Below are 72,089 nucleotides of genomic sequence, written 5' to 3' on the forward strand. Positions count from 1 at the left end.
CTCAATCAATTGGATTAAAAACACCTGAGATATATCGGGGCAAAGTTGCAGTTCCACACTTTTTGCAGGGGTTGGTACTTGCAGTGTTAATTTGAGGAATGATATCCTCCTTTCAATTCCATTTGCCATCTCATGGTCTTATTCTTACACGCAAAAAAAAATTTGCGGTCAAAACTACTATTCCGAGGGTTAATTTAAGAATACGCACCGACGATTTTCAGCAGACAACAAACCCGTTTGATTTTACCATGCGCGCAGTAAAAATCAACTGTGGTCGTGGTGGAATGTTGTTACATGAACTGAATCAGTGGTGAATTTGTCCGAATGCATGGTTAATTTAACTGAAAATTTGTGGTTGTTTTAAAAACATGGCGTAGTCTACAAAATAGTAATTGTTACCATGGAATTTTTTTCTGTGTATGGTTGGTTTTATTATGTACATTACAAGTTTTCTACACATGCTTCCAGGGTTTCTGTTCATTCTTCAGCATAAGTTTAACTGGAATCAAAATAATGCGATTGAATAGCTTTTCAAACGAAATCAATGAAATGCTACAGAAGATGCGAAACCACGAATTCATGCAACGAATAAACTTCTTGAAACGAGGTAAGCATATTGGATATTGATCTATTCAGCATTTCTGCAACATTATAATATGCAATTTTACTATGCTTTAGGAAATAATAAGCAAATATTTGAAAAAATCGACAACATTATGAATTACAAATGGAAAGAGGTCAAAGTGAACTTGCAACTTTATAGTTTTTCCGTTGGCATTGTAGCAAGCAGCTATTCCATCATTCCAGCAATCATAAATCTGATTAATCTTTTTCAAGGGAACGATATTCCACGTCGATTTGGTAACCTTCTGTTTAACGATTATAAAAAACTTTTTTTAAATGTGCTCCAATTCTAGTGTATAAAACTTATTATCGTAGCATGGAACAAGCAAAGTTTTTCAGCCCACTTCATGAAGTTCTGTTCTGTTCGGAATCAATGTCTGGATTTACAACTTTTGCTGGAGTAATTGCATTTGACGGCCTGTACGTTCTGCTAACGATGCATGTCATCACCATGTTTAAGACTCTAAATCTAATTATCAAGGAATCAACATTAGCCAGCTTCACCGATGAGGAGAAGCAGTTTTATCTTCATGAGTGCATTTATCACTACACCAGAGCCTTGAGGTAACGAGGTCATATGGTCGGGGTTCGTCCAATTCGCACCAAGCGGCTTTTTGACTGACTTTTGATATTTTGTTCGTATGTACATTTTGTCCGATACGATTTGCGATAAAATGAATATGCTAAAAGAAAGCTTGGACAGGTGTTGGCGCTTGGAGCGATTTGGCGGAACTCCGACCATATGTGATATGCATGTAGCTGTTACCCCGTTTTCTATTATTCAAGATTTCTGGATGACATCAACAAAATTTTCTCCCCAATTCTGATTGTGCAAGTATTCGTCAGCACGTCCATTATCTGCGTAATAGCATTTCATGCGAGTGCCAATGCGGTAAGTACCACTTCCTTATGAATGAATAGCTACGCCACCACAATTGTAAACACATTCATATCTCGCAAACGGAAACAGAGCGAAGGCGATTCGCAAATCTTGGTTATGGTACTATACTTGATCGCTGCATTGTATCAACTGTTCCAATTCTGCTGGTACGGACAAAGAGTCCAGAATGAGGTATGTGAATAATAAATACGATGTACCCCGTCATTCTTCCTCACAAAATTCCCTTTTCGATTGCCGTTTTCAACGATGCCAATTCAATGCCATCAACGGACTAACTAGAGCATACAATTACCGAACTCGGTGTACGATTGCGATTGGTATCAGTGTTCAAAGAAGTTCAAAAAGAAACTTCATTTATTCTTGCTGAAAGTACAGCAGAAGGTGGAGATCAGCAGCTACAATTTGATTGTTATGTCGTTGGAGACATATCTATCGGTAAGTATTATTCACGTGAATGGTTTTAGGAACCAACCTTCAAAATTTAGTGTTAGGGTAATCATACGCTTATTTAGTGTCATCAATAGTAGAGGTAGTGGTGTTTCAATTCGATTTTTTTGTAATTACACTTTAGGATGGTTTCAGTTGATACCTCGTGCTATACTTACTTACTTGATACTAGACTATTTGGCCTGAAAACATGCAATATGGGTATCTGTTGATCGGGCTTAATGGATAGAATTCGAAAATAGATGTCTGAGTAGAACTCAAAATCGATGTTTGACGCTATTTTGAAATCCATGATGGCGGATCGTAAATCAAAATGGCGGCCATGTGCACCCATTATATGAACCGGTGTCAGCGAAAGTTGTACATAAACCATTTTTGTCAGTTTTGTGTTTTTTACACCGACGGCTTCTTTTTGCAATAATTGGGTATAACGAAAAAGTGGGTTTTGACAACTAAGTTTATAGATATGCACATTTTAATTTCTGGTATATATCACAATGGCAGTTTTATTGCCAGGAAAAGTGGTACATGTACAGTTCTACCCACCAAAATCAGCTTATTTAGAAAATTTTACAACATGGATTTTTCCGCAACAGATTTTTACCATATTTTGAATTTCCTGATGCTCCACTGCCGTTTAAAATAATTTTATAGATGTACATGTACCACTTTAGCTGGGAACGATTTTGGGTTTCTGTTACATTTTGTTCCCATTAATAGTGGTACATTTTGTTTCTACAAAATTAAATTTTGTCAAGAAACTTCGCATATTTCTCTTTACTATCTTTAGGCACATCAGTCATAACACGTTAGTACAGTTGAGTTGCTGTAAATTGCAAATTTAAATTTTATTTTCGAAGTTTTTGGGAAAATGCGTCTCCTGTAAAATTTACTCAATGTGACATGTACCACTTTCGCTGCCACCAGTTAATATGACCTGAAACCATGCAATATGGATGGCTATCAAACGGGTTTGATGATTAGAACTCGGCAATAGATGTTCGTCGCCATTTTTAAATCCAAGATGGCGGAAAATTCCAGATGTCGGCCATATGGACAATAGAGGTAATAAACTATAGAGACGATTGTCGCTGCGGTTCCCTTTGTTATCGTCCCCAAACATGTTACCTATCTGTCAAAACGCACTGATTTTTCCTTCGTTGACATTTAGTGCCCTATCCTCGCCTGCAAAACATGTTTCGCCAGTAACGCAACGACAATCTTCCTCTATAGTTTATTACCTTTATTATATGGACCAATTATTTGACCTGAAACCATGTGATATGAGTGCGATCGTGCTTGAAGAGTAGAACTCGAAAATCGATGGTCAACACCATTTTGAAATCCAAGATAGCGGATTGAAATTCAAGATGGCGGCCATACTGCCCATGATTTCGTAGTTGACGTAACAACCAGCACCATCGATGTTGGGAAAACGCATTTTTATTAATTTTACACAAATCACCATATCAATCAACAAAATAGATGAACTAATCTGTCTGTCTATGGACAATATTAGTAGTTATTTGAAGGCCGCGGGGAATTAATTATTATTCCTTTGATTGAAATGGTCAAAATATGCATACGACAGTTTATGCGATCAAACAATCTTTTTGTGAAATGTTTGTTCCCATGACATGGCGTAAAAACCAGGTTACTACGTGTGGTTATATAGCGCTAAAGAATAATTATAGTTAGTTCCAACGATTTATTGATCACTTGTCATAAGACGAGTTTGTACAATTCCATTAAATTCTACCACTTAATTGTACCTTGACCGATACGTATTTCGACCTCAAAGTAAGGTCGTCTTCAGTGTCTCGTACTTGACTCGAGTCGACTTAAGTAGAGTCAATTACGAGACACTGAAGACGACCTTACTGTTGAGGTCGAAATACGTATCCGTCAAGGTACAATTAAGTGGTGCAATTAAATGGGATAGTACAAACTTGTCTTATGACAAATGAAGACATTCCACTAAAAAGCTCAAAATAATTTTCTTAAGATTTATTGATTGAAGAAGGGAAATCTTTTGAAAAGTTCGAGTTTCCGGGAAAGGTTTTTCGGATAGCTCTTTCCGTGAAATTTAAAATTATGTGGTAAAGATAAAATTATGAGTGGAAGAGTTCGTGTTGCAAAGAATTTGATCAGTACCGTACGGGGATTTTTGCACTATTACATCATTAGATTGGTTCTGTAACAGGTGTGCAAGCAGTTACCGTTTTTTTGTATTGGCCAAAGTTCTCGTTCCAACCAAATTTAAAGCAAAAATGGTTCCAATCCCTATTCTAAAATACCCGAGTAGACGAGGATTAGAAGTAAATCAATCGTGATTAGATTGCAAAATGAGATATGGGTCTGATTTATCTGTAGGATATAAAAGCACAAAATATCAGACGACAATATATAAATTTGCTCTGAAATATCATGAGATCAGTTAATGGGATTTGGAAGAAGTGATTAATATCTCGAACTATCTTGATATTTAAATAACACTTCGATGCGTTTTTTTTTGTTGATATTTTTGCCTGCTCTTTTGAATCTTACATCAAAGTCCATATCATGTTTTATAATTCAGTTCTGTCCGGGTAAGGTAATGAAAAACATGAATAAGAACTGCATTGCAATTGTTAAAACTAAAATAACAGCCGTGGAATGTATTAGGATCCTTCCCGGTAAATGTGCTCCAAATATACATACCAATATTATCAAGCTGAGGTACACATAAAAAGCCATTTAACACGCACTAATTCTTATGTGTTAAGTCCTCAGTGGCAGATCTCTCCTGCCACGCAAAAAATGAAGCTAGATTTTGGTTCTGATATGCACTTTTAGAAAATACCCATAAATTACTACACTTTAGAGGAGGAATAGGGATTCAGATAAGTGTGATCCCATACACAATGTGCAATTTTGATGAGCTTCTAAAAAAAGTGTGACACAAATAGCTAATCACTGCGTTACATAATTATTGGATTTTTATTTATATTATACTTCCTTTTGAATGATCGCGATTGTCTTATTTTTTTTAATTTTGGCCACAATATTTAACAAACAAACATTATTTTATTAATTCAAAATAATGTAAACGTTTATCTCCAGAGCTACACCTCGATGGATGAAAGCTTATTTTGTCGGATTATACCGTGGATTTCACAAGAAATGCTTGCTTTAGCAGGAACTTGCTTATTATTTTTTTATTACAAAATCAGTTACGCCCAAATCATAAAGTTGTCCTGAAATACGACAAAGTAAAACTAAAACCTATGTTGTGCCTAATTGGTGAATTGTGAATGTCGAAAAAATATGAGACAGGTTTTTACTCCGTATTGCAGCAGGTAATGGAGGTACGTCAACTTATGCGATCAAATGACCATATTTTCAAAAACAATTATCGCCATAACTCGAATGTTTCCGAACAAAACATGAATATTTTTTCATGGAGCATATGTATAATCGTACGAAGAATCCATATCCGCAAAACAGTGTGTTTTGGTCATTTTGGCTTATACGTCAACTATGTGATCATGGGCAGCATATGAAGCAATTATTTGACCTGAAATTTCTACCAAACATCATTTTTGAGAAAATTAGTAAAATTTTTTAGTGAATGTCTTCACCTGTAATATGACGAGTATTCATTTCATTTATTTAGTTAACATCTAAACAGATAACACTGAATCAACAATTTGACGCCACAATGCACGGTTCGAGGCCGCATCTCTCCATCCTCGGATACGCCCCACGCTCGCCAAGTCGTTTTGCACCTGGTCTGCCCATCTCGCTCGCTGCGCTCCACGCCGTCTCGTACCTGCCGGATCGGAAGCGAACACCATCTTTGCAGGGTTGCTGTCCGGCATTCTTGCAACATGTCCTGCCCATCGTACCCTTCCGGCTTTAGCTACCTTCTGGATACTGGGTTCGCCGTAGAGTTGGGCGAGCTCAGTTTCTTCGCCGCCACACACCGTCTTCTTGCACACCGCCAAAGATGGTCCTAAGCACCAGTCTCTCGAATACTCCGAGTGCTTGCAAGTCCTCCTCGAGCATTGTCCATGTTTCATGTCCGTAGAGGACAACCGGTCTTATAAGCGTCTTGTACATGACACCTTTGGTGCGGTGGCGAATCTTTTTCGACCTCAGTTTCTTCTGGAGCCCGTAGTAGGCCCGATTTCCACAGATGATGCGCCTTCGTATTTCACGACTAACGTTGTTGTCAGCCGTTAGCAAGGATCCGAGGTAGACGAATTCCTCGACCACCTCGAAGGTATCCCCGTCTATCGTAACACTGCTTCCCATACGGGCCCTGTCGCGCTCGGTTCCGCCCACAAGCATGTACTTTGTCTTTGACGCATTTACCACCAGTCCAACCTTTGTTGCTTCACGTTTCAGGCGGGTGTACAGTTCTGCCACCTTTGCAAATGTTCGGCCGACAATGTCCATGTCATCCGCGAAGCAAATAAATTGACTGGATCTGTTGAAAATCGTACCCCGGCTGTTACACCCGGCTCTCCGCATGACACCTTCTAGCGCAATGTTGAACAACAGGCTCGAAAGTCCATCACCTTGTCTTAGTCCCCGGCGCGATTCGAACGAACTGGAGTGTTCGTCCGAAATCTTCACACAGTTTTGCACACCATCCACCGTTGCTTTGATCAGTCTGGTAAGGTTCCCAGGGAAGCTGTTCTCGTCCATAATTTTCCATAGCTCTACGCGGTCTATACTGTCGTATGCCGCCTTGAAATCAACGAACAGATGGTGCGTTAGATAGCCGATTTTATATTCTTTCTGAATACTAAGTTCGTTAATATTTTTCTCACTTTATTTAAAAATATCTGATGAGCAATAAATCACGCATTTTTAAATACATTATTGTTTTAATCATTATTGTTTCGATTTGGTTTGGATTTGGTTTCATGTGTTAATATTCATGTGTTTTTATAAAACTACTATAAAACTACGATTTAGAAGACCAAAAAAGTTGCCCCCCCTTCTCGAAATCCTGGCTACGCCCATGAATGAATGCATACAAGGCAAAAATAAAAATATTTTTGATGTAATTGTTCTTCAGGAATTTGAAGAATTATTCCTAGTCCTAGAAGAACGTCCAAAAACGTCTTTTGAAATTTCTATTGAAATTCATATGGTATTTTAGTCTGAAATTAGTCCAGAATTGCATTTAAAATGTGTATGGAAATTAACATCTATTTCATCTTATGGACTTTCGTGCCTGTTGTTCAACATTGCGCTAGAAGGTGTTATGCGGAGAGCCGGGTGTAACAGCCGGGGTACGATTTTCAACAGATCCAGTCAATTTATTTGCTTCGCGGATGACATGGACATTGTCGGCCGAACATTTGCAAAGGTGGCAGAACTGTACACCCGCCTGAAACGTGAAGCAACAAAAGTTGGACTGGTGGTGAATGCGTCAAAGACAAAGTACATGCTTGTGGGCGGAACCGAGCGCGACAGGGCCCGCCTGGGAAGCAGTGTTACGATAGACGGGGATACCTTCGAGGTGGTCGAGGAATTCGTCTACCTCGGATCCTTGCTAACGGCTGACAACAACGTTAGTCGTGAAATACGAAGGCGCATCATCTGTGGAAGTCGGGCCTACTACGGGCTCCAGAAGAAACTGCGGTCGAAAAAGATTCGCCACCGCACCAAATGTGTCATGTACAAGACGTTAATAAGACCGGTAGTCCTCTACGGACATGAAACATGGACAATGCTCGAGGAGGACTTGCAAGCACTCGGAGTATTCGAGAGACGGGTGCTTAGGGCCATCTTTGGCGGTGTGCAAGAAGACGGTGTGTGGCGGCGAAGAATGAACCATGAGCTCGCCCAACTCTACGGCGAACCCAGTATCCAGAAGGTAGCTAAAGCCGGAAGGGTACGATGGGCAGGACATGTTGCAAGAATACCGGACAGCAACCCTGCAAAGATGGTGTTCGCTTCCGATCCGGCAGGTACGAGACGGCGTGGAGCGCAGCGAGCGAGATGGGCAGACCAGGTGCAGAACGACTTGGCGAGCGTGGGGCGTATCCGAGGATGGAGAGATGCGGCCTCGAACCGTGCATTGTGGCGTCAAATTGTTGATTCAGTGTTATCTGTTTAGATGTTAACTAAATAAATGAAAAAAATTAAATGAATAAAATCGGCTATAACAATTATTATAAAAATCCTGCATTCTTCCATAAGTCTTGTCTTATGTATCTTCCATAAGTTTAAGAAAACTAGAACCATACATCTGAATTTCTAAACAAATGCTCTCTGAAATAATATTTATTATAAAATAGGCAGAAAAATCAATATGCAAGCTTTCTCCAGGAATTCCTTCGACAATTGCTCCTGGCATTCTATCCGAAATTCTATCAGGGATTCTTTAGGAATGCCTCCAGCAACTTATTCGGCAGTGTCTTCAGGAATTCCACCATAAATTTTTCCGGGAATTGATCCGAAAATTCCACCATTATTTACTCCAAGAAAATCTTCACGAACTTCTTTATAAGTTCTGCAGAATTCCCTGCAATAATTCAAATAATTTCGTGCTGTTTCCCAAAATTTTTAAGAATAAGAATATTACGTGGAAATTCCGCAGAATTGCCAATAAACATTCCTGAGAATTTCACGAAAAATCTTCGAATTTCTTGTGTAAATTTCATAAAATTTTCCGTGAATTGTTTCGAATAATTTCTTGTGAAAATTTCAAAGAATTTCTCCAGGAATTCCACCGGAAATCTATACAGAAATTATACCGAAAATGAATTCACAATGAAATCCTGAAAGAATTCCGGTGGAAACTTCAAGATTTCCCCTGGGAGATCCTCCAGGAGTTTCACCGAAAATTTCTCCTGGAATTCTTCCAGGAGTTCCACCGGCATTTCCAATTTCTCTAGGATTTCCTTCGAGAATTATTCCGGTAGTTCTACCGGCAGTTCCTCAGAAAATTCTTCCGGGAATTTCGGCAGAATTGGAATTTATTTAGGCTTCTTCAGGAATTTATATAGATTTTCCACCAGAAGCTCCTCTGAGAATTTCTCTGCGAGCTCCTCAGGAAATTCTCCGGGAGGTCCAGCTACAAACCCCAACAAAGGTTTCAGCTAGACCAGATTTGTCTATAAGATGAATTCTCTTGTTTCCGAGAATGCTTCTGGTAGTTCCCCGGGGTTCCTTTGAAAATTCTCCCGGGAGTTTCTTCAGAAATTCTTCCAGAAAATTCCTTCGAGAGTTCCTCCGGGAATTCCACCAGCAATTCATCCGGGAGTTTCTCCGGAAATTCCTCCGGGAGTTCCACCAGAAGCTATTCCAGGAAATTATTCAGGCTTTTTTTCAGGAAATCATTTAGGCTTTCTTCAGAAATTAAGCTGGAAATTCCTCCAGAAGTTCTTCCGATAGTTTCTCTGGGAGCTCATCCGGGAGGTCCTCTAGGAATTCTTCTAGTAGTTCCTCCTGAAATTCCTCCGGGAGTTCTTACGGGAGCTCCTCCGGCAGTTCCTTCGGGTCCACCAGCAGTTTCTACGAGAATCCCTCCGGGAGTTTCACCGGCAGTTTCTCCGGGTGTTTCTCTGAGAAGGAACTCCCGGAGGAACTCCCGGGAGATTTTCTATAGGGATTTCCGGAGAAATTATCAGAGGAATTCTCGGAGGAACTGCCGGTGGAACTTCTGGAGGAATGTATTGAAGACATACAGGAAGAATTTCCGGAGGAAATCCTGGAGGAACTCTCGTAAGAATTCTAGGATGAACTCCCAAAGGAACTTCCGTAAGAATTCCAGGAGGAACTCCTGGAAGAATTCTTAAAAGAACCTCCCAGAGGAATTCCCGTAAGAACTCCCAGAGAAATTCTTCGAGGAACTTTTGGAGGAATCTGTAGATAAATGCCAAAAGAAATGATAAAAGAATTCCTGGAAGAAAGCCTGATTGAATTCCCGAAGGAACTACTGGTGGAGCTTCAGAGGAACATCCGGTGGAATACCCTATAGAAAGAGAAAAAATATTTCTGAAGGAACTTCCGAAATCCCATTTCCCGTGAAATTCCTGCCAAATATCGTTCAGGAATTCCCTGTATTACCGGAGAATTTCTTGGAAAAACTCCTGGAAGAACTCCCGGAGGAACTCCCACAAGCACTTCCGGAGGAATTCTCACATGGAAGTCCTGAAATAATTCTTAGAGAAGTTCCTAAAAGAATTTCCGACAAAATATCTGAAGGAATTCCCAGAAAAATACCAGGAGGAATTAATGCAGAAATTCCCAGATGAAATCCTGAAAGTATTCCCAAATGAATTGCTGAAGAAAATCCCTGCGGATTGTTCCGAAGAAATTTCTGGAAGAACTCTTGGCAGATATCCGAGTAAATTCCGAGTGAAGTTCGGAAAGAATTCTAGTAAACTTCCGCGGAAAATCTCCCGGGAAAATTCCTGAAGGAATTCCTGGAGAAGTACCTGAAGAAACTCCCGAAAAAATACCTGTAAGAATTTCTGGGGAAATACTTGGACGAGTTCCAGGAGAAATTCATGAAGATATTTCTAGAGGATTTCTTGAAGGATATTCTGAAGTAATTGCGAAAAGAATTCCAGATTGGAATGCTAGATGATTTCGCTATTGAATGTTTGGAGATATTTCCGGAAAATTTCCTGGAAGTAATCCCGGAGGAATTAAAGGAAGAGTTCCGAGAGGAATGCCCGGAGAAGTTCCTAGAAGAATTTCCGAAGGAATTTCTTATAGATTTACAAGTGAAATTATGGAGCTAAATCGGAGGATTTTCGTCATATATTTTCCATATAAATTCCTTATGCATTCTTGACGGAACTCTCGAATGCATGCCTGAAGGAAATGCCGGATTCTTCCTGAAGAGAGAATAGCCGAAGAAATATCTAGAAGTAAATCTTGGAGAGAAGAAAAGAAATCTTCAAGGAATTTCCTCGTGAATTTCCTAAAAAAAAATTTGAGTGGGGGTTTCTAGATAAGGAGGAATTACAATTACATGAGAAGGATTTTCGAATGATTTTCAAAGGAATTTGTGGATAACTTTCCGGAGGAATTCAGAAGTTCCCAGGGGAGCTTCTAGAAGGATTTCAAGGAGAATTTTTCAGTCCGAAATGTTTCGAATTGTTTTGAACTTTCATATATTATGGATCCTGGATGCCCTAATAAGTTTTGGGAATCTTTGGAATTTCAACCACCTATTTCTGTATATGATTGGATCGTAAAGTGCACATGTTTGAGGGAATTCATTTCAGTACCCGTTCAATCTTTCCACAACTTAGGGGGGGGGGGGGCTGCCCCCCCTTGGCTACGCCCTTGCATTCATTCGACATTTTTCGTACTTTTTAAGCTAGAAATGCGGTAAGACGCGCCGCTACAAAGCAAAACCATTCTGAGGGTGGCTGGGTTCGATTCCCGGTGCCGGTCTAGGCAGTTTTCGGGTTGGAAACTGTGGGCATAAAAGTATCATCGTGTTTGCCTCATGATCAGGGAATCAATTTTTCTTCGATGCGCATGCGAAACAAGCGACAAAAGAGAACCAACGACAAAGCTTTGTTTTTGTCGGAGATAATAATGACAAAGATCCGAATTTTTTTGTCAGCAACAAAAGAGAAGGCAATTTTGTTGCTAACTTTTCATCCCGTTATTTTGTATTGTCTCTACAGCAAATCTCACTTTTAAGCTATCATAGTTTCTGCTTTTATGGAAATATTCGAGAATCTAACATTGATTACAAATTTATCATCGTATTCTCGGAAATATCAGAGCATGCAAGCCAAATGATTCTTGTCATATTGTGTTTGGGTTCTGACAAAGGCTTGTTGCCAGGTGCGTTTGTCAGTAACAAACTCTGTTGACGACAAAGGGTATATTATTAGGCGTTGCTCGAATATTGATTCCCTGCTCATGATATACGAATGTAAAAATGGTAACTTGGCGTAGAAACCTCGCAGATAATAACTGTGGAAGTGCTTAATGAACACTAAGCTGCGAGGCGGCTCTGTCCCAGTGTGGGGATGTAATGCCAATAAGAAGAAGAAGAAGAAAAAGAAGAAGCTAGAAATCAGGTCCGTGCTATTTGTATTGTAGTTGTAATTAGGTCGCCATCGAATTGATCCATTAGTTATATAAAAAAAACAGATTAATCCACCTACAGTGAGATTTTGACCCTTCCTTTGATATTGTGATATTGTTGGTCGAATATATTGATTGTTCGTGCCGCTGTTGGTAAAACTTGATGGATGTTTGAACAAACGAGAGGTGGAGTCAATGTTAGTCAAACTGCTTGACCGTGTGTACGTTCCATTACGTGCTATGCATTGATACAATTTTGCTTTCTTCTTTCGTCTGTTGAATTCGGTTGTTGCTGGTTGATCTGAAGTTGCTGGTTGATTGAATTTTCCGCGCATAATCCGAAATGGAAAAAGAAAATCTAAAATTTAGAAAAATTTAATATTTCGAACGTGAGCGATGCGTCCACTGTTGGTGGAGATTGCGATAGTGGTGCAAGTACAAGTGGAAGTGCAAATAAGAACAGTGAAGTGAAAAATGGGAAAAGTGCAAATAAAAGGTCTTTTCGCAGTATTGTGGAAAACTGTATGACCTTGGACGGTGACTTCCTCGTCTGTCGGATAGATCCCGGTGTGCGGTGTGACTACAAGCAAAAGCCACAGAGTCTAGATTGTGGCAATTTTATTCGTCACCTCAGGTCCGAACACGCAGAGCTCGCTCGTTTGCGTGGCCTTTTTAAGGAGAATGCAGCAGAACCAAATGTCAAAAAGCGGCGCATTACGAAAATTAGTGTTAGTGTGGCTCTAGATGCGCAGAAGGTTGTGGAATCCGTGGTCACTATGGTGGGAGTAGAGGACGTGCCGATCAGCCGAGTGGAATCAAAAGGATTCAAAATGCTGCTGGATCCCATATGCGAGGCGCTCGGGATCAAAATTAATTGTGAAAATGCTGTGATGCATTTGGATGTTTGTGGTAATCACATAAAAGAAAAACCCAGATTAATCCACCTACAGTGAGATTTTGACCCTTCCTTAGTTTTAAGGAATTTTTTTCCAGTCTCCAGTATTTAAAACGAGATAAAACTACTCAGCTTCCCACGGCAATTTACCGTGAAAGTGACAAAATAATTGCCTACCCAAAGGCGGATGTCATGGATTGAGTGACAACTCAACGAATGTTAACGTACTGTACTTCATGATGCCTATCTATAAGGAGCTCGTCGGATTGAATAACTATTGTGACATGGTTAGTAACAATCGTAACGCTGGTTGCATATATTGCACTCGTAATTCACAGAGACCTCGAAATTAATTAATCCAGAACTAACTAAATCAGTCATTGATCTGAGCGAAACTCAATAGCGTTCAATAATAACATATATTTCGCCTTATGGATGCTTAATTTGGTAAAACTAAACTTGTTCAATACCTTAAAAATGAGATAGATTTTTATGGTAGTAAGTTTCATAATTTGCACACATACGCACACATACATGCATACAAGTGGTCTATTAGTGTCTCAAAACATGCTCACATTTGCTATCTAGCGTCCACTGAAGAAATTTTTGAAATCCCTTTCAATTTTTACGTTTTTGCTTTTCTGAGAAGATTTTTTTGTACATGCTTCTATATGTTCCTCAATTGAAATCATTTGCTTCTTTGAAACAAATAAGAAAAATAGGCATATTTCCATATCATATCATTTGTTATAATTATATTTTCAATATCAAAATGAATTTGTTTCAAATATCATACATTTTATTTAATAATTCACGAGATTTCTTGATAGATTAATACGTAACACATCTGCGTAACGCATACAAAGTGAAATTATAGACACTTCCGAAGGAAGGGTCAAAAATCGAAGTGAACTAATCGGAAAACTGGTGTCATTAAAAATAGCCTCCGCTTCGCGTCATGGACGCCATATACTCGGCATAAATTGTCAATATTGGAATGGCCAAAGTTTGACCAACATGCCACTTACACCTCTCTGCTTCTAACTTTCTCAATTCTAATGTCCTTGATCTGTACAATTGCCGAGAAAATTCGTTTATTTATTCAATAATAATAGAATATTTCAGTTTAATCTTTGTATATTGAATGTTCAAATATGAGTCTGTTCGTGATTTGAGTCCAAACGGTATATTGCATGGTTTCTTTGTCGAATAGTTGATCTATGTATTAGGCCGCCATTTTGGGTTTTGGCTCGCTATCTTGGATATCAAATTTATTGGCTTTATTATTATTATTTATTTATTATTTATTCAGACTAAGGCCGAAGTGGCCTGTGCGGTATATAAGAGTCTTCTCCATTCGGCTCGGTCCATGGCTACACGTCGCCAGCCACGCAGTCTACGGAGGGTCCGCAAGTCATCTTCCACCTGATCGATCCACCTTGCCCGCTGCGCACCTCGCCTTCTTGTGCCCGTCGGATCGTTGTCGAGAACCATTTTCACCGGGTTATTGTCCGACATTCTGGCTACGTGCCCGGCCCACCGCAGTCGTCCGATTTTCGCGGTGTGAACGATGGATGGTTCTCCCAACAGCTGATGCAACTCGTGGTTCATTCGCCTCCTCTACGTACCGTCCGCCATCTGCACCCCACCATAGATGGTACGCAGCACTTTCCTTTCGAAAACTCCGAGTGCGCGTTGGTCCTCCACGAGCATCGGTCAGGTCTCGTGTCCGTAGAAGACTACCGGTCTAATGAGCGTTTTGTAGATTGTCAGTTTGGTACGGCGGCGAACTCTATTCGATCGGAGCGTCTTGCGGAGTCCAAAGTATGTACGATTTCCAGCCACTATACGTTCTCTGCTGGTATCATTTTCGGCAGTCACCAGTGAGCCCAAGTACACAAATTCTTCTACCACCTCGATTTCGTCACCACCGATGCCAAGTCGCGGTGGGTGGCTCACATTTTCTTCTCTTGAACCTTTTCCTATCATGTACTTCGTCTTCGACGTGGCCGTCTAGGCCGATTCGCTTGGCTTCCCTCTTCAGTCTGATGTAGGCTTCCTCCATCTTCTCAAAGTTACGTGCCATAATATCTATGTCCTCGGCGAAGCCAAATAGCTGGACGGACTTGAAATTGTACCACTCGTGTTAATCCCTGCTCTTCGTATTACCCCTTCCAAAGCGATGTTGAATAGCAGACACGAAAGACCATCACCTTGCCGTAACCCTCTGCGGGTTTCGAAGGGACTCGAGAATGTCCCTGAAACTCGAACTACGCACATCACCCGATCCATCGTCGCTTTGATCAACCGTGTCAGTTTATCCGGAAATCCGTTTTCGTGCATTAGCTGCCATAGCTGGTCCCGATCGATTGTATCATATGCGGCTTTGAAGTCGATTTTGAATTGGCTTTAGGCATCGAATTTTGAGTTCTACTCATCAAACCCGATCGATAGACAATCATACTGCATGATTTCAGGTTAAATAATTGTTACAGGGGGCCCTCCTTAGCCGTGCGGTAAGATGCGCGGCTACAAAGCAAAACCATGCTGAGGGTGGTTGGGTTCGATTCCCGGTGCCGGTCTAGGCAATTTTTGGATTGGAAATTGTCTCGACTTTCCTGGGCATAAAAGTATGATTGTGTTAGCTTCAAGATATACGAATGCAGAAATGGTAACCTGGCTTAGAAACCTTGCAGTTAATAACTGTGAAAGTGCTTGATAAACACTAAGCTGCGTGGCGGCAATATCCCAGTGCGGGATGTATTGCCAATGAAGAAGAAGAATTGTTACAAATATAACATGGACAATCGTCCCATGCGCTTTACTGTTGTATATCCACAGTCAAGCGAGCTCACATTGTTTATTATCGAGAACTTCACACTCTATGCCACAACTACGAGCTGGGAGGATTTGTATGTAGTGTGAATCAATCACACTCTGCAGTGCCAAAGGCTTGCTTGGGCAAATCAAGCATCCTAAAGACATTCAATTTGCAAAAAAAAAGAGCTAATCGCGGTGAAGGTTGATTCTGATGGCTTTTCCGCAAACGTGACCTTTAAGTGGTCTTGTTGTGTAGGGGTATCACACCTATCTAGAGAGTAGGAGCACAGACAAACAGACGTAACACTAAATAAATTACCATCGACCATGACTTCAAAGATCAATTTGAATTTGATTGGTTGTGCGTTTAACAACTAGTGGCGCTAGCGTCGTAATCCTTCGAGTTTGACATTTCGCTCCAGCGCCTTCTGGTGGCAATGCCATACAAAACATTATTTCGTGCAGGAGTTCGGCGATAGATTTTTCAGAAAAATGTTCAAGCTGTTACGTCTGTTTGTCTGTGGTAGGAGGTTGAGGGTTCGAGTCCCTCCAAGACAAGTGGATTCGTTTTTGCAAATTTCATATCAATTTGTTCATTTGGAAACATGTACTGTCCATATGCCAAGATATTTGAAGCACAGTGAAACAGACGTCTCACTCAACACATGTTCTATCACAGAGAACAGACATGAATGCTCGAACAAACCCTCGTTAAAAACGTGTGTAAAGATTTAAATCGCACCTCAGCGCCGCCAACGCAGGCTGCCCGACATAAAAACTCAATCTCACTAAGTAATGGCGTTGGCATACACCAAATACACGTAAGAAAATTTAATGTTGTTTATTATTAATATTTCTAATACTTTTTTGCCAAAGCAGGTGCTTAATGACATGTATAAGAAACAACTTATACATCGCATTAGTCACATACGTTCGGAAACTTATACTTTTCATTAACTTATGAATGTTATTAGCTTTTTGATACGGGCTCATTCATTAGGTGGCATAATGAAGAGTATAAGTATTTTCGAATGGTTTTTTTGCCATACGTGTAAACAATGTAGTGCTGCCACCTAGGAGCGATTCGGAATGAACACTAGCGCTAAAAATTAAAATACGGCAAATTTTAACCATATTTATTAGCACACTAGCACCGCGCAACGGTACTTCAAACGACATACTTCAAAATTACCAGTACAAACTTTTACACAAGCACACAAATGAAGATGAACGTCGGTTCTCTGTGGTTCTTTCTTTCACCGCTTCAACGGTTTATTTAATTTTTGGTATGTGCTGCTTGGATCGATTTTGCTTGTGTTTGACGTTTGCGCACTACCGCCATCTGGTTACGCTTGACCACTCACAGTGATTTTAGCATTGGGCAACTATGTTTCCGTGACTATGATTTTCATTGCATTTTGTTCTAAGTGAGACGTCTGTTTCTCTGTGTTTAAAGTTTTAAAGGTAAATTCGCATTAGACCAAAAAATGTACATGCAAATGAATTGCATGGAGATTTCAGGTAGAAAAATAATGGTAATTTGGGACGAAGATTGCTGTTTGATAAATCTCGCCTAACTTTTCAAAAGGACCTAAGTAACATTTTTTTCATGAATTAATTTGAATAGCGCAATCAACAGAACAACATTAAAGCTTTTGATTGCAGTACTCAAATTAATTCATGAAAAATATGTTACTTAGGTCCTTTTGAAAAGTTAAGCGAGAAATAGATCCTTAGCTGACCTTTAATAGTATGAGGAGTGTACGTCAAACATGACCGAAAATGTTGTGAAAGCAATTTTTCTTTGTTCTTTGAGTTGTAAAAATAATTGACGCGTTCACTTTTTATACGAATGAGTGTCATAATGCTATGGAAATTGCATACATTTAGGGTGAACTTTTTGGAAAACATTTATGTACGCCCAGAATAGTGTAATTTTCCACGTATTAATTTTATAAACGCCGATTAGTTTTCATATTTTTTTTCTATGCATACTACTAATGTATACTAATATATTTTCCTTGTTTACAGATGGTCAGGACAGCAGCCTCTTATTTCACTGCTCTACAAACACTCACGGAAGAATGAATATCGCACAAAGGCTACACTATATGCCAGAACATTCTGTAAATACCAGGAGGGTGAAACGCTTGTCATCCGCGGTACAATGGCACTCTACCCAACATTGTTTTTGGTACTGCTGGTACCCAGTTTCTGGGTGGTATTTTATAGAAAGCTCAAATGACAGGAGACCAAATACTAATATTTACATTTTACAAGGAACATTTGAGAAAATGAAATGAAATGATGATGATGATGACGAAATGATGATGGTTTACATGCAAATGTATTATCAATTCAGTGCAAATCCGAATTATAGCCGCTAACAAAGTTGGATTTTTCTCACAATTCGTACGTTAAACCTAACTTCGGAAGTGGTGCGCTGTTTTCATTTGGTGATGTGCTATACAGCGCACTACTTCCGAAATTAGGTTTAACGTATGGATTGTGAGAAAAATACAATTTCAATAGCGGCTATAATTCGATTTTCTACTGAATTTATAATACCAAAGACCGAGACGTCCAATCAAAATTTAGATCAGCTGATCGAATCTGTCTCATAAAATGGCTTATACCCGAATAATTCAGCTCATTCTGGGTGATTGGTTCGTATGCAGCTAGTGCTAATTATCGGCAAATAACTTTTCCTGGCGAAACTTGCAATTAGTTGAGGTTTATCGAACCTTTTGTGTTTGTATGGCTTTATTATGTCGAAAAATAGCCCGTCGATACTTCTGTAGCTTTGTTATCATGAATTAAACGAGATTAAAACAAAAACATTGAACGCCATATTGAACGAATGGTGGGTATAGGCGTATTAGCAAATATACTATATCACCAATATGTTCCACTCTGCACGCTTAGTTAGGATAATCTAAAAGTCGGTAAAAAATACCGATAATCGAACTAAAGTGCACATACCTAAAATGTAGGTAATCATCGATTACCTAAAGTTAGGTAATGGTGGTTAACAAAAATTATCGTTAAAAATTACCGATTTCCGGACGTTACTTTTTACCGAAAAATAGGTTTTTGTGGTTTGTTTTGGTTTCGTGAAAACGTTAAAAATTACCTATTATTTGGTTTTTATTCGGTGTTTCGAAAATAATAAAAACAGTTCATCCAATCATTTATTTTATTTGTAAATTGGATGAGTATGGGAGCTAGGGATGAAATATACATAAATGAATGTGCAGATGTACATCTTTGGGGAGCTATCTTTCGGTACATAGTCTCAGGAAAGATATTTGTTGCACTATTTTTTTTTGCTTTTAGGAAGATTTCCGTACTTCGGAAATTATACGCGCTCTATACGGCCATGGACAAAGGAGGATCACAACCATATAAATAGCAAAACTCTCTGTGGTCCTCTACAGATTTTCATTCATTTTCATTTTTTCATTTATTTAGTTAACATCTAAACAGATAACACTGAATCAACAATTTGACGCTACAATGCACGGTTCGAGGCCGCATCTCTCCATCCTCGGATACGCCCCACGCTCGCCAAGTCGTTCTGCACCTGGTCTGCCCATCTTGCTCGCTGCGCTCCACGCCGTCTCGTACCTGCCGGATCGGAAGCGAACACCATCTTTGCAGGGTTGCTGTCCGGTCCTCTACAGATATGAATCTAATAGATTATTCCCAAGGAAGACCTACAGATCCTAGTATTCGGGAACGGTGTGTGCCAATGAAAGATGAACGACGAGTTCGCAGGGCATGCTGAAAGAATCATGTACGAACCAATCCTGCATATAGGTATTCGCATCAGATCTGGGTGGTGCGAGATAACGAAAGACGCAGCGAGCTAAGTGGATAGACAATATGCAAACAAACTTGGCGTGCATGCTGCGCAGCCGAAGATGAAGGAATGTGGCTGCGAACTAACTGTTGTGGCATCCAAATGTTGAATCAGAGTGATCTGTAGAAATATAATCTGAATAGATATAAAAAATAATGAAAATCGCTTCTCAAGCAGACCTTATTAGAGGTGATTGGGTTCGAACCCTGATCCGGTCAAAAAGTTTTCCGGGTGGAAAAATTTCAAGACTTTCCATTGGCTTAGTGAATTTGTGTTCACAGCAAGATATTCGCGTGCTTGAATGGCCAATTTGTTGAAACCCCTCATAGTTAATATGTGGAAATGTTTATCTGCTGCCGTAATGTTCCAAGAGGAATATGATGCCATGAAACCATTCTCCGGATTCCTACAAATAAACGAAAGCTTCTGTATTGACTTCGGAAATTGATCCTTAACACTCGACCACTTACCGTCAATTTGCAATCGTAAATTATTTCGATGAATGCAGCAGCAGGAACAGGAAGTGGCGATTTGAGGAGGTTCATTGGAGATGCACAACAGAAAGACTGCAGAAACAAACTGTTTTTTGACAAAGTCGAGAATTATTTAATTTTAGGTAAAAACTAACGTCATCATCTAAAATTGTCGAATACCCAAAAGTCGGTAAAAATTAACGATTATTATCGTTAATTTTTATCGACATTTAAAGTAAACATCCATTACCTAATTTTAGGTAAAATAAAAACCTAATTTTAGGTAATCTCTACTAAGAGTGTGGCTGATTCTGAAAGACAACACAGTAGCACCGCGGTGTCGCAAAAGGTAAGTAATGTAGTGAAGAGACATTCCGAGGGGTGTTTAAACATGTGATGCAATATGCAGTATAACATTTCAAAATAATATGCTACAAATCATCATATGACCCCATTTTGATTTCCGAGTTCAAAAATAAATTTTCGAAAAATGTAATTCAAATAGTTGAAAAATGTTAAATTACTATAATTTTTGCAATCATCGCACCCCTTGGCTATCGTTTTAAGGATTAAGTTGCCTTTTATGACGCAAGATGGTGTGATTGTGCTGTCCGTTGCCTAATGTATGGAGAATAGCGAAGTGGACTATATTGTTAATATATATATTGGTATTAGCCTTCTCTTCAGTCCCCTGCATGGTAAATACATTGCTATATGCACTGAAAAAAATTCCATGGTAACGTTACTATTTTGTAGACTACGCCATGTTTTTAAAACAACCACCAATTTTCAGTTATTGCGCACTTCCCACCTCGTTGGACTCCGCACTTCAGAAGTGCGACATAATCATAAGTGCGAGATGTCAAAATCCATTGTTCTCCAGGTTGGCGGGCTGACGAATCGGGTGAATCGGGTTGGCGCCAACGAAAGTTGTTTATGTTTTCGAATGAACACGAGGGCTCAGCACGGTTGCCAGAATATTTAGTTTGATCAGACTCTAGTAAAATAATAATGATTTATAGTTAAAGTTAAACTTTTCGCTACTTTCAAGTCAGTTATAATTTGAATTCTTTGGGGAAACATATTAGGATGATTGCAATAGTGGTTCAACAAAAAATGATTTTTCAAGTTTCATACATTTAGATGAACTTTGAAATAATAATATATAATCTAAAACATTTGACATCACTGCTCGAAGTGCGATCTATGATTTTCCCAAAAATCCATCGAGAGCTGGAATTGGCAATAAATTAACCACGCATTCGGACAAATACACCACTGATTCAGTTCATGCAACAACATTCCACCAGGACCACAGTTGATTTTTACTGCGCGCATACACTGCCAAAAATATTTATATAAGATATATGTGCCACCTGTCGTGATCCGCCGGCCATTTTCGAGGCGGTGGCCGGTGGCCGGTGGTTCACCTGACTGGATGACGTCCGTCGCTAACCACATTCTACACCAAACTGATGTCTCATTTCAAATGGGCTTTGCTCAAAGCCCCTTCCGAATCTTTCTTTCTCTTTCTATCTCCATCACGAACTTCTATCGTTGTTCACGAGCTATTGTTCGCTCCGTTGTTCGTTACCGCCAAAAATCAGATCGGTAGGTTTTACAAACCATTCGACCATTTTACCGAATGTAAATAATAATGGATTGGCGTAGGACCACAACTTGACTAATTTAATCTGCTTCATATACTTTCCTCTGATCCCTACAATCCCCTTCACCTCTACTCTCAAAATAAAATTCTATGTATAATAAAATATTTAGTTGAATTTATTATTTATTCAGTTTGAAAACAACTGAAATGTAGTTTAAACAAAATCAGCATCAACAGAGCATACAGCATCTTCAAGTAGCGTTTACTTAGGATGCATAATTCAGGTGATTCAGGTGAATAAGTGATTCGTATACGGATTATATTTTTTGTACATTTTCCTCACCATTGACATGGAAGAAGACAGAATCTTTCTATTCATTAACATTCGATCGGAGATGGATCAGATGGCAAACTCAGCGACCAACTAAAAGCAAATCCATTGTAATGAACACAGTTCAAGACCAGAGTTTAATAAAATTAACAAAAAATCATCAAGTCCCAACTGGAAGAAAAAAGATAGAACGCTTCAGAATGTAAATAAATATTTTTCGTTTCATTTTTTTTCTCGTTTTCAACTCGTCTAAATATTTTGACATTTTCGCATAGGCGTGGAAAAATAGTAGCCAAATAATTGGAAAAATAATTCGCCAAAAGCGGCTTTTGAGCAGCACTCAAGTGCAATTTAGATCTTATCAGCACTGTTACAATGTCATTAATGTGACTATAGAATCGAATTAATGCCATTTTTAACGGCTTAGTGGTTACTTGGGTATCCCTCAAACATCGAAGCCCGAAAATGTTCGACAACATATTTGTTATGAATATTAGTTTATTGTTCTAAAGCTTATTTTACACTAAAACGATCGTTGATTTTGTTTTGCTAGCATGTGTTTACCAGGCTTAAAACACAAATGAAGCAACAAAATAAAAAAATTCAAGTTGCATATTATATCTCTAAACAAATTAAAATGCTGATCGGGTTTGCTATCATGTGTGTTGAGTTTTTCAGGCTCAAGAAGAAATCAAGCCACAAAATCAGAAAAAAAAGTTTCAATAATCTAATCTGCTTAAACTATCTCTAGGCGAATAAAAAATGCTGATTTTGGGCTTGCTATCAAGAGTTGAGCTTTGAGAGTGAAATCAGGAGTGATTCAGTCTCATTCCAAATTTTCGACCACTATTCTAGTTTGCATCTGGAGCAAAATAGAACAAACATGTTGGTTTCTCCAGCAGTGTTCCATTCATGTTTTCCAAATTTTCAATTAAATGAAATCATTATGTTGCTGCCAAGAAAGGTGCCGTAATGGCAAAGTGGATTGATCCGTAGATAAAATGACGCATTCATACACCAAAACAATTGAAACATATTTGAATCTCGTGATTCAGTCGTGGTTCATATCTGCAGAAAATAGAACGGAGCGTTATACCAGTTTTATATTTTTGACATTTGACTGGTATAAAAATTGAATCTAGAACAGCTGCTGGGAAAATGAATGTTCCAGATTCATATTCAAACTGATAGCCCCGAACGATTTGAATCACTGCTGATTTTACTCTAAGGCTGAAGAATCTGAAATGAATTTTACATATTATTATATCTCAACACGAATGGAAATGCTGATTTTCGTTTTGCTATCATGAGTTGAGTTTTTCAGGCTCAAGAACAACAATCGAGCAACAAAATCAGAAAGGTATCTCAAGAAGGTATCATTGTTCACGTTCAGTTTTTCAGACTCATAAAAATCAGTCAAGGAACAAATTCAGAAAAAAATTAATTATCCATACAAAAATTGCCAACCGATCACTGCAAACGACCAAATTTATTGAGCGAGTGTTTGTATTATCGCTAGGTAATGCACTAACAGTTTTGATTTCGCAACGGATGAAAATAGACGTTTTGCCATTTGACGATAGTGAATCATTCGAAGTTTTCTCTTTTTCTTTCGTCCAATATGTATTACACCTTAATCAAACTTCACATGTTAGAAATTATTCGTAACACTTCACCCGAAATTGATTCCGTTCATTGCAACCGGACTAATTTCACTTTTTTTGCCATATCCGCTTTTCACTATTTTCGTGGAAACCGTACATTGCAACCGGATTTCGATAAATATGAAAGCACTCCGTCCATGACAACCGGATGCTTACAATTCATTATTCGGGCTTCGTTCATTTCTTCCGAAGCCTATTCCCTTCATTTCATCCAGAAAATTTCCCTTCAATTTTCTATGGGATTCAGTCATTCAAGAACACTCCGTTCATAGCAACCGGAGCTTTGGATTACATCCATCAATTTCTGTCATCCTACAAAATATTATTGGATACCGTTCATATCTCCCGGAATCCATTTTGCAAAGAAGCTATCCGTCCATCGCAACCGGAGCTTCATTTTCTACATTAGGCTTTGTTCATCACACCCAAAGCCTGATTCCGTACATTGCAACCGGATTTTTTCATTATATATTTTTTTATACCTTCCTTGGGAGCACTGCGCCATTTGTCGTGATCCGCCGGCCATTTTCGAGGCGGTGGCCGGTGGCCGGTGGTTCACCTGACTGGATGACGTCCGTCGCTAACCACATTCTACACCAAACTGATGTCTCATTTCAAATGGGCTTTGCTCAAAGCCCCTTCCGAATCTTTCTTTCTCTTTCTATCTCCATCACGAACTTCTATCGTTGTTCACGAGCTATTGTTCGCTCCGTTGTTCGTTACCGCCAAAAATCAGATCGGTAGGTTTTACAAACCCATGTCAAAATTTGGATTCGACCATTTTACCGAATGTAAATAATAATGGATTGGCGTAGGACCACAACTTGACTAATTTAATCTGCTTCATATACTTTCCTCTGATCCCTACACCACCGTTATAAAATTTTGCAATAGCTCCACCCTAATATAATCGATGTAGAACCACACATAAATTAAATAATTGCTAATTCGAGACCACACATAAAGTTTATTTGGATATATATTTTATTAGTAGTTCGCGTGGAAAATGGTTATGTGTGCGCTGATATACATCATAAGTTAAATCTATGGATTTTTGCCAATAAATATGTGTGGATTTTTAGTAGTGTAGTAAAATCAAACGGGTTTGTTGTCTGCTGAAAATCGTCGGTGCGTATTCTTAAATTAACCCTCGGAATGGTAGTTTCGACCGCAACATTTTTTTGCGTGTGGAGAATAGGTGCTACACTGACAAAAATCCAATCATGTTATTCGTGTGTGGCAAACATAAATTTTGGCTATAGCAATTCCTCAAAGATCAACCGTCTAAGACGAATTAAGTACGACTTCAGTCGAGTCAAGTACAAGACACTGAAGACGACCACACAGTTGTGGTCGAAATACGTATCTGCAAAGATAACGAAAATTAACTGGTGGAATTAAATGGACAGTACTTAATTCGTCTTAGACGGTTGAATACATTCCACTAAAAGAGCTATATATATTTTTCTCCTCAAAGATGTTATAATATGGTGGGCTTCTAATGCGAAGGTTTTTCTACAACTGTACACTCAGAATAATCTGCAATTTATACATATGTAAACGCGGTGCTTTTGCTATAGCATCGTAATCCTTCGAGTTTGACATTTCACTCCAGCACCTTCAGGTAACAATGTCTTACGAAACATTGTTTCGTCTAACATGCTCGCAAAATGATGGTAGAGGGGTTGGGCGATGATTTTTTCAGGAAAATGTTCAAGCTGTTACGTCTGTTTGTAATATGGGAATCTGGCGGTCAAGTCAGGAGCGGCTGCCATTAATTGTAGATGAGCTTTCGGATCAGGATGAAAAGGTACCTGCGTATACGATCAACGGTATTTGCTTGACCACGAAGATAGTTGGCGCTCTTTGTAGCGAGATGGATTTCCGAAAACGATTGAAACCGTCGCAAAGGAATTACATTTTGTCCGAAGGTTAGTACCGAGTTTAAGTTCATGAATTAAAATAATTGTAATAATAAACTTTTCATTAATAAGAATATTCCATGTGATGAGCTATGGAACTATGACATGTCCTGTAATTCATTTCAACAAGAAAACAAACAATTATTCCATTTACTTTTTATAATGTTAACCATATTTATTAATCCTTCCATTTCCAACGGTTTTCCAAATTCAAAAAAATCAATAAAAAAATGAAATTCAAATTTAAAATTTTTGGAGTATCGTTTACATTTGAACTGACTTGCCGTCTGTTGGTTTTGTCATCTGAAATGGAATAATCTTAAAAGGTTTTAAATAAAATTACATACTTTTACATACCTTACTTTACTGGTAAATGCGGTACATGAACATATTTTTTAGTTTCCCCGGTTTACGGATGTTGCGGTGTGGTCTTGGCTCCATAGCCTCTGCCTCAACCTTCTCAATGCAGTCAGACGTTTCCTGATTTACTGCCTGCTTTGAAATATTTTCAAGCGCCTTCATGTTTTCGTCTCTATGCTTGCTTGGTTCACAGACGCTCTCGTGTGAATTCGATTCAATCGGTTCAAAAACACCTACTTCCACCATTTCAGTCAGGGCCTCTCCTTTATCCGCACTAACATCCTTTTCAATGTCGTGTAGTATATCTGGTTTACGGTTCTGCTTGAGGCTTGATTCCGTTGGTTTATGCTTATCCGTTTCATGCTTATCTTCATCCGTCTCTTCAGTAACCCTCTTCTTATCGTTCGTCAGTTTATTTGATTTACGAGCATCCCGACGTGCTTTTGTTTCCTCGTATTCTTTTAGCCGTTCCGACTTACGGACAATCCGATGCGGTTTCGATGTTGGTTGTTCAGAAGTTGGTTCTACAATTGCAGCCGATTGATTCATGTTACTCATCTTTTCTTCAAAATCTTCCTCTTCGCAGTTTTCATTGGTTGATATCGGTACTTTCTTCAAGTCTTGAACATTACGAGAGTATTGTACTCCTCTACTGCTTCTCACTTCAACTTTTGCTCCGTTTCTCATTAAAACTGTATAACGTTCCTCAGAAAAAGAGGGATCTGTCTTATTCTTCTTAGAGGTGGCCATTATCACGACATCGCCAACGGTGATGTCTGAATGTTTTGCTCCTCGGCGAGCATCAGCATACGTTGCACTCTGAAGCTTTGTAAGCGCATCTCTTTCTCGAATGGCTTCACGGTCTATCTTCTCTCGTTTCGAATCCCACAAGGCTGGAAACGTACCTCTGTGTTTCCAGCCTACTAGTAATTCAAACGGTGTAACATACAACCTTGAATGAGGCTTAACTTTATTGTGCACGTGTACATACATCTCTAACGCCTTTCTCCAGTTTACACCTTCAAGCTTTGCTGCAGTCAGGGCTTTGATAATAGCCTGATTTTGGCGCTCGACTGATCCGTTCGTTTGCGGACATAGGGGAATTGATTTTCTAATCTTGACACCCTTCTGTTCCCAAAATTCAATGAATGACTAAATGAATGACTAAAGGAAGGCCCCAGATGAAAAATATCTTTTGTAGAGCTTCATTTGTAGTTTTTGCATCAATTGAACGCATTTCCACTACCGATATAAATCGTGAATACGTATCAACTAGAACCATAAATTCGCCAAAACCGCATCCATGAACGGTAAGGAAATCCACTTGCAAAATTTCCCATGGCCCTTCTGGAAGTGGACGGCTCGACAGAGGTATGGGGGGGTTCTTCCTGGAGATTGTTACGCATGTGATGCATTTTTTGACAAACTGTTCCACGTCTGAACTTATTCCAGGCCACCAAAAGTATTCACGCAGAATACGCTTCATCGCAGGAATACCTATATGTCCTTGGTGCGCTTCAAGCAGCGCCTTTTCTCGAAGTTTCAAAGGCAGTATAATCTTATCCTCTTTGAATATGATCGGACCTAGCAAACGAAGATCTTTCTCATGTAGTTTGTACTGTGATTGCTTCTTTAACCACAACCCTGATTCCATGGAACTCCGAACTTCGCTAGTTTCCACATCAATTTCCGATTCTAACTGGATGTCTTGCCATGTAATCTTCATGCCCTCAATGTCCAATGAGTAGAGCAAATGCCTTTCATCATGTTCATCAAAGGGTTCATCAACCTGAGACTTCGATATCAAGCGGGAGAGTGCATCGGCCACATTGAGGTGACCAGGAATTCGTTTAATTGAAAAATCGTAGCCTTGCAGCCTCAATGCCCATGCTTCTGCTCTGGACACTGATCGCTTGCTTGTCTTTAATCCTTCTCCGAAAATAAACTCGTTTGCTTCCGAGTCCGTCCGCACCACGAACGTTTTTGCTGTCAGGTAGAAGGTGAATCGCTCCACCCCCCAAACTATTGCTAGCGCCTCCTTTTGGGTTTGGGGGTATTTTTGTTCTGTCACAGTCAGCGCCTTCGATGCGCATGAAATTATTCGAGGTATTCCATTGCTGCTATACTGTACCAGAACCGCGCCTAATCCGGTTGGGGAAGCATCGACGAACAACTCCGTTTCGTCACGAATATCGAAAAAGCCTAGCTTGGAAATCGTTTTCAAGGCCTTTTCTTTCATGAATCGAAATTCTTCCTCTAGGTCCGTATTCCAGTAAAAATGGTCGGATTTAGCCAGTGCTCTCAGGTTCTCAGTTTTTTCGGCTCTGCTTATAATAAACCTCTCGCCAAAGTTCATGAGGCCCAAAAAACTCTTAACTTCCTGTTGTGTTTCCGGTCTTCTAAACTGACGGATTGCCTTAAGTTTCTCTTCCTCGAATTTCAAACCATCTTGGCCAACTTGGAACCCGATAAACTTGACAGATTGTCGACAGAAAACGCTTTTCTCCTTATTAATGGACACATTATGCTCGCTGAGTCTTTCCATTACAGCTTTCAAATTTTCGTCGTGCTCCGCCTTTGTCGAACCGAACACAAATATATCGTCGAGATAATTGCGGACGCCTTTGCAACCAGCTAAAACTTCAGTCTGGAGAATTTCCTGAAAGATGTCCGGAGCATTTGTGAGCCCAAATGGCAGCCTCTTGAAACGGTACATACCGTTACCAGCGAAAAAATTCGTCAGATGCCGTGACTTTTCATCCAACATCATATGAAAAAATGCGCTGGTGAGATCGATTGTGGAAAACCATTTACTACCGGGCAGATCGATCATAATCGATTCCAATGTAGGCATCTTAAAAGGACTGCGAATAATGGCCTTGTTTGGTCCCCTTAGATCTACCACTAACCGTATATCATGTTTCCCTTTTGGGACGACCAAAAGCGACGAGCAGTAGGATTTGTCCATGGTATTGTCAACATGCTCTATTATACCTGATTGCAATAACTCATTTAGCCGCCGTTCTGTTTCTGCTCGGAACGATGGAGGAATGCTGGTAAATATTTTTCGTGAAGGAGCCATAGATTCATCGTAATTTAGGACCACTGGGGCGACATTGAACTTGGGAAATTCCCTACTAATGTTTAATGAATACATTTCTCCCGGGAAATTGCATTTTGTCTCCATACGCAAAGGGACATCTAATCCGAGTTGAAGTACACTGTACCTCACTGCTGTATTTCTACCAAGAAGGGCCTGCGCGTTCTGAACAACATAAAACTTCTCCATGCAGCGAGTCTTCGCTAATGACAAGTTCTGCTTCGAACGTTGCCAATACTCGAATCTCTGCCGACGTTGCATAGGCTTTGAGTGGCAAATCACTCCCGTTTTGCACACAGAACAATTCTTGTCTCGACTCAGCTTTGTTCATGAGGACTTCAAAAGTACCAGCTCCTACTGTGTTAACATCCGCCCCAGAATCTATTAGGAAGGTTACTTCTACACCTGCTATTCTGCCTACTATGATTCCATCTGGTTTTCCAATATATGAAGAATTTTGAAAGTTTCGAATATGTTTGGGGTTTGTCTGAAACATCCCTAGCAGCACACATGTTTCACCTAGGTTACTGCAACTATTATGTGACCAGATTTAGTCACAATCAAGTTGCTGCAACCTTTTCTGTTTGACTTGTGCTGCTTGGGATATGAGAACTAATAATCGCACAATACTATTATACTATTAAAGTTAACCAACCGTGGAGTTTTCCAATTTTACTGATTTTTCTTGTTTGTTTATTTCTGTCTCTTTAGCAATACATGGCTCTCTGTCTTGGGGTTTACAAACATCAATAAGCTCTACGTTTTCAATCTCTGATTTTATAATCAGTGTTGGTAAACCGCTCTCCTATAATCGATTAATAAAAATAATAGAAAATATTACGTTTTGATACAAATCAAAATTTTCTTCGATGCAGTTCAGTTTGTAGTTAAAAAAAACAAAAGAATAACAAACGCATCATGAAGCAATCGATTTCACATGTAAGTTCGAGCCAATTCTTATATATAGATGATAAGCAAATTTATATTAGAGCATCGAATCATTCTGTATTAGGGGCACTTACGGATTCATCGGCCGAGTCGTCCTCATCCTTTTTGACAATCGCGATCTTTTTCGAATGTGGCGTGTCCTTATTATCGTTGCTGTTCCGACGTTTAGCATTTCCTGACGATAGCCGCTGATGACAGGCTCTCTCAATATGTCCCTTACGCTGACAGTTACGGCATAGCTTGGTAATAGCATGGCATTCGGATGGTTGGTGATACCTGCTCAAGCACCGCCAACACTCGATACGTGTCGTCGTATTACGGGTGAATTGTCGCCGATCGAATCCCCTGCCTCCTCGATTTCCTCTGAAGTTTCCGCTATTCCTTTGCTCTTGGACCGCTTGGTACCTCGTCGCATTTACGCCGCTACCCGAAGCAGTCGCGAAGTATCTTGGTTGTGAAAATTGTTGCTGACGATACCTTGTCGTGTTCTCGTTGTTTTTCCATGATTGATCATCTCTTGCCTGACCATAGGCAACAGCTGAGACCTCGGCCTGCTTTGTTCCGTGACTCTTGGCGAATATTTCCTCGTTCAATTGTTCCATTTCCACTGTTCTCACTTTTTCCAAAAGGTCTGCAATGGAGCCTCCTTTCCGTAGTATCTTCCTTCCGATCTCTCGAACTCTTCGGTTTAACGCATGGGACTGGATTGTGTCTGCCACTTGTTCTCCCAGATTAGCATCGCTGAAATCGCAGAGTTTCGCTACTGCGATAACTCTTTTCACGTATGCAACGTCCTTCTCTCCGGGTTGTTGCGTCAGCGATCTTAGCTTCTGCCGCTGCATGAAAGTATATTCTCTTGATCCGAAAAAAGCGTCCAAACGATGTACTGCATTCGAATATGGGGAGAGTGTAATGTCGGGAGCATCCGCGTTGGATGTTGTTCCCTCGAGGACATCCAATAACTTGGATCCTGCCTTGATTCTGAATATATTCATTTTTGTTGTCTCGTCTACCACTCCAGCTAGCTGCATAGAGGCTTCCAATAATAATTTCCATTGCTCATAGCACTTTCGATCAACATCCTCCTCCCCATCCGCAGGCTTACATTCCGGTACTTGCAGCGACGCGAATGATAAATTACTCATAGATGACATAAGTACTGAAGTGTGACCTTCAGCTGAAATGTCATCGCGCATAGTAGAGTGCAAGCGAGCGAAACTGCCTGACTCTCCAGATCTTTCGAATGATTTTATGTTCGATTTGGCTTTTTTTAATTTCATGACCAAAGACGCGTTTCGTTTTCTTTCTTCCTCTAATTCCTTCGCTAGATCAGCCGAGTCCGTTTGTCTTGTAATTTTCCTATGGATTTAAATTAAACAGTTTTAATGTTTTGAAATATTTAGCGATCTTTGGTTTACTCATATATTCCATTTCAAATACTTGTACTTCTACAATTGCCCAATAAAGACACAAGAAAATGTTTCTGAATTTTAATCTCAAAAGACGCCTTCTTATTATTATTATCAAATCGATTAATTTAACTTTATTTATTTCAGTCACAGCATTTCTTCTAACCGGTATTGAAGCTCATCTATGAGGAGTTCATCCATGAGATTCCGGGGCCGGTTTTCGCCCATTCAAGAAACACGGCCTTGAGAGCTAATTTACAACTATAGACAGACATCTCTGTTGAAGCCTCAGTATGTTGTCGAGAATCCTACCAGTGGGAGACCAAAGAATTTATATTCAAACGCTTAAATTGAAAAATGAGAGATGTAGAGAATCAAATAAAAAATCAGGTACGTTATCTCAATTCTTTTGATTTCAGTTTTTAATTCGTAGCTGAATATTCATTACGAGCCTACCAGGCTTTAGATCCTTCGGGTAATAAAGACGCACAAAAAAACAACTCAGAGGTTTATTTTCCACTCGTTGTGATATCCAACCAGTATTGTATTTGCCTTGTTGTGGTTTACTTCAAACCTGAACATCTGTTACGAGCTTACCAGGCTCTAGATCATTCGGGTGATGAAGAAGATAAACCAGATAACAATAGCAGAAGTGCAATAACCCACTCAGAGGTTTATGTTCAACGTTTTGTGATTCACCCGAATCAAGTGTCCTTTTGACACACCAACCCGCTCGGAGATTGGATTTTCATCTGAGATCGACTTCCTCGCATCAAATACACCAACCCTCTCGGAGGTTGAATTTTGAATTCATTATGATCCACCCGGATCAAGTGTCCTTTTGACATACTGTAGTCGGCGCTGGCCGATACTTTAGAAAATCGTGCGGCTTAAGCGCCACTCCATTCGGAGACCGCACGACGCGTCTGAATTGCCCGGTTGAGACTGCCTCAGGGCGAGTCCATTTGAAAACTCCGAAGAGGAGATCGAGCCAGCCCGCCTACTAACTACGCAGAAACTCGGGAAACTACCCTACCACACCTCAGCATAAATCTCAAAACTTCCAAACTATTTCTCCAAAGTACAGTATGAGATCACGCATACCCTCCAACGTTGCAACCAGCAATGCTACGTTGCACGTTCTCTTTTCATCACTGGTAACTTCAACTAAAGTCCACCAGAGGCGCAACCAACGCGGAAGAGCATGCGCAAACAGTCAAATTCCGCCACGCGGAAGACATTCAAACCTAACATTAAACGAACCGAAGCAACGGGAAAACACTTTCTCTCTTCAAAACTATAACGCAGAACATCTAACAATAATCCATCGGTTTGACAACACAGCCGGAATTTTATTTATTGATAGAAACGAAGAACATAATTAATTTTGCTAGCATGTTTAATGTTGTATTTTGCTCAATGACTTTCTACAAACTACATTTGTCCTGTCTGTGTGTGCGTTTTTTCTATCTACTCTATTCTAGCGTGCTCATGCATTGTGTCGTCCTATCCTCATTCAGCAATCAATGGACGACGAGTAACTTCACACCCGGGTGTCTAACAATAGAGGTTGGATGGGTCGTTCACGAATTACGTTTTATAAATTCCACATCCAACCTCAAAATTTTATGGACGCGTCCAAATTCCTGACTCAGTCAGTCATCGACCTACGGTCGGCACAAAAAAATCCTCCGAGGCGTCCTCACCGGACGCCCCACTCGACAAAAAAAGATCGCTTGACTCACCGACTGTTGTTCGCCTACCGGTACTGTTGCGCTCCTGGTAGACGGCGGAAAGCGATCGAAGTTCGCAGCGATAAATGGCCGTTGGTGACGTAGCCAATCCCCCAGGAGGGGGGGGGGGGTACTCGCTGACCCCTCTTAGCGACGATGCGTGGCAATTGGCGACCACGATTGGAATTGGGACCAATCTGTTGACGGGTTGGCCCCCTCCGGCGACGGATGCCGGGAATCTTTCGTCCCAACGATGGCGGTGTGACGCGATTGCCTGCGACAAACGTAGCGGTCGGCTACATAAAGGACAATTAATTATACACAATGCACGGGAAACAACGAGCACGCGGAGCACATTACCTGGACAATTTCTTCGAGAAACGCACAAAACTGATCCTAACGCACACACTACGTTTGTTAAGCAAACTTGGCACTACGTAACAAAATAAATAAAATTAAATTAAGAAAATCTAACACGTTGCTTAACTTATTAACTTACACTTCAACAAGAAACGAATCACGGACAAAAAAGGCGCGACACTTCTGCTTCAGTTGGCGGTTTGGGAGAAATTGAATTTGAAGCCGTTACCCTCAGATTAAGGATGGTGACCTCGGCCGAACAGGAATTCGGCATTTCCCGCGAACTTCATTGAAATAGTTCGGAAGTCTGGAAGCTTACGCTGAGGCGTTCGCTAATGTTTCGGGTTCAGCCGCGACCTTTTCTCTCTCAACATCTTCGGCGGATTTCAAATAAACTTGACCTTCGGAGCTGTTGGCTGAGTACTTTAATCACGCAGGCGCTTAATGACGCCGCACTATGATCGTATCGTGCTAGGCTAGATTTTGGCGTGATTCTATTTAAAAGTCTTAAATGATTAGCAATTAATGCTTTATAATCTAAGCCATGGAGCGAAGGCTACAATACCAACCCGCTCGGAGATTGGATTTTCATCTGAGATCGACTTCCTCGCATCGAATACATCAACCCTCTCGGAGGTTGAATTTTGAATTCATTATGATCCACCCGGATCAAGTGTGCTTTTGACACACCAACCCGCTCAGATTGGATTTTCATCTCAGTTCGACTCACTCTCATCAAACACATCACCTGGGTCAAGTGTCCTTATGACATATGAATCATTAATTTTTTTTTTTTCAATATTACATGAAACAGACGATGCTAAATTTATTTTTATTTAGCTTCAAAAACACCCGAAAATGAATTATGGGTTTACTGTTCTCGAAATAACGAACAATACCTCCATTTACTTCTAGACATTGTAATCAATAAGTGGAAAGATGCTCTATCGACACCAATTTGATTTGTTTTTCTGGTACAAACTTAGTAGACATTTTCTACCGAAGTTAGATTTTCTTTGGAGATACAAGCCCCAACCAACAACTTCGGAAATAGTGCGCTAGATTCAATAGCTAGTTTAAGAAGTTATCTTATGAAGATGTGTTTGTAGAACTTCAAATTGTTAATGCTACTATACACACTTAATTTTTTTCACCGAGGCCGGCAAAATAAATTGCCGAGAATCCAACAGCTGATATCTCGGTAAAAATCTCGGTAAAAGTTCAAACTACCGATTGGTCGTTAAATGTTCGTTGCCACCCAGCTGTCAAAATTTACCGTGCCGTTCGGTAGTGCGTTGCCGAGTGGGCCGGTAAAGTGTTTTGCCGAAATTCAGTAAATAATTATTTTTTCCAGATTATTAAAAACAAATATTAAAAGCATCAATCAATATAAAAGTAAAATGTATTTCGTGTCGTATTTTTCTTGTTGTACATACATACAAATTGCTAAACAAAACTTTAGAAATGGTACTGCAAATATGAATTTGCCTACCAAAATGAAAATGAATGTACTACCGTGTACTAACCAAATATTACAAACCGTGTCCTGATGTAGTAATTTGTAATTCTGAACATTGATTACGGAAATAGTGGGTGCTGCTCAAATGGTTCTTTTCCCTGAATAGTTTTCCAACGATGTTGAAGGATATTTAATTTAGCCACCTCTAGCGGGCAAAGCGGCTACGGTCGATCTTGCTTTGTCTGCAGCATTTTTTGGTTTCAAATACAGCCGAAGCTAAAATTAATACGAAAATATTATTACTTTCAATGTTGATATCAATGCAAAATGTATAGTGTAAATAGATTAAATGCTTACCAAAAAATTTAAAGATGAAATTCCCATTATTCCTTGCTTCGAAGCGTTTTCACGTGTTTTTTAACAGCGACAGAGGTTTCACGTATGACAGATGGGTTTACCGAAACTCAGCTGAATCACGAACTACCGATTACTATTGCAAATTTGACTGCCGAGTTTCAGTAACTTATATAAACGTCATATTTATTAACGAGATATCAGTGAAAATAAACTTTTACGGTCATGTTCGTCAATTTATTTCACCGAGAAAAAAATTGTCGGTTAAGTGTGTATGCAAAACTATACCCCGTTCAAGTTAAACGTTAATAAATCAACTAGATATAGTATTATATATATTTGTGTTTAATGAGTTGCAACCCTAAAGCTATTTAATTTATTAAAAGTCCAGAAAAAATGTTATTTGTTGAAATCATCGACGCCATCTTTTACTATGACGGTAGCAGTCGATGCCATATTGCGGTAGGAATTCATTATCATCGACGCCATCTTTTATTATGTCGGTAATAATCCATAGCATTTTCCGGTAGAAATTTATTTTAAGTCCTTTCTAGTAATTGCCATGTGGGCCAAAAAAAAATGACTATCAGTTATCACATTTTTAATATTAACTTCAATTGTTGTTACTCAATTAATCTATTTTCAGTAATTTATCGATATATGATCGAAACCTAGTCGCCATTTTGAAATCGGGATAGGCTTTTGTTTTAATTATTCTATTTAACTTGAATCATAATAAGCAACATTTTAAATTGAAGTATTGTAAAATCAGTATTATTATTGCATCGGAATTATGCAACTATGAAGTTATGTAGCTAAAAAAGTCAAGTAGGATATTGTATGTTGCCATTTTCTTTTCTTTCAGAAGCTATCAACGGCTTTTCCGCGGAAGAAATTCATCTGCAGTCCCACACCAATTGCTATGTGTGTCGAAGGAATGTTACCAAATTACCAGCCACCATGTTTACATGTTTACAACATTACTTAGTTAATTAGTTTCCCAGCTATAAACTTGCAAGTGATAAGCGAAATTCATACCGATATATTTTGAAGCTGGCCGAACATATGTCGCCATTTTGGAATCAAATATAGTTTTTTTTTTAATTATTTGACATGAACCATAACCGGTAATGAGCAAACTTTAAATTAAAATTTAACTATCTGAATATTTTTTTTGCATCAGAAGAATGTAATTATAAAGCTATTTAGCCAATAAAAGTCTAGAAAAAAATAGTGTGTTGAAATAATCGACGCCATTTTGTATTGCGCTCATTTCAGAAACAAGCGACGCTATTTTTGCGGTAAAAATTTGGAGTCCTTTCAAATAACTGCTATGAAGGCCGAGATAGTGATTATAAACCACCATATTTAATACATGTTCAATGTTACTTTCAAATGACACTCCATTAATCAATACAATACTCCAGTTATGAGCTTCCATCGATATATTCAAATGCTGGTCGACAGCGGAGTAGCCATTTTGAAATCGGATTTGATTTTGTTTGTTTTATTTATTCAATTCCATCCACTTCAACTCTAATAAGTAATAAGCAATTTTGAATTGGAATATTGTACAACATATATTATTTCCGCATCGGAATTAATTTAACTTACTTTTTCGGGGGAGCGATTTTCGAACTCACGACTGGGCCATTGTCGGGTGACGCCATTTTATTTTATTTCACCACACTACTTCAATTTCACTGCACTTAAGTCTGTCCGCACTACTTAATTTCTGTCTTCACTTGACAACGATCGTCTCAAATCTGACTCTGAATCCTTGCTGGCGTTTGCCTTTGCACAAGGCAACTCTCCAAAACTTTAGAACAAAAGGCAACTCTCCAAAACATTAGAATCAGTTTACTCTCCGGAGAATGTGCAGTTTTGTTCATATTCTCACAGGTGGCGCATTTCTATGGTTTGATATTAAGAGCTTTCGTTATGTCAAGAGCTTTTGCCTTCACTCATATTCAAAGATATGCACACTGGTGCATGCCAGTATTTTGAACTCCTAATATGACTAGATATTTTTATATTTATTTTATCTATCTCTTTATCTACTTACCTACACCCATCAAACATTGGAAGCTGATAGAGCGCTTATTCAACCAAAAATAGTCTTCTTCGGCTGAAAAACTAGCTTATTCAGCTTAAATTGTTTGTTGGGAATAGTCTGTCGAATTCATAGGTAATTGATATAAATTTCAGTCATAATATATTTATTATTATACGTACAATCTACCAGGCGCAATTACAGGAATAGCACAGACAAACAGACATAACACATTGAACATCCACTCATCAAATTCATCGTCGTTTAAACACTAACGACATCTGTTGATTTCAGTTAGTTAGGCAAATCACGAACCAGATGGCGGTAGTGAGCAAACGTCAAACTAGAGCAAAACCGATGTGCGCGCCACGAGTGATCGATTGGCCAACTAATGATTATTTGAATTGACCAGTAAATCAGTGAACGATGGAAGTTTGACGAGTGTTATGTCTGTTTGTCTGTGGAAATAGTTTAGTAGACACTGTAATTACAGACAAACAGACTGTTACGTCTGATTGTCTGTGCCGTAGCTAACTGATATCTAAATTTAACGCAAAACAATAGAAGCTTAAAGCATATAAATCAATATTAACAAAAATCATCAAAACAAAGTTTTTATTCATTCCCTCGCTTTGTTCATTCTGTCAGTTCGTCCGTCAAGTTGACGTTTCATTTCTTGATAACTATTCGCTGCGTCCATTAGGCCAGAGTCTATTAATTATATAGAGTCGCGCCAAGAGGATCTTCTTACACCCTAAGGGTGCGGCCAGAGTAGACGCGAAGTGCGAAGCGAAGCGAAGCGTCCATACGATTTGACAGCTCCTTATTATTGATTATTATTCCTTTGCGTGCAGTTTTCGCGCGGCGTCGCGTAGACGCGTCTACTCTGGCAGGCACCTTATTCTGAATGATGCTCTTGTTATTATGTTGGCAACTTTCCTTCAACAACCCTTCAAGGGACTTCACGGGAGCGTTCACTTCTAAAGCTTTTTAATTCGATAACCAAATCACTCACAGATTGCAAATACGTGAGTTTCTTGTTGCTAGCACAGACACAGTCTGTGTTGCTAGTATATTGGGGGTGTATTGAAGTTATTATCAATTCAGTGCAAATCCGAATTATAGCCGCTAACGAAGTTGGATTTTTCTCACAATTCGTACGTTAAACCTAACCTAACGGAAGTGGTGCGCTGTTTTCATTTGGTGATGTGCTATACAGCGCACTACTTCCGAAATTAGGTTTAACATATATGGATTGTGAGAAAAATCCAATTTCAATAGCGGCTATAATTCGGTTTCCTACTAAATTTATAATATTTGAAGCTGTTTCTATAACAAATCTAATACATTTCAATTAATGCGATTTAATTCGCCATAATAATCATTAGGCGATAACAATACTTCCGCCTTATAAGGCAGTATATCAACAAGCATTTGCTCACTTTGCTTATAGACGAATCCAAGTAAAAATAAGAAGAAGACACACGACGGTGCTAACCAAGATGAATACACCACTACACACTTAATTTTCTTTGCCGAGGCCGGCAAAATAAATTGCCGAGAATCCAACAGCTGAGAGCTCGGTAAAAATCTCGTTAAAAGTTCAAATTGCCGACTGGGCTGCAAAACGTGTAGTCATACCAGCTGTCAAAATTTGCCGGGCATATCGGTAATTAATTACCGGATCTTTCGGCATATAATTCTGCCGAAATTCAGGAAATTATTATTTTTCTCTTGTTTAAAAAAATTGCAAAAAAAGGAAATGCCAACAAATATTCTAATAGGGGAACTGTACCGGTTTTGGCCATGTTCCTAATTTGGCCAATTTTGCAAATAACTCCAAAACTAAAGCAATTCGCGAGGGTTTTATTAGTTCCATCAAAAAATATATCCCTCACGGTTCAACGCTGCTTTCAACTGATCGATTATTTTGGAAAAATATGTATTTTCCAGGGTTGGCCAAATTAGGCACTAAGTTGGCCAAAACCGGTGCACTTCCTCTATATATTTATTTCTGAAACATATTGGTCTAAAAATATGAATTTAGCACTTCGACATATTTTTATGAACACCAGCAAATTGGGATGCGTACGTTTTTTTACATAATGCCTTTTAGTTATTGTTTGGTATGCTTTCAAAATACATTAACTGATAATTCTTTGCGCGAACATTATTTTCATAAATAGTAATGAACACCACCGCATTCACTTGTCGGAAACACCTTAGACCTTAAAAAAATTCTCTTCGTCTCAGGGTCTCGATTCTCACGTGCAACCGGTGACTCCAATGCACAATACATATTTCAATGGTGGTGCCTTACTTTCGGTTTGTTGAGTATTACCGCCAAAAGACTCTGGAAAAATATCATGTCAATTTAATTACAAAACAGATTAAATTATTCTATGCATCAATCGCATAGATAATACACAGAGAAACAGACGTCTCACTCAACACATGTTCCATCGTTCACTCTTTTAACGGTGGATTCAATTTTTTGTAGGTGGTCAATCGGCCACTGATGGCGCTTCCATCAATTTTGCTTGTGTTTGACGTTTACGCACTACCGCCATCTGGTTTCCGCTTGTCCAAACACAGTGAATTTAGAATTGGGCGATGATGATTCCGTGACGATGATTTTAATTGCATTTTGTTCTAAGTGAGACGTCTGTTTCTCTGTGGATAATATTTAAGAACTCACACAGAATCCAGTTTGTCGGCAAGCAAACCCGTAGTTGAATTTCCTTTTTCATTTTTTTTTGCGTTTTTGACACAACTTCGATTTTGACATTTCACACTTTTCCGAATCTCGGCAAACATATTATTTCACCGATTCTGATCGCAAAATAGATTACCGACTTTCGGTGATCAATGTTCTTAGCCGAATTTCGGCAACGAGAGTTTAAAAAAACAATTTAAATGTCAAACTTTGACGATATATCAGTAATATAGTAATTTACCGACCAAGTTCGTCATTTTTTATTGCCGTAATCAAATTTAGCGTTTAAGTGTGTAGGTGTTCCAATCTGCCAAATTCACGATTCAGCCATCTTGGATTTTAATATGGGAGAGTCAGCCGGTTTGTTTATGTTTTTCACCGAAAATGAATTTTTCACCCCCGCCTTCCCGCATAAATATAAACCATGCATGGACGTTATCCTATATTCTTCATAACCATTTGTAATCATGTCAGAAAATTTCCATAAACCGTCCTACATAACAATAAGCTCACTTTATTATGAATGGTTTTGACAGTATATGAAACGGTTATTGGCCAATCAACAATATGGCGAATGGGTTGTTAAGTTAGGTTACCATAAAAAAATGGCAATTTTCGCGAACAAAATCTTCGTCTCATTCTTTATCATAAGGTTGAGATTCAATCCATATTTTTCAACTAGAACCTTTTGACTTATAAGTTAAACATAATTGGAGGATATGCAAGGCTCAGCATAATGCGCTTCTTTTCATTACATCAAATAATATGAAAAAGTTAAAAATAAATGAATTAAACAGAGTTTTAGTTCAGTAAATGCATTTATTATTAATCATTAATAATTAACATACATTTTATATATACATTTATAACACAAACATAGTTGGCGTTTATAAGCTTCAGAGCCTAATTTGTAGCTAGGTTTGTACTGGAGAATAGAGAACTTTGGAGAACAGGACTTGCGGAAAAAACATAATCATCGGTTGTTGCTGCATGTTAACCTGGGAAAGAACGCATTGAATTAAGTTTAACACTTTTTTCGAACAGAAAACATTATGTGTTTGCTTACCTCGTATTGAAACAAAAGAACATGTAGAACACTGTGTAAAGGCACATCTCTTGGCACCGGTCTCTTGACCCGTTCAAATTGTGAGCGATACATTTTTCATCTGAAAACAACAGAAACATTAAATAAGAACAACATGCATTTATTTTTATTTTATTTATGTCAATTACCTTTAAATGGAAGAGAAATATTCACTCGCAATCGATGTTTTGCGTACTTTCAATTTTTTTCTTTGTTGATCTGACAGAAGAAAGCGAACTTTCTGCTAGATTTGCCTGCACAAATACTACCGAACTACAACTGTAACTGTTAATGTAGCTTCAATATTGAACTATAGCCATACGTATGTGTATGCGTGACATCACGAAAAAACCGCTTTTGCTCAATATGATATGGGAGCATGTGTGGATCATAAGACAAAACATTAACACTGAGAGATATTTTCCAATTATATTCTATTATGATTTTAAAATGAAAAACGTTCGAATACGGAACGTATGAAAATGTTCTATAACTAAATGTTATACATTAACTGCATATGGTAAGCTTAGCGTACATTTATGGAAAGTACACGTCAGAGAGACATTTATAATTTCAGTGTAAACTAATCATAAGACAAAAATTGACAATGTATGTTAAGTTAAATGTGATGTTGCAACAATACAGTAGAAAGTTTTTTACTATGCGGGATCTTCTCGTCCATAAATTGGGCAGATTGAAACACCTAGCTGTGTATTCATCTTGGTGTTAACTTTGACAGATCCTACAGTACAGCATAGAGAGATCATTTAAATATGCTTATAGGGTAGAATACGGCATTGGCAGGGTGCGACAGTTGTTGGCACCCTCAACAATATTTGCGTTTTTCAGCAAACATACACTATTTATGAACATAATTTTGATTCAATCACACAATTTCAAGTCTAAGCTTTCATTTGAATAAGTTGTTTGTGTAAAAGTAGCAAGATTTGATGTGTTAATCACCGAAACAAATTTGCACCTACGAAATCCTTGCCATTATTGCATTGCCAAAGAAAGCAGCGCACGAAAAGCAAACCGTTACTTACTTTTTTGGATCGCCTGTTTCTCTTCTTTATTGCGTATGACACGACAAATTAAGTACGTAAACTACTTTTTACACTAAATCACCACTTGATTATCACCACAAAGAGCAAATTTATGCAATATTTGCTCTATGTTTCACTAAATAAAATCGGGACTGTTCGTTTTCTTTGACAGCAGCACACTTCGGAATAGAGCGAGAGAATGTGTTTGTGAGCATATCAAACACACGCTAAAAAGATACCACGCACAATTCTATGTGAGTTGATTTTAGCAAAAAATACGAATAAAATATCCGGCGATGGCATTTATTTAAAAAAAAAAGTGTTAAAATACAAATGCTTCAGATTTTTTACGCAGACCATGAATTATATCAAAAGTGATAGTAACATCGTAGTATTTTAACCCTTATGTGGCTGACAGGACCGCTTTCTTTTGCAACTTCAATACTTTCCAAGCTCATCAAATAAATCATAACCATTCCCGTTCCTACATAGCGCATTTCAACCATAAATAATTGCCTACTTTTAGGGTATTATCTATTATTCAACTGTGAAACGTAGTGTAAGAATGGGGTGGCTACAGCGGCTGGATAGGACAGTACTGCCCATTATTCAACATATGAAGACTTACGAGGTGGAATATATTGTTAATATACTATACTACCAGAACCGACGAGCTTGTAATTGATTAATTATATATTTTTTACATTATTTAAAAGACGGTTGAATAGACGAAATTGGCAGATTTAGATTCCATTTTTTAGATTAATTTTCGATTAAAGCAGAAATTTGTACTTTATTTGTATGGGAGTCCCCCCTCCAGAAGAGGAGGGATCTAATACCATCATAAGAATCTTTATCGTTCCCAAAAACCTCTACATACAAATGTTTATGCCGTTTCCTAATCTATAAGGGCAGACAGACAAAAATTCGTTCTTATGTGTATAGATTTGGTTTTACGTAGTTTACGTCGAGCGGTCGTGTCCTGTACACAACCACCATGATTTTTTTTATGAAACAAACATATCATGTAAGGACCGCAAAGAGCAAGTTGTATATTTGAAACTGGTTGATAGACTGGTTGAAAACGCAACCAAAGCGTTTTCCTCGGGGCGGAGTCAATGTTCGTCAAACTGCTTGACTGGTGTGTACGTTGCATAAGGCATTACAAAAGACAAAAGATGTAAATCTTGGCAGCGGACAAAAAGCATATAAGCTCCCTTCTCCAAAATGGCCAACATTATTCAAATAGGATGAAAATGGTAAAAGTTATGAAAATGTCAATATACACACTGAAATGTCAATATACACTAGTACCCTATCTGCCATTCACGTCTGTTTTTTGTTGGCCTCATAAGGGTTAAATTTGCTTTACAATGTGTTTAAATGCTTTTGCCAATCTGTCTACATGACATAAAATTGATGCCAAGGCTAAAAATTGATGGTTTGTTTTAAGCCAGTTTTGATAATTAATAAAAATTTGTTCCAAAATTGAGTGACGCGAAATGAGCGTGCGGCCGATTAATATGAATGAATTTTACTACTGGAGGATATAAACAACCAGCATTTGGCACCAATACATTACCAGTTTTCTACTTCCATATCTAGTTGCTAAAGAGAGCAAACTCATTGCTGATAAAAGAAATTGCTATGCCAATAGAAGAAACGTTGACCTGTTACTTTATATTAAATTTACTGAGTTTGTGGTAAAATCTGTTATATTTAGTGAACAACAATCATCAAAGAAAGAGCATACAAATGTATACCAGGTCAACTGTACCTGTGTTTTAGTGTAATTATTCATTATTTTTATCTTTCAATTTGGCGAATGTCTTAGACTGCCAAGAATAGGTATTTTCCCCTAATAAATTCCAGACAAATTGTAATTAAAATCTGATTGATGTACGAAACGGAACGGCAAATGCTGGGTAAAGCGTACCATTGGTACTTCGCGTACCTGAAGGAATAAAATAGACCCCATCTCGCGGTCCTTAGCCTCTTACCCAGCAACTCCTATCCCTACCTCCCCGCGGTGCTGGCCGGGATACGAGCAACCTTAGGGAAGATCGGGTAACCAACCCCGGTGGGAACTACACTGTTAGATGACTTTACCCATTAATGGGTACTATGTTATTGTTGATATTATTCCCACCGTGAAAAATTCACCCATTTTCTTTAAAAAGCGCCACTACTCATTAAAATGGGTAGTGGCACTTTTTCAAGAAAATGGGTGAATTTTTCACGGTGGGAATAATATCAACAATAACATAGTACCCATTAATGGGTAAAGCCATCTAACCGTGTATGGTCGTATGCTGACAGGGAAGGGGGGTTTGCTCCTCTCCGGAGGTGCAAATCTTATTGAGCGTCTGTCCTCCATGTCAGGATCGGCTCACAACAGCTTCTGTTCTCCATGTTAGGGGCGGCTGATCATCGTCCGAGTGCCAGCGAGGGACTCTAAGTGAAACTGTGCACCATGGTCCACCGGAAATAAGGAGGAATGGTCCTCCGGAAATTTAGGGGGTTTGGTGTCAGGCCCTGCAAGCCAGCCTTTAAAAATCATAAGCAACGAACAATCAACAAGAGAGTACGGACCGGAACCATCGGCGAAGACCACTGCGACGAAAAGGGACTAGCGATTGGAAACTCGGTTCGTGGAACTGCAAATCTCTCAACTTCATCGGGAGCACACGCATACTCGCCGATGTGCTCAAGGACCGTGGATTCGGCATCGTAGCGCTGCAGGAGGTTTGTTGGAAGGGATCAATGGTGCGAACGTTTAGAGGTAATCATACCATCTACCAGAGCTGCGGCAACACACACGAGCTGGGAACAGCTTTCATAGTGATGGCGATATGCAAAGGCGCGTGATCGGATGGTGGCCGATCAATGAAAGAATGTGCAGGTTGAGGATCAAAGGCCGGTTCTTCAACTTCAGCATAATCAACGTCCATAGCCCACACTCCGGAAGCACTGATGATGATAAGGACGCATTTTACGCGCAGCTGGAACGTGAGTACGACAGCTGCCCAAGACACGACGTCAAAATCATCATAGGAGATTTGAACGATCAGGTTGGCCAAGAGGAGGAGTTTAGACCGACTATTGGAAAGTTCAGCGCTCACCGGCTGACGAACGAAAACGGCCTACGACTAATTGATTTCGCCGCCTCCAAGAATATGGCCATTCGTAGCACCTACTTCCAACACAGCCTCCCGTATCGGTATACCTGGAGATCACCACTGCAGACAGAATCACAAATCGACCACGTTCTGATTGATGGACGGCACTTCTCCGACATTATCGACGTTAGGACATATCGTGGCGCTAACATCGACTCTGACCACTATCTGGTGATGGTTAAACTGCGCCCAAAACTATCCGTCATCAACAATGTTCGGTACCGACGACCGCCGCGGTACGACCTAGAGCGACTGAAGCAACTTGATGTCGCCACTGCATACGCGCAGCATCTCGAGGCAGCGTTGCCGGAAGAGGGTGAGCTCGATGGGGCTCCTCTTGAGGACTGCTGGAGTACAGTTAAAGCAGCCATTAACGACGCAGCGGAGAACAACGTCGGGTATATGGGTCAAAGTCGACGGAACGATTGGTTCGACGAAGAGTGCAGACAGATTCTGGAGGAGAAGGACGCAGCGCGGGCGGTCGCGCTGCAGCAAGGTACCCGGCAGAACGTGGAACGTTATAGACGGAAGCGGAGACAGCAGACCCGCCTTTTTCAGGAGAAGAAACGCCGCCTGGAAGAAGCGGAGTGCGAGGAGATGGAACAGCTGTGCCGTTCTCAAGATACACGCAAGTTCTATCAGAAGCTCAACGCATCCCACAAAGGCTTCGTGCCGCGAGCCGAAATGTGCCGGGATAAGGATGGGAGCAACTTGACGGACGAACGTGTGGTGATCGAAAGGTGGAAGCAGTACTACGAGGAACATATGAATGGCGCTGAGAGTACAGGCAGTGAAAGTCAAGGCAGCGGAGGAGATGACTACGTCAGTTCAGCGGACGATGGAAGCCAACCAGCCCCCACCTTGAGGGAAGTTAAGGATGCCATTCAACAGCTAAAGACCAATAAAGCAGCTGGTAAGGATGGTATCGGAGCTGAGCTCATCAAGATGGGCCCGGAAAAGCTGGCCACTTGCCTACACAAGCTAATAGTCAGAATCTGGGAAACCGAACAGCTACCGGAGGAGTGGAAGGAAGGGGTTATATGCCCCATCTACAAGAAAGGCGACAAACTGGAGTGTGAGAACTTTCGAGCGATCACCATCCTTAATGCCGCCTACAAAGTGATATCCCAGATCATCTTCCGTCGTCTGTCACCATTAGTGAACGAGTTCGTGGGAAGTTATCAAGCCGGCTTCGTTGACGGCCGCTCGACAACGGACCAGATCTTTACTGTACGGCAAATCCTTTAAAAATGCCGTGAATACCAGGTCCCAACGCACCATCTGTTCGTTGATTTCAAGGCGGCATACGACAGTATAGACCGCGTAGAGCTATGGAAAATTATGGACGAGAACAGCTTCCCTGGGAAGCTTACCAGACTGATCAAAGCAACAAAGGATGATGTGCAAAACTGTGTGAAGATTTCGGGCGAACACTCCAGTTCGTTCGAATCGCGCCGGGGACTAAGACAAGGTGATGGACTTTCGTGCCTGTTGTTCAACATTGCGCTAGAAGGTGTTATGCGGAGAGCCGGGTGTAACAGCCGGGGTACGATTTTCAACAGATCCAGTCAATTTATTTGCTTCGCGGATGACATGGACATTGTCGGCCGAACATTTGCAAAGGTGGCAGAACTGTACACCCGCCTGAAACGTGAAGCAACAAAAGTTGGACTGGTGGTGAATGCGTCAAAGACAAAGTACATGCTTGTGGGCGGAACCGAGCGCGACAGGGCCCGCCTGGGAAGCAGTGTTACGATAGACGGGGATACCTTCGAGGTGGTCGAGGAATTCGTCTACCTCGGATCCTTGCTAACGGCTGACAACAACGTTAGTCGTGAAATACGAAGGCGCATCATCTGTGGAAGTCGGGCCTACTACGGGCTCCAGAAGAAACTGCGGTCGAAAAGATTCGCCACCGCACCAAATGTGTCATGTACAAGACGTTAATAAGACCGGTAGTCCTCTACGGACATGAAACATGGACAATACTCGAGGAGGACTTGCAAGCACTCAGGTATTCGAGAGACGGGTGCTTAGGACCATCTTTGGCGGTGTGCAAGAAGACGGTGTGTGGCGGCGAAGAATGAACCATGAGCTCGCCCAACTCTACGGCGAACCCAGTATCCAGAAGGTAGCTAAAGCCGGAAGGGTACGATGGGCAGGACATGTTGCAAGAATGCCGGACAGCAACCCTGCAAAGATGGTGTTCACTTCCGATCCGGCAGGTACGAGACGGCGTGGAGCGCAGCGAGCGAGATGGGCAGACCAGGTTCAGAACGACTTGGCGAGCGTGGGGCGTATCCGAGGATGGAGAGATGCGGCCTCGAACCGTGCATTGTGGCGTCAAATTGTTGATTCAGTGTTATCTGTTTAGATGTTAACTAAATAAATGAATGATGATGTACGAAACGGAAAAGGTTCTGAATTACATATTCGGAAGCTTATCTCAATTTTTTGAATATTTTCCAAAAATGTATCTATTAAACAGTTCGGAACTTTTTCCGTATCATACTTCAATCAGATTTTAATTACTTTTTGTCTAGAATTTATTATAAGCATTTTTTTTTTTTTAGGGGTGCTTGGTGGCCTTGTGTCACTGCTTCTGCCTCATAAGCAGGAGATTAAGGGTTTGATCCCTGGCCCTTTCCAATTTCCTATTAGATAATTTCGTTAATCATATAACTCAATCTCTTTGCAAATCAAATTCTCATTGCTAGCAAGTATGATTCTAAATATAGAATTGTTATAAAAAGCTGCCTGTTACTTAGTAGCAGTAAATAAAATGTAAAATAGATTGGTATTCATTTGTACCCGCATACGAATGCTATATACAGTCGCTATGCTCGTGCAGGCCTCATACAAGTAAGAATGTGTGAGGTTAATGTGCGGGTAGCGATGGTGTGGTAGACGTGTGCGTGGTATCAGAATCCAATAGCATTCAAATTCTAATTGTAAAAATGAATCCCATTAGAATTCACTTTAATACTTTCTCATTACTCTAGTACTTCTAATTCTCATTCATATATTCCTATCCCATAGATCGCATCACTTACCAAAGTGAATCCAGATAATATATCCCTTCATACTAACACAATATCCTATCCTAAGACTATCGTGGAGATGCAGAGGTATACTCGGTCTCTAGTAGCAACGAGAGTTGAACTAATAATCCTTCCTTTCCTTGATGACCGTAAGGACGTGGCCGGCGCCGTAATTGACTTAGTAAAATGCATTGAATTTCCGAAATTTGCACATTGAGAATGATAGCTAAACCCAAGCTTCATTCAATTGGTTCCCTGTGCAATTTCGCAAGTTCTAGTCAATCACGGAGTAGCAACTACGAATTGTACGGTTATCCTGCTCAAGCTCATGCTCATGCTCAGAATTTATTATAAGCATTTTAAAATGATCTTCCTATGCTGCGCTGTAGGATCTGTCAAAGTTAACACCGTCGTGTGTCTTCTTCTTATTTTTACTTGGATTCGTCTATAAGGTTGGTATATGGTATATCAACAAGCATTTGCTCACTTTGCTCGATAGGTAGACGGTTTGACAGTTCAATATGTGGATTTGGCTTTATTATTTGCGCAACTATAAATACAATACAGAACAGAGAAGTATTGGCGCTTTTATATACCCGCTAATATACCCGTTTTTTCAAAAATAATGCTTTGGATAATGGGTAAAAAACTTCCCTGAATTTGACGTAAAGGGTCTTTACTTATTAATGAGTAAACGTTGTTTACTCTTTTAATGAGTTGAACTATAGATAGTAGAATCTATAGATAGTAGAATCTATAGATGAGCGAAAGCATGGCTGAGTCGATTTTTTTGCCCGTGCACACGCGCATTTGACGTCACAGCCCTTAACGTTTCCATTGAAATCGTGACGTCATGCTCGTTTGGAGACACGTTTGACAGTTCGTTTGGAGACAGTGGATTTATCTTCGCTCATCTATATATTCCACTATCTATAGTAGAATCTATAGATGAGCGAAAGCATGGCTGCGTCGATTTTTTTGCCCGTGCACACGCGCATATGACGTCACAGCCCTTAACGTTTCCATTGAAATCGTGACGTCATGCTCGTTTGGAGACACGTTTGACAGTTCGTTTGGAGACAGTGGATTTATCTTCGCTCATCTATATATTCCACTATCTATAGTAGAATCTATAGATGAGCGAAAGCATGGCTGCGTCGATTTTTTTGCCCGTGCACACGCGCATATGACGTCACAGCCCTTAACGTTTCCATTGAAATCGTGACGTCATGCTCGTTTGGAGACACGTTTGACAGTTCGTTTGGAGACAGAGGATTTATCTTCGCTCATCTATATATTCCACTATCTATAAGTTGAACTATTTAACTTCATAATGGGTACTTTTTCACCCAATAAAGAGTACTTTGGTGGCACAGTGTAGAGAGAGAGAGAGAAAGAATCATCAGGGATCAATGACTTCGATAGAAGTGGAGGAAGAAGACCAAATGCAAGTGTATTAGTGAATGATGTAAAATGTAAACAGCAAATGGTGACGTATTTGCACGGTTTATGGGAGTAGTAGTTCGAATGTAGTAGTGAAAGCTTTTTCGCCATACACCACACGAAAGGCACGCACACAAAATATGGATTGCCTTACCTTAGATCAGGGATGAGAGATCTTCGAATAGTTTTTAAGGTGAGGCAACCCATATTTTGATGTGTGCGTGAGATTCGTGTATGGCGAAAAAGCTTCACTGCAGCATTCGAACGAGCTCCCCATAAGAAGCCTTGTAAATAATTATGACATATACATTGTATACACATGTATACGTCACCAGTTTTTGCCATTTTCCACCATCTTTTAGGGTCTGTCTCAATTGGATAATTAAACTGAAATTAAACTTAAAAGTGACATTTCAATAATTATCGAATAACCCTGCTCGCAGAGCAAGATCACTTTTGACAGATATCGAATCATTTTCCATCGATGTCCTATTGGAATTGCTGGGTAGCACCAGCCATTCTTATAACGGGGTGATTTTTTAATTTTCGAACTGTCACTTTTAAGTTTGATTCTCCAAATGAGACAGACCCTTAATACGCTTGCATTTAATCTTCTGCCTCACCTTATCAACTCATTACTGCGAGATTTTATTTACATTTTGTTTATGTTTACGTTTGACTCAAATCGCAGAAACCGGAAATTTTATTTCAATGTTTTGAGGTATCTTTTGATATAATTTAGGCTTTGCCACATTTCTCGTAAAATGAAATTGGTAAGTATTGCTATGCAGCTATAAATATTCACAAATAATAATACCTACGTGTTGTATTTTCAGTATGCACTGAGTGGAGATCCGGCCAAGCCGTGCTACGTTCTTAGCATTTCTGACTTATTGATTATGCTGGATTGTGGCCTATCTGTGAGCTCCGTACTGAATTTCCTTCCGCTTCCTCTGGTGCACAGTGCTAAGTTTCAGTCACTGCTTAACTGGAACTGTCGTGATCCGGAAATACAATTGGATGATGGGGTGAGCAATGGCTTCTTTTCAGGAGTAGTAAATGGTTCTATTTATTCATTAATGCTTATAGGAAATCAAGGAGTGCTGCGGATGCTCGTTCATTAATTCTGCACCGGAGTTCATTCCGCCGCTAGACAAGGTCGTTAATTTCTCAGAGATTGATGTTATTTTGATTTCGAACTATACCAACATGATGGCACTTCCATTCATCACCGAAGGGACAGGCTTTACAGGGACAGTTTATGCCACGGAGCCAACACTTCAAATAGGACGGTAAGAAGTTTTACATTTGTAAAGGTCAATGTTTCTAGAACTCCCAGTAAATTATCTAAATTAGTTTTCTGAATTGTATTTTTTGTACGCTTTTAATCTTTATACGTGAAAATTCAATTAAAATGCTTCAAAAATGAATTTTTGCTGTAATTGCGCAGATTCATCGCATAAATCACGTACAAAAATTATCTCAATTCATCTAGCTGAGTTAATTGGTACACACAATGAGTATTCGAGTCTTATATCAAATTTTTGGTTTTGGAATGATTCTTTAAATCTTTACGTAAACTTATTACCTTTTAGAATTTTCACAACGTGCTATAAAAAAATAGTTTTTTATCGAATATGGAAATACTTTTTTATCTGCAGGTTCTTCCTGGAGGAACTGGTTGAATACATCGAAGCGTCTCCTAAAGAGAATACAGCAAGGGTGTGGAAGGATATCCAACATTTGCTTCCCCCACCCCTGAACGATGTGTTCAAACCAAAGAACTGGCGGCATTTGTTCAGTATGGATGCAGTAAACAAGAGTCTAGCTCGAGTACAAATGACTGGATACGACCAAAAATTGGACATATTCGGGGCGCTACAAGTGACTCCAGTGAGTTCTGGATTTTGCCTAGGATCAAGTAACTGGATTATCAATTCAGGTCAAGAAAAAATATCCTACATAAGTGGTTCTTCTACATTAACAACGCACCCCAGGCCGATCAATCAATCTGCGTTGAAGTACTCGGATGTGGTAATTATGACTGGCCTGACTCAAGCTCCACACGTAAACCCAGATGGAATGCTTGGCGAGCTTTGTATGAATGTTGTAATGACTCTGAGGAACGGTGGATCAGTTTTGATTCCTTGCTATCCTTCTGGAGTAGTATACGATCTTTTCGAATGTTTGTCATCGAGTTTGGATAATCAAGGCTTTTCACAAATACCGATGTTCTTCATCTCACCAGTGGCAGATAGCTCTTTAGCTTATTCGAACATATTAGCAGAGTGGCTTTCTACATCGAAGCAGAACAAAGTGTACATTCCTGATGAGCCATTTCCACACGGAAGTTTAGTTAAGAACGCCAAACTTAAGCACTTCAAACACATCTATTCCGAAGGATTTAGCACCGAATTTCGTCAACCATGCGTTGTGTTTTGCGGACACCCTAGTCTTCGCTTTGGGGACGCAGTGCATTTTGTAGAACTATGGGGTTCGAATCCTCAACACACAATTATTTTTACTGAACCTGATTTTCCATACCTCCAAGCTTTGGCACCGTATCAGCCCTTAGCTATCAAAACCGTGTATTGTCCTATAGAAACATCCCTCAATTTCCAACAAGCCAACAAGCTAATTAAAGAACTCAAACCAGGTGTTTTGGTCATTCCTGAAAACTACACTCAACCGCCTCCAATTGCTCCACACAAAACGGATCTAGTGATCGACCAAACGCCAGACAAAATGATTATCAAGTTCAAACGTGGCGAAGTGATCAAACTTCCACTCAAAAGAAAACGTTCTCGCATCTATTTGGACCCGCAGATTGCACGGTCCCTCGTACCACATGAAGTGCAGCCAGGTGTTACCGTTTCCTCCATAACCGGCGTATTGCACGTAAAGGACAATATTCATGATCTGCATCCGTTGGAACCGACAGCTGAAGAATTGGAGGAGCAGAAGGCATCGAAAACCGGAAAGCCCCAACCGCCATCGCATAATCGCTATCGAAATATTAAGTACGAATGGGGTTCCCTAGATGTGAATCTGTTTTTGAAAAAACTTGCGCAGGATGGCATCACCGATATCAAGGTAGAACAAAATGGCGTGGATGAGATCACGCTGCTCCTGGCTAGTGAAGATACTGTCATTAAGGTAAGCGAAAAAAATACTAGTATTGTTTGCAGTGGGAAGCAAAGTCTCCGGTTGAAGTTACGAGATTTATTGTTGCAGTGTGTTCAAAGCTTCTAGCGTTAAACTATCGAATACTAATAAATTGCAGGTGACATTTTTACTTAGGGCTATTTGTAGTTACATTACTTGAATTATGCCGAAATTGTCATTTCTACTTTTACTAAGCTTATAGACAGGGTGACATGTGAACTGAAAAATTATAAAAAATTTAAACGTGTTTAAACATGAACTCTTCGATTTTGAACTCGGCGAATGATAGGAGGCTTCGCGTCTGCATGTTTTTTTTTTTCTTGAGCAAGGGTAAACGGAAATCTGCAACCAGACACCTGAGGAGGTACTCAGGTAGTGTGGGGATGGGTATGTCATGTAACTCTTACCCGACCCACTAAAACCAAAACCCTTTCGCCAGTCCGTACCTCCGGCCCGCAATTAAGCAATACATCAGGGGGGGACTATTGAGAACGCTCACGCCTATGCTAACGCACTTGACGTCAATACACACAACATCGACTTCAAGGGTGGCTACCTCACCACCCGTCGATCGCAAGCTATGATAGTAACCTAACGGTCCGTATCATAATCTCACGTTGGAGACGAGCACCCCGACAACAACCACCGCGCGTGAACCGCAATGACCTCTATATCTACATACTGAGGTCCCCGCAGCCCACCCACGACATGTTGGTTGTCGGGATGAGCAAAGTATTCACTGCATCACAGGTGCCCTTACTGCACACGTTGGTTTTGTTCAAGACGCCACCACCGCTGCAGTTTCGACATAATCTGTCGAGATGCTGTGTTCACCGCATTCCATATAGCTTCCTCCCGGCACATCCTCTCGACGAGGTTGTCCGGGGTTGTATCCATACCACTAATAAGCAGCATGGCATTGCGTTCTATCTCGAATCGCGGGCATGCGAACATCACATGCTCTGCCGATTCTACCTCACCTACACATTCAGGACACTCCGCAGAATCTGCGAAGCCAAACCTGTGTAGGAATTTCTTAAAGCAGCCATGTTCAGACAACACCTGTGTTAGGTGGACGTTGACTTGACCATGCTTCCTATCAACCCAGTGGGACACATCTGGAATCAGTCTGTGGGTCCAACGACCTTTGACTGCGGTGTCCCATGCTCTTTGCCATTTAAGCAACGAAGCTGCTCTCTTGACACGTCGCACTTGCACCGAGTCCCTTTCGTTGTAGCACTCCACATCCTCCTCTAAGAGTATGTCGATCGGCATCATTCCAGCTATAACGCACACCGCCTCATATGATATGGTGCGATATGCGCTCGCGACACGTAAACACATCAGCCGGTGTACTCTGATCAATTTCTTTACATTGTACTCGGCTTTTAGTGCTACGGCCCATGCCGGCACGCCATAACGGATGATAGACAATGCTACGCCAGCTATCAGCCTACGCACTTGACTATGCACCGCCGATCTGTTGGACATCATTCGTGATAAAGATTTTATCGCCAATGAAGCCCGCTGACATGCATAATCGACGTGGCTCGTAAAATTGAGCTTATCATCGATCATCACGCCCAGATGCTTGAGAGACCTCACGGAGTTAACTGTGCAGGTCCCTACTCTTATTCTCGCCTGTTGCAACCCATGACGGTTATGCACTACCACGACTCGCGTCTGCATGTGCAACCTGTGCACTGTACAGGTAGGAATTTTGTCCCTATCATTAGATTTTTGGTCTTACTTATCCAAAGATATATTTTGATTATGTGCATTTATCATATGTTTTGTACAAATTTGACGATTAATAAATGTGCACAGATTTGTTTATAGGCGGCATGTGATATGAGGGACTTCGAGAGATGCTGCGATGGGGGCGCGTTATATTTTACTCTACGATACCGAAACGACTCATCGCCACATTTTGTCCAAACCGTGCACTTTCAGCCGAGAACGGTTTGCCATGCATCATACACGCATCTGCTCTAACCGCAATCGACTATGTATACTGTCGTGAATCGCATATTTGTCCCATATGAATAGGAAACCCAACAAAGATGGGACAAATATGCGATTCACGGTAGTATAGGTATTCAAAGCGTTCTCCGTTGGCAGTGCATGGTTTGGTGGCGATGTAGAAAAGCACATCGGTTTGGTGTCTACTGAGCAGGTGAAGAGCGCGCGATTTGAACAAAGTAGAAAGAGACAAGAGGCTCTCTCAAAGCGTCCTATGTCCCATGGCGAAAGTCCGGCCTTGAATAAGCACTTCGGAGCAAAAGCGTTTTTCATATTGATTGAGATATTGGCCTATAAAGAATTTTTCGTCAAATCCAATATCCAAAAAAATTAGGAGCTATTCGTATACCATGTGGACAACTTAGGCGGTAGAGGGGTATGAAGAATGTCTATCGTTCAGACAAATTAATGAAAAATTGCATAAGCCGATGTGTACGCTGATGAAGTGAAGTACACATCTAAAACTGTTTGACGTCTGTCCACATGCTATGAGAACAGCCTCGTCTTAAGACTCGTCTCATTCTACGAAATACCGTGATGTGCCCTAATTTCACGCGCGCCCCAACTTCGCGCATTATAAAATCATTTATTTTTTTTAATTTTTAGGTGCCAGTCAAAATTGAAAAATCTGGAGGATTACAAAATGTCATTGTTGTTGAATGTTTTTCACGAAAAAAATTGAAAAACAAACTTGATTTAGTACACCAAATAAAATTATTTCAATTTAGTCCTCCCATCGACCGACGAAGAACATGGCCCAAGTAAACAAATGATTTTACTGTACAAAACTGGATACCTTTTGGAAATATTTGTATCCATAATGCTCTGTTGGATATGTTTATTCGTCATTACTATTGAAAAGTGTGAAATTGTATGTATTTTGTGTTTGTTGTATTTAGACTTTCGCTTTGTGCGCGAAATTAGGTATTTTTATTTATTTATTGACTGTTGATTCGACATTATATAAATTCACAATTATTCTTATGCAGAGATTTGTTACACTTACAGCTGCGATTAATGCTGTGGCTTATTTAGAAAATTGATAGTTCATTGGCGAGATAGTTCACAAGGGAGAAAAATATTCAAAAAAAAACCTGAATTCAACTTAGATGCTTATGCTAATTTTATCACAGATATGCTTATGGGAAAATGTCCAGTATTAATGGATTAGCAGACGATTCACACGATATTTTAAATCTTGCTGAAACTTTCTCTACAAAACAATTTGTTGTTTCCACTTCCGCTATTTGGTGGAGGTCTTCAGTAGGAAACCAGGGATTTAGATTTAACATCATCTTCAAAAACTTATTTTGTTTCACTTGTAGTCGTCTAAGATGCGATAGGGCACATTGTTGCCACACCGGGCAACCATAAGTGAGAACAGGTCTGAACACACATTTGTAGAGAAGGAGCTTGTTGGATAACTGGAGGGACGCTCTTCGGTGGATCAGCGAGTAAAGCGAGCGTGATAAACCGTTGATTTTTTCAATTGTTCGATTGATGTGCTTGTCAAAAAGTAGTTTTCTGTCCAGAGTAAGTCCAAGGTAATTTACTTCTTCATTCCAAGGAACGTTGTTCTCATTGATGGCGATTTCATGTGAAGGAAAGTATCTCGGTGAGCGCTTTCGATTGAAGAAAATAGCTTGGGTTTTAGAAGCATTGATTTTGATTCGCCACTTCTGCTGAAATTCTTGGAGTTTATCCTGAGTATGCTGAAGTTTACAGATGATGGCTTGGGGATCCTCGTCGGTTGAAAGGTAAGCAGTATCGTCGGCGAAAAAGGCATAGGTGACTCCGTCTACCATTAGCACGTCACTGGTGAATATATTGTAGAGTGTGGGGCTCAGCACAGAACCCTGAGGAACGCCGCAAGGTATTTTGTGGGACTCCGACTTGCAGCCATTGACATACACGGCGAAAGTTCTATCAAGAAGGAATGATTTCACTAGCTGCACTATGTACAGAGGGCAGTTAGCTTTGTGTACCGTGCTGTGCCCTTATTCCGTTCACCTAAGACAATGCGCTATGTCTAAAAGCTCTATAAAATACCCGTTTAGTATTTTGAAGCTGCAATTTCGCTACATAGTGTCATTTGCTATATACAATTGAAAATAAAATATGTTGGGATGCATTCATAGACTTAGGCTCCACTAGTGAAAAAAACATTGACAAATTATATGGTCCTAATTCCAATCATCTGAAATGGCATTGTTCCTAATTCCGTTCATTCGTGTTCCTAATTCCAATCACCCGAAAAACATTTGATTTCTTGAAGATGCTAATACCAGGCATCATTTTTCTCACAAATCCATCTTTTCATTCACTATAATATTGCAAATAAAAAGCTTAAAATGTAATTTCCTTCCAAATTTAAAATACAATGAATGATATTTCCTTAGTATAGCCAAGTTGACTGTTTTTCGTTTGTTTCACTTACCATTCGAGATATATTCAACATGAACATTGATGCTAGCTGCCCAGTTGCATCAGGTACCACAGAGAAGGCCAGATACTATTCCTTATCAGAGTTTTACACCTTATCCTCAACGTAATTTTGACTAGAGCCTGGATACTAGACCTTTAATTCTGACCTGAACCTTCCAAAACAATGTCTCTGTTTGTTTGGAATTGTTCGTACCACTGTTTCGTTGAAATTGAATATTCTTGAAAGTTCCTGTTCTTTATAGTACCGGATAACCCTACTTCTACGAAGTATTCACGAATTTCGGTAAAACATAACCTTATTTGCAGCTCAGAGATGGCAGTGTTTTTTTTATAGAAATTCGCCAAGAAATTTCCGGATAAAGCTTTTAAACAAGAACGCCACAATTATGGATTGTGCTGTTTAAATTTGTCCGTATTCTCCGAAACCCTTTCTTAACATTGTCCAACATTCACTTTATAAATCATCATTAAATCATTAACTGAAAAAACTGTATTTTCCCGGCACGAGTTGAAAAAGGTCCCATAACCTGTCGTTAACGGAATTCCTTTCGATCTACCTGCTTGCGGGATAGAATTTCAAATGTTCACCATTCACCACTCATATGGCTTCATGTACGATGTACCTTTTCTTGCTCATAGATTAGATTATAAAACACAGAACTTTCGGAATCCATCCTCCAAACCCAATGAACGGAATAAGGAACGAGTAGATTTAGAGGTACCCTTATTCCGGTCAAGATATTTTCACTTTTCAGCATTTTCTATCAGGAAAATACAGGCAACAATTTGGTAATACGCTATAATGTTACCTGTTTTGTCTTGTTATGCTGCTGTGTTTGAAATCCAGGACAAATTTTCACTTAAAAATGCTTAAATATTATGACAGACGTTCTTAGCAAGTGGGTTAATGAAAACAGTCAAAATGGCGCTCGTAGTGACGACCAACAAATTTTGTTTAAATTTTCACTATTAATCGTTAAAAATGACGCTGGTTTTCATTTCATTTCATGCATACATAACCATAGAAAAGTATAAGGATATTTTTCTGCTGTTTGTAGATAAAAACTCTTTATTATTTATCATTTTGTCTTGCGTGAACGGAATTAGGCGCTGATTGGAATAAGGGCACAGCACGGTAGTTTGAAAATTATCGCTTCTTGCCAAACAGAATCATACCGTTTCGCTTCGAATTGCCGGACGCTTCGAAAGCCGGACACTTCAATGCTTATTCGACTTTATTTACCATCTCAACAAGTATTTCTTGGGTAAGCAATGCAGGGAACGATTCTTGGACTTGAAACCAATGAAACAAATGTAAGTAATCCGTGATCTGTGGTGAAAACTTGAAAATTAGAGGTAAAAGTTGAAAGCATGTCATAATCAACGGTGAATTTCGTTTTTCTTGAATGCAGTTTAAGACTCAACATTAGAGAAACTAAGCTCATATTTTCTATATTCTATCATTTGCAAGGGGTATTAGTAATTTATTAACATAGTATGATAGTGCTCTTTGTCATGAATTAGAGAAATTGCTTGGGAATTCATAGCTTTTTAATTTTTATTACATTTTTTGTATGTCCGGATTTCGAGGCAAGTTTTTACAATTGCTTCGATTGCCGGACATGCTGAAATGATGATAATAAATGGTTTATCAATTAAGTTAATTGAAATCAAATGATTCGTAATAAGCAATCATAGTTACGATTTCATTAGATTTTAGTTGCTACACCCCAAAAGGAACATTGCTTGCTCTCAGCTTATCGATATTAACTAATACACATATTGTAAATGGTATCACTTTATTAATTGTACACAAGTAGCAAAACTTGCCTTCAGTTTCTAGTGAGTGGCTGTCTTCAAATGCATTTTTTAACCATTCACATTTTTGTAAAAAAACAAGTTCGTAAAAATAGCTTTTTTAACAGAATTGTATAAAAAGACACGTTGTGAACGACTCCCGTTAAATAAAAGAAAAACTCAACATTTCTCGGACACGCCCGGATTTATCAATCCGCATGAATTCATTATTTCAATTGCTCCTTTCAATCCTTGATTTCTAAAAGCAAACTAAAACGGATTTCAAAAGACACATAAATACCACTAATTGCAACTTACCCACGTCGAATTTGTGAGGATTGAGATTGAAGGAATATTTCATTACCCACAGACACGTCAAATGTCAAAGAGGCGTTCTACCTTGAAGGGGAGAGGGGGAGATTGTGTGAAATTTTTAGATTCCCAATGTTGTATATTGCAGTTAAATGCTCCCGCTTGGTTTCAAATGCTGTTTTTTAGTAGTCCTGGTCAATCTCGGAGCAGAAACTTCGGATGGTACACACAACCGGAGGATGCCAGATTTGCATATGAATGTGTATAGAAACCTTACTTTACGGATTTATATTAATCGAGAAATATGAATGCTATTAAATGCTATTTGAGAATCAATATAGCCAAACTTTAAGTGTCCGGTAATTCGAAGCATAATTGTCCGGCATTTGAAGCATCACTTATACTATGTCCGGATTTCGAAGCAAGCGATGTTTAATGTTTTCGATTATATTAGCTATTTCGTGCATACAAAATGTCATTTTCACTACACTACAGCAAATTTGATAAGTTAATCATGACAGGGTGTGTTATCACTCAGTGTAAAGTACTTAATTCCGTTTGAAATATTGAACTGAAAATTCAGCAGTGCTTAGGTGTCCGGACTTCGAGTCAAAACGGTACGCCTTTTCCACGTCCAATAAAATCATGCCAGTAGATTTTTTTGTGTTGAACCCTTGTTTCACAAGTTTTGTAATACAGCTGATGAGTCGTTGAGTGGCCAGTCTTGAATCCGAATTGTTCATTGGGGATCACAGGGTTGACTTCTAGATGACGTTCCAAGCGGTTGAGGATCAGTCGTTCAAGAATCTTACTGCTCAAAAGACTAATCGGGCGGTAGTTTGTAGGAAGAGTGACGTCTTTGTTGGATTTTGGGATAGCTATTACTTTTCCGTGTTTCCATTTGTCGGGGAAATACATTAGTTTGATGCACGCATTGAAAAGTTTCGTTAGGTAGACCAGTCCTTTACGAGGTAGCCTTTTCAGCATGACGTTCCGAATTCCATCCTGTCCTGGTGCTTTCCTTCCTTTCAATCGATGTATGATTTTCTTGACTTCGCTGGGTTTTGTGTATGTAGCAGGGTCGATGCTGATGGTATTATTGTTCACGAGGTCTTCCATCGAGCGCCGTACCTCAAGAGTTGTTTCGGGATCACTAACCAGTTGATTGTTGTGTGCTCGTGCAAAACTTTCCGCCAGAGCATTTGCCTTTTCTGTGTCGGTAACAACCAGTCGATTATCGTTACGAAGAGGGGGTTGGTATTTGATTTTATTTCGAAGATTTTTGCTAATTTTCCAGAACTTAGAACTGCCGTTTGTTAAATTGTGGATGGTGGTTCCAAAGTTTTTGAATTTGTGTGCCGCACAATCGTTTCGGATCCGGATATTAAGATTGTCTACGATTCTTTTCAGTAATGGATCTTTTGAATGACAAAACTGTCTTCGTCGCAAATTCCTTAATCGAATAATAAGTTTCGTTTGATCAGGGAGCTGATATTTGCGAGGAGTAACGATTTCGACAGGAACTGCATCGTTCTCGGCGGCATTTAGTGCAGATTCAAGGTACTCGAGAGCAGCATCGACTTCCTCCGTTGAATTCAGACTGTTGATTAAGGGTGATGTTAGGTCAAGTCTTCTTGAAACAGAGCTGTTGAATAGTGACCAGTTGGCACGTTTATAGGTTTTGAATCTCTTCACCTCATCCTTGAATGGTGTATCGGCGTTGATAGTGAACAGAACTGGAAAATGATCCGAAGAGAGATCGTGAATCGTTTCTGGAACCGACATTCCAATAAGATTGTTGGATAGGACTAAATCTAAGGTGGAAGTAGTTTTTCCGTTGGGAGACATGCGTGCATAGCATTTCGGAAAGTGTATGAAAAAAATTGAAGACTCGTATTCGCGAAATAGTATTCTACCCGCCTTGTTCATTCGATTACACTTCCAATAACTATGTCTGGAATTGAGTTTGTTAATAATCTCGATGAAACTTGTTGAGAATAGTTGAGCTCGCCGATCCGGGAAAATACGCGGCAATCAGATGGACTGGAGTGGACGCGGTGTATACAGTGATCTGAATAGCCTCGATAGCACTGGTGTTTAGTCCGTCAGCTTGGGAAAATTTGATACCTTTACGCACGAAAATTGCAACGCCAGTGTGTAGTTTTGATGATATATTGACATGTGTGGGCGTAACCATGTTTCCGTAACAATAGCTACATCAATATTACAATTATCCAATACATTGAAAAATTCACCTTCTTTGTTGCGAATGGAACGACTGTTCCAATTAAGTATGTTTAGGCTGGTGGTATTATCCATTGTAAACATACTTTATCGTCAGCTCCGACAGAGTGAGGAATTGCGATGCTTTCGATTTGCATGTGGCGAGACGTGAAAAGAGCTCGTTAGCTAAATTCAGGAACTCGGAGAGCGAGAAAAGTTCCGAGTCGTTGGTTCTAACGTCACCTCCTGTCGCAGCACACGGTGTAAAAAAATGGATTATTATCGAAGTTTCATGTACCTCTGATTTTTTTTCATAGAAAGTTAGACAACGTCAACAGAAATGAGGTACGGGGTGTTTTAAAATATTTCATCGGCGATTTTCTGAAAAAAAAATCATTTTTATTGTTTTCTTCTCTAATATACCGTATAAAAAGTTAATTGATAACCCAACAGAGGATTAATCATTGTAATTTACCCTTCAAAATTGATTATATACACAATTTTAGCCTTTTTGCCTCTCTCGTATCTATGTAGATAACCTATTTTGACACGGGGATAAAATTTTGAAAAACATTTTTAATGTTCAAGCGTTCCTGAAGTATTTTTAGTGTTATTGTAGATCCAGTTGAAAACCGAACTGAGCTCTCGCGACAATCGCATTTTCTCCCATTTCCAAGTGTCGCAACTGCATCGCGGGTGGTGCGCAGGATGGCGCACGGCTATGGCATAGATGCGCACTACTCGCGATGCAGTTGCGACATCCAGAAATGGGAGAAAATGCGATTGTCGCGAGAGCACAGTTCGGTTTTCAACTGGATCTACAATATTTTTTATGTTTTGAAATCTTTGCTGAAACAATAATCTATCTCTGGCTTCTATATTGTTCTTTGATGAATATTGTTTTTGCAATTCTATCTTCTGACATTTTTACTAGATGACCTGTCCACTGAAGTGCGCCGTATTTTATGAGATTCAGAATGTTTTCTCCTTTGATGATGGATTTTGCTTGTAATTCATGCGTATGAGCCACATGTATTTTTTTGGCCTCTCACCGAATATTGTACGCAGCATCTTCCGCTAGAAAAATCTGAAAGTATCCTAGGCTGCTTCGCTGCTTTAACGTTTCATGTCCGTAATTGTCCACCCGAAGAATTTAGGAATTATAAAAAGCGAATTTAGTTTCCATCTGAGTTCTTTGTTCTAGTGATGGAGACTTTTGTCTCACTGAAGATTGAGATGGTGAGAAAGGACATATCCATTCACACTATCAGTATCAAGTACATTGTTATGGATGGAAAAAGAGATAAGAGGATGTACAGGAGATATTTGGAGGCGTTGAAGAAATAATTCACATTGGAATGCTTGTGAAATGGGATAATGATTCCTAGTAACAACGTTATACTTATGTATAATGGTTTCATAGCACACCTGACGAGTAAATCGCTATCTTCAAAAACATTATAAAATCATAATTATTACTTATCAGGTATCAGAACGTCGGCTCAGGAGGCACGTTCCCCTCAATTTGGGAAATTTGTGCCATCGCCTTCACTGGCCTTTCTCATCATTTACCTGACGGAAAAGGAAGTGAAAAGGGGAAAGGAAGAGGAAGTGAAGTTGGAAAGGAGAATGGAACCATTTATAGGAAAGCCAATTGTGTAGACTCACACGCATTCAGCTAGGGACTAAAGAGAGGTCACAAAAACACAGAGGATGTAACAATGGATGAAGGTCAAAGACGAAACACAGAGTGCACTGTGAAAAACGCATAATGCGAATTCATATAGGTGACAATCGCAAAGTACATTGTAAAAAAAAATGCATAATGCGAATCCATATAGGTGGAAGTTTGTTGAAAAACTAAGTAAAACATATATTCATAACCCCACACTCACGATGAGGATGAACAAGAGTAGCCAAAGCCGAACGTTAAAGACGAGACACAGAGTACACTGTGAAAAACGCATAATGCGAATCCATATAGGTGGCAATTTATTGAAAACTAAGTAAAACACATATTCATAACCCCATTCTTATTGAACCTCACGTTGAGATTGAACAAGAGTAGCCGAACCCGAACGTCAAGAACGAAACACAGAGTACATTGTAAAAAAACGCATAATGCGAATCCATGTAGGTGACAATTTGTTGAAAACTAAGTAAAACACGTATCCATAACCCCACTCTTATTTAACCTCACGTTGAGATTGAACAAGAGTAGCCGAAGCCGAACGTCAAGGACTAGACACAGAGTACACTGTGAAAAACGCATAATGCGAATCCATATAGGTAACATACACAAAGTACATTGTAAAAAAAACGCATAATGCGAATCCATATAGGTGACAATTTGTTGAAAACTAATTAAAACACATATTCATAACCCCACTCTTATTTAACCTCACGTCGATATTGAACAAGAGTAGCCGAAGCCGAACGTCAAGGACGAGACACGGAGTACACTGTGAAAAACGCATAATGCGAATCCATATAGGTGAAAATTTGTTGAAAAACTAGAAAAGCGCATAATGCGAATCCATATAGGTGACAAACACAAAGTACATTGTAAAAAAATGCATAATGCGAATCCATATAGGTGGAAGTTTGTTGAAAAACTAAGTAAAACACATATACATAACCCCACACTCACGTTGAGGATGAACAAGGGTAGCCAAAGCCGAACGTCAAAGACGAAACACAGAGTACACTGCGAAAAACGCATAATGCGAATCCATATAGGTGACAATTTGTTGAAAACTAAGTAAAACACTTATTCATAACCCCACTCTTATTTAACCTCACGTTGAGATTGAACAAGAGTAGCCGAAGCCAAACGTCAAGGACGAGACACAGAGTACACTGTGAGAAAACACATAATGCGAATCCTTATAGGTAACATACACAAAGCACATTGTATAAAACGCATAATGCGAATCCATATAGGTGACAATTTGTTGAAAATTAATTAAAACACATATTCATAACCCTACTCTTATTTAACCTCACGATGAAGTTGAATAAGAGTAGCCGATTATCTCGGAGAAGTAAAAAGTCAACTACGCCATAGCTCCGGTTAGCGCAGCGAGGGCTAAATACTGTGAAGGGGGCCCTGGTGCTTCACAGGCTCCGTTTGCGGTTAGGTTCTTATTAGACCCCCCTAACCATTCATTCGTAGGCACGGTAAGCATAAAGCCGCATCACACCGAGAATTAGGGGCCTCTCACCGAATATTGTACACAGCATCTTCCGCTAGAAAAATCTGAAAGTATCCTAGGCTGCTTTTAACGCTTCATGTCCGTAATTGTCCACCCGAAGAATTTAGGAATTATAAAATGCGAATTCCGTTTCCATCTGTGTTCTTTGTTCTAGTGGTGGAGACTTTTGTCTCACTGAAGATTGAGATGACGAGAAAGGACATATCCATTCACACTATCAGTATCAAGTACATTGTTATGGATGGAAAAAGAGATAAGAGGATGTACAGGAGATATTTGGAGGCGTTGAAGAAATAATTCACATTGGAATGCTTGTGAAATGGGATAATGATTCCTAGTAACAACGTTATACTTATGTATAATGGTTTCATAGCACACCTGACGAGTAAATCGCTATCTTCAAAAACATTATAAAATCATAATTATTACTTAGCATTAGCATTAGCATTTAGCAGTTTGCACAAATTCGTAGGTGGTACAAGCCAAGACTATTGTATGAGAGTAGCATCACTTTCATCCGTTACCACAGATATTGATTTGGGACTAATCACTAACTCTTAGATGGAAGCAATGTACTCTCCAATAGTCGAGATCTGTCCTGGCCACGTCCTTGCAAATGCTGAGGAAGGGGAAGGATGGTTTGTTGGACACCTACTTAAGAAAGATGCAGAGAACTCTACGACCTCTCATAGGTGCCACGGGTGGTTTTGGGATTGTGTGGAAGGTTATAACAGTAGGAATCGTTTTGGTATAACGTGAAACACAGAAAGCACTAAGATAGAAATACAAAGTAGGAAAGGGACGAGCCTGGAATTGAACCCACGACCTCCTGCTTATAAGGCAGAAGCGGTAGCCACTAGACCACCGAGCTCGTCATTATAAAATCATAATTATTACTTGGGTGCAAAAGCGGTTTTTTTACAGCTTACCAGACTACTGCTCATAAAAGTATGAATGACCCACACAAAAATGGAATCAATCAAATGTGAGACACTTGTGCTTGTAGCAACAATATAACAACATGCAACCGGAAATGGAATTTGCTGTGTATAACTCCATCCAATAGCCTATTTCGGACATGAAGCGTGGTAATTATTAGAAGCAGGCCAGTAAGGTTTTGGGGTTTTCAAGCAAAATGTGCTGGGAACAATATTCGGAAAGGTTATTGTACATGGTATGTACCCTACAAATGATGAGACACTGTTTCTAGAGGAAAATATGAACCCTTTAAAATATGGCAGACTTGCAATGGGCTGGTCTCATAGTGCGAATGTTGGAAGAAAGAAATGTGAATACAACATTCAATAAAGAACTATATTTGGGCGAGAAAATAATGAAGTTGCTAAAAAAATTGAAAATAACGCAAAAAAGAATAAAAACATAGTTTGGGAAGGCTTGAATTACAGAAATTGATATTTTTCAAATATTTAGATCTATTTCAAGATACGTTTTCTACTCAAAAAAGTCTACAAATGTGTACATTTTCAATTTTGAGGATTAATTACAATGATTGATCCTTTGTTGAGTTATCAATTGACTTTTTATACGGTATATTAGAGAAGAAAACAATAAAAATCACTTTCTCGAAAAATCGCCGATGAAATATTTTAAAACTTACCTCATTTCTAAAGACCTTGCCTAACTTTCCGTAAAAAAAATCAGAGGTACATGAAACTTCGATAATAATCCATTTTTTACACCGTGCAGCAGCGGCAGCGCCAACAAAGCAGTCGTTTTTCTTAGTGGCTTCGGCGAACGTTATAGGGTAAGACACCCAGAAATCACCCTCCCCCCAGTTTTCGCCCACCTATTTTAAAATCTTCATTTCTCGTAAACTAGTTGTTGAAAACAGTTACAGTTGAAGTTTTTCCATACAAGCATCAATCAATTACGAAAAAACTTGAACTTTGACTGTTTCCAACAACTAGTTTTCGAGAAATGAAGGTTTTAAAATAGGTGGGCGAAAACTGGGGGGAGGGCGATTTCTGGGTGTCTTACCCTATTCGGGGATACGAATGTGGATCGAAAAGTGCGTCCTGTGGTGCTAGCCTGGGAGGGAGAAACAGATACGAAAAATGTGTGTGTCAAGCCGAGCCGAAATCTAGCTGTCAGTGTGAGCCGAAAACGAAACTCTCGGCAAGCAAATTTTTGAAGGCAATATAACAACAATAACACAATAAATGTACGTTGCTTTCGTTGGTTTTAGCCCCTACGACGATGGACGGAAATACCTGCCGTGTCCCTATATGAGAGTAATTATGGTGCCTAAAGCTATATAATGCTCAGGACAGTTTTACACTGAATAGAATCTGAAGAGTTCATTCCCATACGATTTTTATCTAATTTTCAGGCGGATAACCACCGACATCGACTAATGTTGACTTGAAAAATCTTATAGATCAGTGCCTGCAATAGCTATCAAATCCGATGTGTAAAATGATGCTAAAATGTGCGATATGTAAAATGATGTTAAACTTAAGATAAAACTACAGCAGCTTTTTCGATAATGTATATAATATTGAAGATGTCTTGTATAAAACACATATTTGAAGATGTTCTATGTAAGCGATAGCGGAATTTAAGACTATCCTTCATGACGTCTCGAAAATTTAAACTTTTTTTATACACCAGCTAAACATTGCTCATACAATGCATTTTTTCTTAAAATATGGTTTATATTTCAGAAGAAAACGATATTTTAGGAATTATGACTTGTGTCAAGTAAAATCTAAGCAAAGCTCCACGGTCGAAATATAGGTACATACCATTTCGACTAAAGAATGGGTCACTGACGGCTGGCTGATACCGTTATCTGCATATTTTAAACAATGGATGCATGCTTCTATTGGTCAATTGATTATATTTCACCAAACCAATATCGATATTCAATTATAAACATGAGCGAAGTTAGGAACACTTTTGCGTGAAATTAGGAACTATCCTATTTTCTTGCGCGAAATAAGGAGCATACAACGGTCTCAGATTCATACCGCATTTTTTTTTTAAATTGCAGCAAAGTTTGCAAGTAAGTTTTTTTAAAGCCTAGAATCCTTCTACTACGTGATGCAGTAGCAAATGTTTCCGAATGGCCACTACATGTTTTTAGTGAACGTTTGAACTTTGTCAGATCTTAAGTGCGCAAAATTAGGGTACTTCACGGTAACTTGAATGAAAATTAAAAATTACCGTTCCATTAAATAGATAGATAGATGTCTTATCTGTCATATTAAAAAGCATAACGATTCTCATGGTGGTATTTTTTTTATTTAACGCACTGTCAGCTTTAAGTTTAGTTTGAGTTTAATTCGAATTTTTACTGTATTTTTGTGTATTTTGGTATAGTGATAAGTTCTTCACTTAATTCGATAAATGGGATGTCGCTTAGAAACAGATAGACGAAACATATGGGAAACACGCTTGAAGATGAATCGTTTATATTATATGTGTCATTTAAGGTCCCTTTTATACGTGTTTTTATAGAAATATTGACTGTTTCCTTGGTAACAAAAGGTGCCGACCATTTTTTAGGCACCTTCGAAATCGTCGCCAACATCTTTATTCTAAAACTGTGTTAGATTTATAAGTAAATCATGTTAATCTGCATGAAAAACAGGGCTCAATGTTGGAAAATAATGTGATTCTTGGGTATATACAAATTTGTTCACATTGGATTTGACAGATATTATGGCCATTTCTGCTGGCGACGATTTTGGCGTCAATTTGTTTTGCGACGATTTCAAATCGTCGCGGCCGATAAGGTAACTTCAACCAAACGGTGCACAGTAGAGTGGCCCAGCCTAGTATGGGAAGGAAAAAAGTCGACGGATTCTACGGGGCACCCTCCAGGATTTTGCCTTTAGGTAAGAAAATCATTCTCTGAAAATTTCAGTCTGATCGGTTATTGCATAAGGTGATTTGAAGTTAATATGGGGGTTTCAGCCGAAATATATGGAAAAATACACCTCTGTTACTATTTCGTGCAGGAAATTGGATGGAAGAGCCCGATTGTGCCCCCAGATTTGCAGGAAATGAAGTTAACATGCCCATGAACAATTCGACATAAAATTCTACTATTACTAAATAAACTTTAAATCAGTTTTTGGCTGATTTATTTGGAGTTGGGTTGAGCACTTTGAAATTCATTTATTGCCATGAAAACATACGCATGCAATCAAAGGTGGCTGCGATGCGTGATTTCGCGCGCACTGAAACATAAGTAACTGCACGCGCGCCACAACACATATCGCAGGCACCAAAAACAAATCAAGACAAAATTTTCAAAACGACTTATCTGCTTTTGTAAACAAAGATTCAAACAACGATTTGACGAATCTGATAGCTCTCCCACGCAAACCAACACCATCAACAGGTAGCGGAAACCTTCAGCTACCTATTGATTGTGTTAATTTACGTGGGAGAGCTTTCAGATTCGTCAAATCGTCGTTTGCATCTTTGATTACAAAAGCAGATAAGTCGTTTTGAAAATTTTGTCTTGAAATATTCGATTTTCGACTTTTCCTTTCGACCTTTTCCTTTTCGACTCCCCGCTTGGAAAAATGTTTATGGATAAAAATTGTAAAACTTTGATGAATTTTAGGCACCCCTAAATCATGTCCGATTGAGCTCAAATTTTGCATTGGGTCATATTTTGGGGTAATGAAACTTGTGAGCAATGTCGTTTTTTGAAATTCGAAAATGTCATTTTCATTGGCACCCTACGCACCACGCTCAGGGATGCCAGGATCAGTTAAACTGTACTCGTTTCGAAAGTGGTCTACCGTGAACTTTTTTCCGCGATGACCAAGCGTTTCGTGAAACCGTGATTGCTATTTCGACGTCATCGTCGATTGAACTGCCAGCACTCCAGAAAGCAATTCTTTTGTTGAGAAAAAAATACAGAAAGGTATTGAAATCTTTCTCGCATTTTATTGAACACCCGTTATTACTACCAATTCCTTAATTGACCTGCATTCGGACATGGCCGGCGTCAGTATTGCTTAGTTTTGGGTCACCAGTTTTTACACATTGAAGGTGATATTAGTCCCAAATATTATTATTATATAATTACACATATTATTATTATATAATCACAGCTGGCCTGGCAATAACGGAGTAGCAGCCGTGGGTGGTCTATCATGCTCATGCTCATATATGATAGATGTATAGATTCAAAAGATGTACTGATAATTGTCCTACGATAAGAGTAACTAGTACACTTATGCACTGACTAGACGATCCTTTTTCCTACTTTCTGCACATATCAATATATGTTATGGGTAATTTAACATTTATGCATGTCAGAATGCAGTATCATGATGAATCAACGGCCAGCGTTTAATATTGAGCAAGGCGAGTAGACAATCAACGGCATTTCCTTTCTTTCTATGCGCCCCACTCTGTCGCCATCGTTGATAGAAATCTACGCAAATGTTGAACAGCAACGACCCAACTAATGAAATGGATTCTTGTTCTCAGAGTGATAAGCTGGCACTAACTTTTTTCCAGATCTTTTAAATACATTGCCCAACAGGTAGGTGTGCTGTACCTTCAGCGGATATGTTAAAACCCGAACATAAAAGACACGGATATGCAATTGCTATGGCATAAAAAGGTAATGCATTGCATCGGTGACGGGACGACTTCCTATGTTATCAGTCTAATTTTCTTTCTACATGCTTTGCTTATGCTTAAAATCATTAGTTGCAACCTGGAGTGAGGTAAACATTTGCATGAGTTTGTTTCCTGTCCAAACTGGATTGATTAGATATGGTTTACTTTATATTTGTTCTTTCTATACCCTATATTTTTTTGTAAAAACAATTCCGAATTCTCGGTAACAATGACACTTTTACAATTAAAACTAATGAATTTTTGGTAAGGGGTTAGGCTTGTTTGTACATGTACTCAAATCAAAGTACTTGTACGCAATGCTCTCATGTCAATTACACTCTAAATCAGAAGATTAAAGAACAAATAATTGTTTATCTCAGTTCGAAACGCTATAGTTTTCTATGAATTATACTAAAGGTGCATACATTTTAATATTTGGGCGTAATAGGTGACAATTTTGCAAAGCAAAATGGTTTCATGAAAGTAACATACGATGCACCACGCACCACCACCACTCGCCTTAACGCACCGACCGGAATTATATTTTATTTCCATGAAAAAATAAAACATTTTCGCAAAAAATCCGATGACTCAGGTTGACATAATTTTTCTGCAAATGCACTTACCGGCTGGATTGGTATTCGCAACACGAATCTGCGCAGACTCCTTCTCACCAACTACATCTCGGAAGTCGAAGGTAATTTGCTTTCCCTACAAAACCTATCGCGCCTTTTTCGTTTGCAATCGCTTCACTCGTTCTATCCTTGCCATCGATATTGGGAAGGAATTTACCAGAGAGCGACGTTTTGGTCGGTTCGTTATATGTACCACAAAAGGAGACGGCCACGTCATAGCCTGTCGTCACTATAAATTTGTTGTTTTTTATTTTGTTGCTTCGGAAGCATGGTGACTTCCTGATTCAGAGGGATTTCCTAATGACAAATCCTGATATCACAGGCAGTTATTATGAGATGCTGAAACATAGGGAAATAGTGTTTCAGACACATAGAAAACGATAGCCGAAATATTATTCAACTTTCATTCAATTTGGTGAATTTGAAATACTTTAGATTCTGTTTTTATACGATTTACATTTTCTCAATTTTGCACTTGTCCTCAATGTTTAACGCATATTGATTATCATGTGATTGTTTTTTGAAATATTTACAGTGAGTCCAAAAAGTATTCGTCTAGCTGTGCGTTTTCTAGAAAATGTCAAAAATAGAATCTAGTAAGCTCAAAAAAATAAAACTATCGATTACATTGTGTAGCAAAATAATCAATTCATCTTTATTGTTAAAAATAAAACAGAAGAATAAAACAATAACAAAAACAAAGGTAACAAAACATAACAACTCATTAAATACGGGCTCAAAAAGTATTCGTCTATTCAGGTTTTGCGCGCTTT

The 72,089-nt window shown here is 39.4% G+C and overlaps 3 protein-coding genes and 2 long non-coding RNA genes across 5 annotated transcripts; 2 read left to right on the forward strand and 3 right to left on the reverse strand.

Annotated features, from left to right (window-relative positions):
- Positions 1–563: 563 nt before the first annotated feature.
- LOC134215156 (odorant receptor 63a-like) lies at positions 564–18,656 on the forward strand. Its single transcript, XM_062694403.1, has 7 exons — positions 564–607; positions 679–861; positions 918–1,188; positions 1,411–1,516; positions 1,595–1,696; positions 1,805–1,960; positions 17,778–18,656. Exons 1-7 carry the CDS (start codon positions 580–582, stop codon positions 17,832–17,834), a joined length of 903 nt encoding a protein of 300 aa, XP_062550387.1. The 5' UTR covers positions 564–579; the 3' UTR covers positions 17,835–18,656.
- Positions 18,657–19,423: 767 nt separating this feature from the next.
- On the reverse strand, positions 19,424–20,203 carry LOC134215155 (uncharacterized). Its single transcript, XR_009980048.1, has 3 exons — positions 20,079–20,203; positions 19,788–20,014; positions 19,424–19,728 (listed from the first exon to the last, which is right to left on the reverse strand). It is a non-coding gene; the product is annotated as an uncharacterized LOC134215155 (long non-coding RNA).
- Positions 20,204–29,209: 9,006 nt separating this feature from the next.
- LOC134209257 (uncharacterized) lies at positions 29,210–31,562 on the reverse strand. Its single transcript, XM_062685238.1, has 3 exons — positions 30,090–31,562; positions 29,723–29,872; positions 29,210–29,554 (listed from the first exon to the last, which is right to left on the reverse strand). Exons 1-3 carry the CDS (start codon positions 31,293–31,295, stop codon positions 29,210–29,212), a joined length of 1,701 nt encoding a protein of 566 aa, XP_062541222.1. The 5' UTR covers positions 31,296–31,562.
- A 9,336-nt stretch (positions 31,563–40,898) lies between these two features.
- LOC134215157 (uncharacterized) lies at positions 40,899–41,470 on the reverse strand. Its single transcript, XR_009980049.1, has 3 exons — positions 41,333–41,470; positions 41,166–41,265; positions 40,899–41,097 (listed from the first exon to the last, which is right to left on the reverse strand). It is a non-coding gene; the product is annotated as an uncharacterized LOC134215157 (long non-coding RNA).
- Positions 41,471–50,489: 9,019 nt separating this feature from the next.
- Positions 50,490–53,195, forward strand: LOC134215158 (integrator complex subunit 9). The gene is made up of 4 exons (XM_062694404.1): positions 50,490–50,665; positions 50,729–50,920; positions 50,982–51,184; positions 51,554–53,195. Exons 1-4 carry the CDS (start codon positions 50,657–50,659, stop codon positions 53,142–53,144), a joined length of 1,995 nt encoding a protein of 664 aa, XP_062550388.1. The 5' UTR covers positions 50,490–50,656; the 3' UTR covers positions 53,145–53,195.
- The last annotated feature ends 18,894 nt before the right edge of the window (positions 53,196–72,089 follow it).

The sequence above is a fragment of the Armigeres subalbatus genome, chromosome 2, assembly GCF_024139115.2.
Source record: "Armigeres subalbatus isolate Guangzhou_Male chromosome 2, GZ_Asu_2, whole genome shotgun sequence".
Classification (NCBI taxonomy): Eukaryota; Metazoa; Arthropoda; class Insecta; order Diptera; family Culicidae; genus Armigeres; species Armigeres subalbatus.

Bases quoted from the DNA above. Each gene is read 5' to 3' on its own strand.
- LOC134209257 (XM_062685238.1), bottom strand. From the start codon at position 31,295: ATGAAATTAAAAAAAGCCAAATCGAACATAAAATCATTCGAAAGATCT. The intron at 29,873-30,089 runs GTAAGTGCCCCT...AATCGATTATAG, and splicing joins ACGACTCGGCCGATGAATCC to GAGAGCGGTTTACCAACACT. The intron at 29,555-29,722 runs GTTGGTTAACTT...GGGATGTTTCAG, and splicing joins TAAAATTGGAAAACTCCACG to ACAAACCCCAAACATATTCG.
- LOC134215158 (XM_062694404.1), top strand. The intron at 50,921-50,981 runs GTGAGCAATGGC...TAATGCTTATAG, and splicing joins AAATACAATTGGATGATGGG to GAAATCAAGGAGTGCTGCGG. The intron at 51,185-51,553 runs GTAAGAAGTTTT...TTTTATCTGCAG, and splicing joins CCAACACTTCAAATAGGACG to GTTCTTCCTGGAGGAACTGG.
- LOC134215156 (XM_062694403.1), top strand. From the start codon at position 580: ATGCAACGAATAAACTTCTTGAAACGAG. The intron at 1,517-1,594 runs GTAAGTACCACT...AAACGGAAACAG, and splicing joins TTCATGCGAGTGCCAATGCG to AGCGAAGGCGATTCGCAAAT. The intron at 1,697-1,804 runs GTATGTGAATAA...CGGACTAACTAG, and splicing joins GACAAAGAGTCCAGAATGAG to AGCATACAATTACCGAACTC.